The sequence below is a fragment of the Carassius carassius genome, chromosome 33 (genome assembly GCF_963082965.1).
Source record: "Carassius carassius chromosome 33, fCarCar2.1, whole genome shotgun sequence".
NCBI lineage: Eukaryota > Metazoa > Chordata > Actinopteri > Cypriniformes > Cyprinidae > Carassius > Carassius carassius.
This window is the reverse complement of record NC_081787.1, coordinates 15,777,266-15,849,354: the sequence shown is the minus strand read 5'-3', so window position 1 is coordinate 15,849,354 and position 72,089 is coordinate 15,777,266. Positions and strand designations below refer to the sequence as shown.

Here is a 72,089-nt window from a genome sequence, read left to right as displayed (position 1 = left end):
AAATATATAAATAACACATGAATGCCCAACTGTAGCCTAAAAACAGCAAAAAATATTTTATTTATACTGATATTAATTTTTTTATAACTTTTTTCTTCAAATACTTATTCAATATACTGAACGTCAAATAGCGCATTATATAGGGAACAGGAAATACCTGTTCGTGAAGATCCACCATGATGGAGCTCTGTTGGGGAGGTTGTGTGGCAGTATGCAGCATGCGTGGAGGTGCACTGGTGTGGCTATATTGCCTGGACTCATCTAAAGGAATCTGCTGATGCTGGGAGAAGACAGGGTGGTGAAAGTTCTCATCCTGATGAAGGGAAGTGTGCACAGTAGGTCTATCCCGCTGTCCCCACTGACGTCGTACTGGAGGACTAGGAGATGAACACACACAGATTTGTAAGTAGATACTATGCAGATGTTTTTTTTTTTTTTGACTCAAAATGATGACAGCCGCCTCACCTTCTCCTGAGGTGCAGAGGAGTGATGCAAGGCTCCCGGACGACCCTCCTCTGGTTTAAGGGGGCTGTTGATGGCCGCCTACTCACTGCTACTTCCCATGGTCGCATTTGTGACGTCGTACGAACGAGTCACACCTGCCTAGGGGACACCAGTAGTGCAAGAGGCACTTGTGTCTAACAGCCTCAGATTGTCGGAACTCTGTTTAAAACAGAAGAATGTTTTGTTAATTGAATAATGATTTAGGGAAAATCAGCACAACACTTTGTAATCATGTAATGTGCATTTCAACTTATGTTAGATTAACTTAACCAGAAACCAAAGTTCAGACATTATGTACTTATCCTCATGTCAATTCAGTTATTTTTTTTTCTGACTGTTTTTTCCCCATACACTGACAGTTCACAGCAACCATGTCTGTCAAGCTCCACAAAGGACACCGTTTTCATGACTTCTGACAGCTTTGAGTGAGGAACATGATTAAAATTATATTATTTACTAAAAAACCTTTACATCTGCCATGTTTAAATACAATACTCTCAAATAGGTTAAACTGTAAATAATTTACCATTAGTGACAATCACAGGCTTTCAAAACATGAGGTCAAGTAGTCTTGTGGTACACTTTTTGTCTGTTTTGTACTTTTATTTTCTTCTTTTTTTTTGCATGCAGGGGGGACCTGGTTAAAACAACAACCTCCCTTACAATTATTGTTAATTTTTAGTTAAAAAAAGAGAAAGAAATATAATATATATATATATATATATATATATATATATATATATATATATATATATATATATATATATATATATATATATATATATATAAACTGCAACTGACTTTGACAGCCAGTGATCACCATATGGGGGAAAAAATAGCTTTTATACTTTGCTCTCAGATCCTTTTGTTCTAGCCTGTATTACAAGCAAAGCATGTCAAATTACTTTTGAGAACCAACTTTAAGTGAAAATTACTTGGTAAGGTGCTTTTTGTTAGCTGTGGTCACCATAAACATCTGTTGTATGGAAAACACACACATTTGCATTCTTTAAAATTTCTCAAAATATACTGCAACAACAAAAAATTCTGGTGAATTTTTCCTTTAAAAAATGCGAAAGGTCAGCCCTGCTTTCAAATGAAAACAAAAAAAAAGGTAAATTTCATAGAATTTACACAACACGCCAATTATTACCTTAACAAGCTGTTGTATATTAATTTATGGATTGTATTATCATTTCATTATGTCTAATCTCTGAAGTACAAGGAGACTGGGGGAGAGAAACAGAATTTTCAGGTAAGTGTTATATTAAGATACAAACATTGAAATGCATCAGAACTAAAATTTTAATATATATATATATATATATACATACATACATACATATATATATATATATATACACACACACACACACAAATTTCAAGTGCATTTTATTAGTTTTATCAAAATCAGTGGCATGTGCAATAATACACCCAAGCACATAAACTTCTCATCGTGCTACACATGACATTTAAAAGTACAGTGCCATGTGTAAAATTATTAAACAAATACCAAAAGAAAAATACTTACAAACTTCAACAACAAAAGCGTGGAGGGCCATGTGCTTTCTCACAGACAAAGCAATAGCAAAGGAGTGCCACCAAATCTCGCATGCCTCACTTTATCAAAAATAATCACTTGGGAGGGCTTTTCGGTATGATTGAAACATTGTGCATGCTTCAAATAAGGAATGTGCACATTTCACATTAATAAAACACTTAAAAGGTTTCACCGTGGCCCAGCAGTGGACATCAACAACAATAGCACAAAGAGTCACGAGGCCGAAGTTTTACAGACGCGCGCGGGGCTAGTGCAAGCATCCACAGTTTACCTCATGCTCCCTAAACAGGTTCTCAATGCTACACGGAGTTTGTACAAAACATAAAAATGATTACACAAATCGCACGCACTTTCCAAGCCCTTAGCTGCTATCGCTAGCACACCGCCCGAGCAGATGAAGCCCTGAACAGGAAATGCAGGGATGCACAGCTGACAAAAAACAACAACAACAACGCCACGTTTAGAAAGTCTGCACGTCATGAATGTAAACCTCTGACTACCAAGATTCGTTTCAGTTTTATTTTAGGTGGACAGCTTTTTGTCCAATAAGCAAAGCGTGATACTGATAGCACCAAACGAGCTTACTTGTTTTCAATGGCGCGCGAGTTTCCGACTCGTCCACGCGCTGCTTTTTGGCGACTAAATCGATGCCGTAAATCTCGTTTGGTGAATTTACAGCCTAATCCGAAAGAAATCATCCGGTAAAACTAGCAGACGGTCATGGTTAACACACAGGCATCGTCCGTTTCCACGAGCTTGTTTGTTGTTGTTGTTGAACAGGCGTTGATCTTCAGCGTTGAAAGAGAAAATGCATCTTCCTCTGCTGCCTAACGTCAGATAACTTATCCCCAACAAACCTGTTATAGCGTGCACTTGTTGTTTCCTTTATTATTATATCCGATGCATTCGAAATGTAACATGTAACATGGGTGCAGTTCGATATTGTTGTCGTTGTGGTTGTGTCTGTATAGTCACGCCTTCTTCCTTAGAGCTACCACGCAAGAGAAGAGCCGGAGACAGTCAGCCACTTTTTAGATGCTGATGCTGATGTTTGGTCGAATCCCTCCAACTTGATCCCAGCAATGTTTTCACAATTCCTCTTTACCATAAAACCAACGCAGACCCCTTTAAGTGGTCCAAAATGTGAAATGAATCAAAAAGGGACCTAGTTCTTACATTCACGCTCGTTTCGGTTCACTTTAGCTGCAGTCCATTTACAATGTACATTGTTTTTCAAGAAAACAAAACTTATTTTAAAATATTTGAAATTATTATTATTGAGAATAATTACTTAGTTATGTTTAACACCCCTTAAAAAAGAGCACAGGCCAGGGCTTCATGTAGCTGTTATTTTTTTCTTTTTTTATAAATAAATAAATATGGATTTATGGATCTTTGGCATCAAAATATATTATATATTGTTTTGTTTTCTGTAGCTCTAATGCAATAAAACAATATTATATAAAAATACATATTTAGAGGCAAATTTCAGCAAATTTAATCATAAAAACACAATATTTATTTGTTTTTCATAGCTTAAAAGTACAAAATGAATGCATTAACACAAAATGATAAATATATTATATTTAAAGGCAAATTTCAGCAAATTCAGTCATTATAGAATAATATTACAATATATTTCTGTCATAATTTAGTAACTTTCATATAAATGTGAAACCTAGAGTGTTTTTATTTTATTTTTGATTATTATTATTTATTATTTTTTGTTTATTCATTTTTTTACTTTCTCCTTTTGGAGCATCCAAATGTATGTCAAAATCCATTCAAATCACTAGATTTGAATGTTATTCAAATATTATTACAATAATAATAATAATAGTAATAATGTGTGAAAACACTATAAGAGTTCATTTCAGCTCCCAAAAGTGTTTTGGGGTCAGATGATATGTGTTGTGCAGAAGTCAAAACATTAAACACAAACATAGCAGGTAGAGCATGTTATCGGTGATGATTTATTATGCCACTGAAATTCATTTTGAAGTTGCATTGGTATAGTCCCAGATAAGGGGGATGCTGTTTTTCACAAACTGACCATCATGTTCATGTTTCATAGCATTTATAAATGGAATCAAGAAAAAGTAAACTATATGATTTATATTAACAGTTCATAACCACTTCAAAATGCAAATTACTACATCATTATGTTGCAAATAATGTGTTAACTTTTTCATCATCTTACTACAAAGTTTAATATTTGTTTTAAGTATTATTATTCTAAAGATGATGGTTATTGCAAAATAAAATTGAAGGGTAATCCGAGTAAAATGCTTAAGTTTTCATGTTTGAGTTGTGCTTGTGATTTTATTATATACTTTAATGTCATTGCAAAGCATTGTTTTTAATTATGGTATGATAATAGTAAAAACTATTTTATTTATTATTAATTATTATCAATATTTGTGTTGATGTTATCATTGTGGACTAAATGAAAAGCAGGAAAGAAAATCATGTTGGAAAGCATCTAACTGTGTTCTCTCTGGCATTTCTCATCCGCCTCTCCATCAGAGACAGTGTGACACAGCCCAGTCTGTTACATAAGCCTTGCGCCAAATGGCGAGCCGGCGGAGAGAAACACATACAAGCTTCTTTACTTGAGGGGATCTCAAGTTACACCGTTATTCAATGCACTTTTCAAGTTCATGAACTGAAATCTTAAAAAATACTGATTTTACTTGGTCTGGGAAATGCATCATACAACTCATGAAGCAGCTATGAGAACGACGAGGGCTGTGTGTAGCATTTGTTCTTTTTTACAATAATATTTGCGTTTAATTTTATATCGAGTATATAGGTCGGTATAATTTTTGCAGCATTTTCAAAGGGCCTCTCGACTGGCTTCAATGCAGAGAAAACACCCAATGTAATCTAGTGTTTAACTCACGGGAAAATGACTAAAATAAATCAGATTCTTACTTAACATGCGCTGCGCGTGCACACGATCACGCACATCTGAGGCAAGCTCGAGACAAGCAAACCCGCGTCCCATACATCCATGCACTTCCAATCCAATGTAAACATTACAGCATTACAGCAACAAAACAAGGAGGGGCTCAAGACTTTAGGGGGACAACGCTTAAAAACACGCCGACACCATATGTGCGATGCATTCAAGACCGTGAAAATCCACTGAAATCCACGCCATCAACGCGAAGACTCAGGCGCGTGCGTTACCTGATTGTTAATTTGTGAGCATCTCAATCGCGGACATTTCTCCTTGTAATCCTGCACATCTCTCCCATATTCGGTGCGGCATGATCCTCAGCTGTTCCTGTTAATGGAACATTCCGTGGATTTCACCACTGAATTGGGAAAAAAGGTACAAACTGGAGCTCGAGGAATAAAGGCAGAATATGGCATTACTCTTCGCATCTCGCGCAAAACTACCACTCTCTGAGTGCATTAGACTTCGGAGAAATCAGTGCACTCGGGTGAACCCAGCATCATCCACCGTCTGTTTGCGTGCTTTTGTTGCATACCCCTATGAGGGGCATTTAGAGGCCGCGGACTTATGGCAAGCCGTTTGAACATTATTCCTTATAAGTGTATAAGAGTGTTTTATGAGTGTGCTACTTTGTGGAAACTTGTTTCTACCATGTGATGGGGGGGGGGGGGGGGGGGGGGGAGAATGAAAGCAAAGAAAATTATGATATATAATTTGCAATTCTGAGAAAAGAAACTCAAAAATATAATATATGAGATTTTCCGAAAAAAAAAAAAAAAATCAGAAAGGTAGCAGTTACCTTTATTTTATTTACCTGGTGGCAGGGACTGGCTTCCATAGCTACTTATAATGGTTAATTGTTAGTAATAACAATTATCCAACTAGTATCTTTTTCATTGTCAATAACGGTTTATTAAATATTAATAGGGGTACTTACTGATTAGATTTCAGTTGTAATTACTATTAATTAGTCACTATTATACAGTATTGACAAGTATGAATTAGTCACTATTACTTATTCATTGGCTATAATAAATTATACCTTTGCTAGCAGTCACTTCCATAGTGATAAATCAAACAAAAACACACAATTTGCAGTTAAGTCCTTCTGAAATAAGAGCTAATTTTTATTTTTAGTTACTTGTAACAGTTCAAATATAGCACAGCCTTTTTTTTATTAGACACTAGTTCCAGTTGTTAACTAGTAGCCTATGAATTTGTAATGAACTATAAAGTATCCATTTTGACTTGTCAGACATATGAGACAAATTAAACAATTGGAGAAGATGCTATTTCAATTAAGCACTAGTAAAACAGAAATAGATCATGATTGGGACTGTTAATATTAATTAAGAAGTAATAGTAGTCTTCTTTCCTCTACTTTGAATCTCTCTTCTATCTGGAAGATTGTATGATTTTTTTGTGTGATTTTACTTTCATATAGGGGCACTGAATGAACAATTAGTGGATGTGAAATTATGATATTCAACCAAACCAGGTAAAACAGATATCGAAAAAAAGATATACTACACTAGAGCTGAAGATATTTGCCCGAACCCGACAGGACCCGATGGGACCCGACGGGTTCGGTCAGGTTCGGGCTTAATTTATATCATCTTACACGGGCTCGGGCTTGCGCTCCGGTTTGCAAGGTAAACGAGCGGCCATGTGATGTGTTTCGATTAGCGCGAGAAAGAAGCGAAAATGTATGCTGAGTAGGTGTAACGGAGGCTTGCCTCTGGCGATTACGTTTTGGTTGCACCAGCAACTAAAGCAAAGTCTGAGGTGTGGAAAAGTTTTGACCATGTTTATAATGAGAATAATGAGTGAATAATGACGCACCATCAGTGAGCGCAGGAACGCGCTGAAGCCATCTACAGTGGATTCAATAATTTTCCTCCACAAAACATGTAGGCTATGCTTAGCCTAATCTCTGTGAGTAAAGGTTTTTCAAATGATAACTAAATATTCATTGAGTCTTATATGCATAACGTGGACAAAGTATTTACGCTAATGTTGGCATTATTATTTTATTAAATGTCAGCTGCTAGTGGCGATCGGAGCCTTTATCTTAATTTCGTTATTGCCAAATACCCATCTTAATTAAAAAATGTAACCTAATTGAATTTGTTAAAAAAGACTCGTTTTTATTGGTGCATTGGTCTATTTATAGGCTAAATGAGCCTATGTCTGTTTAGAGTGCTGAGATGTTAAGATGTTACAGAGGACTTATTTTATTTCTTTATTCCAACTTCCAAGTGGTCTAGTCTACGTTAGTTCTGAACAAATTATGTTAAAACATGTATACAGTAAATGACTCATTCTTGACAAAAGGCAAAATAGTGTGTACAGCAAAAAAAGCCAATGTACAATTAACCCAATTCAAGTCAAATTTAACACTCCTGGAATGTATATATGACAATAAATAAATTAATCCACAAATCAATACATGTTTACATTTATTTATTTAAATTGAAACATTGTAACTTTATCCCGACACTAAAATGTCTTCACATTCAGTGTTTTCAATAAACGTAAACAACATGTTCTTACAAAAATTAAAACATAATGTTCAAGCAAATCAGTGTAAAGGCACAAAATACGTATTCTTATTTGGTCCATATGTATTCTGAATTTCATTAGGTTTATCCACCTTTTTCCTGACATAAAAATGGGGGCCGCCATTTGTAAATTCTATGGGTGTAGCTTCCGGTCTAATTTTTTGTCCAGCTATTTTTAGGTTTACAAAACGGTTCGTTTTGCTGATTGATATTGACAATTGATGTGTTCTATCATACAATTTTAATATGTTATCTATATGAAGAACACACTTGTTGTTTACTGCACGTTGTTATTCTCCTCGTTATTTACCTATAGCAGCTAATTAAACGGAAGTCTCACCAATAGACTTACTTCCGCATTGAGGAAAAAGGTGGATAGTGCTTACAGTGCTTACATTTATCTGCTTAAACCACAGCATCTCAGTCATTACCATCAACCATGAATGCCGGGCCGTACTTATCTGATGTGGGGCCCGGTGCAAAGTAGGGAGCGTTCCTGGGTGGGAGCCTCATTCAGTCCGTTTACACCTCAAGTGCGGGGCCCGATGCGACCGCACCAGTTGCACACACCTAAGGACAGCCCTGGCTGAATGTATGTTACTGATCACTGAACAAAGTCTGTGCCAATGGTGTTTGGACCTTCTCGTAGAAAGTAGTCTCTTTCTTTTTGTCAGGATGATAAGACGTGGTTCTCTGCAGTTTCCAGCTAAGCAAGAAATCCACTCCCACTTGCAGAATCACAAAAGCGCTCCTGTAAATTTGAATAATTTTACATCCATTTATCAAAGCTATTATTAACAAGTGAAATATCAGATACAAGTATCAATTACAATACAATAATAGTTTACTCAAAACATTTACCCAAAAATTGTGTCATCATTTTTTATGTCATATGTCAATATATATGACATATGAAACAAACACATACTTACGTGTGTGTGTGTGTGTGTGTGTGTGTGTGTGTGTGTGTGTGTGTGGAAAAATCACACAAATCCAATATATTGACACATCAACATTATGAAAACTTGTTAAATTAATGCTTAATATTGTTACGTTTATGAACTTTCTTTTTCCTTTTTGGTCTTCCTGTTCTAGTTTTGTTAATTGATTGATCCCCACCTGTCTCCAGTTCCCTCAACACCTGTGTGCTTAAATACCCTGTCTGTTTAGTTCTCCCTCGTCCGTGATTGTATTGTAACCTGAATTTGTATGTGAAGTTATCTTTGAATGTCTATGTTAATGCTGAATATAATGTAGTATATTGTCTGTATTCTCCTTCTTCCTTTGGTAAACTCCTCATCTGATCCCGATCCTCCTCGAGCACTTTTATCCTTTCGTTTAGCATACATACACACCCGTAATTGTAACAAATATAATCACAAAATTTGGTCACAAGACACTTAAGAAACAATTATGTTAATGATATCGCTATTTTAGATTTGGGCCGTTTCCTGTGGTTTGATTTGACATCAAATTTAATCTGTGAAAAATGTTTCAGATCGTCTAGGCATGCACAGCATACAAATATCATTATTAAATAATATAATTTTATGAAATACATACAGTAAATGAAGTAAAACACTTACTTTGGTGTTTTCCTTGTTAAAACCAGCTTCCCCGTCTGCTCCGCTTCGAGTGAAACAATCTATCTCTCTGAGGAAAGTGTAGGAGCGCACAACATATTAATGTTGCTATAAATCAATATGATGTTATAAAAAAGATATTTTAAATGAGGTAAAACGCTTACTTCTGGTCTCTCCCTTCTCTAAGTAACATTAACCCACATCTGCACTGCACTGCAATTAAAATCTGTGAGAGACGGTTAGGCTCGTTTAGGCGTGCACAGCATTTAAATATCGTCAAGTAAAATCATCTTATGAAATACATGTAAACAAGGTAAAACACTTTCTTATGGTGTTTTCCTTTGATAAAACCAAATTCACCGTCTTCTCCCTATCGTGAGTGATAGAAAGTAACGTTATCTCTTGAGAAAAAGTTTTGGAGAGAACAGCACATAAATATTGCTATAAATTAATATAATGTTATTAAACACATATTTTAAATGAGATAAAAACACTTAACTTACTTTCAGAATCCCCTTATAGAAAATAATTGACGTCGTCGTCTGTTCCGCATTGCGAGTGAAAGGAAATGTCGTTGAGAAAAGTTTATGCGCACACAGCAAATAAATATTGTTATAAAACGATTTGATATTACAAAACACATTTTATGAGTAAGATTATACACTTTATTTAGTTGTTTTCCATCCTCGTATGCACTGCATCGCGAGCAAAGAAAATGGCATCTGTGAAAAAATATTTCAGGTGGTCAGGCGCGCGCACACGAGCAAATGTCCCGGATGTGACTTGTAACACTCAACAGTGTTAATAAAGGTAACTCTGCGTATTTACACTGCCAGAGGGTGCTGTTTACACTAGCTAGTCTTAACCCTTGTGCATTGTTCAAATTCACTACCCTTTCGTTATGTTCGGGATGAAAACATCCACTCAATTAAACTGCTTTAAAAATGTATCAGATTCATTTTTTTTACATATTTGCATAAATCTATTAATCAACCTCAGTCCTGATCAAAACTACCACATTTTTTAAAAAAATCCAAGATTTTAACTCTTTAATTGCCAAGTTCATAAATGATGTCACTGATTTGGGGGAAAAACACACAAAATGACTTATTTTCAATATAAAAGTAATTGTGGCTGGATTTTTTAAAAACTTTTTATAACAGTCTTGGGCATGTCAAAGATTAGTAGCAACATTGGCTTTGATGCATTTTTAGTTTTTGTGCAGCATTAGATTTTAATTTTTTCTCCCTCATTTACTGTTCGTGGCTGTTTTTGCCCCATTGACTTCCATTATAACAAAATTTTTTGATTGCAAAGCCATGACACCATATAATCATGCATTCTTGATTGTTTGTGGTTTTCCCTTTTGGGGGAAACTCGCTTCACTTGAGAATACAACCTCAGCAGCCGTTTATGAGCACTGTTTATTCATATTAATAATTTAAGCTAAACGCTTTCAAATTTACGGTATACACTACAGTCTCCATGCTCACAGCATCCCAAACACAAATAATTTTTATATATTTTTTTATATTTATATTTTCATTGTCTGGCTATCTGGGACTTCGGTATGGAGTTAAAGGTTAAGATTATAACTTTTTCGCTAGTATTCTATCACATTGTGAGTTTAAATTAGCACCTTTTGTTGTCTTCTCATGGTAACTGATAGAGCGTTTGGACATGGAAGCGCTGCTACGTGACGTCAGACTTAACAAGCGAATAGACTAAACAAAAGCAAAGTACGTGGATTTAAACACTTGCATACCATTGTGCTGGCCATTTAATGGTGAGAAGAGCAGCAAGCAACACGAGAAAGGGCTTGACTTGTACCAAAGTTTTAGAAATTATTATGTAGCTTGACCCCTCCAGCGAGCTGCAACTTATTTGAAGTTGGTATTGCATTTTGGTTCATAATACATTATGTTCATAAATTTGATGCAAAGTAGATTTTTTAACAAGATTTTAAGGTTTTAAACTGGCTTTACCATCAAGAAAAGACGAGCATTTCACACATAGGCCATCCGTGCTTTTCACCATCAAAAGGCAACAGGTGCATAAACACACTTCTTTTTTTTATTGTTTACTCCATGTAGTTCTGAGAGCATGAGGTACATATTTTGATTTCTTCAGATACATCAAGTGCACAAAGGTCTCTCTCACACCTTCTCTCTCTCTCTCTCTCTCTCTCTCTCTCACACACACACACACACACACACACACACTATAATTTGCTATTATACTCCATATAACTCCATATACAAGTCAGAAACTAAGCTTTTTTGCACAGGCCTATCTAAAGGGTTAATGGTCCCACCTAGTGATCAACTGGTTCAGGGTTCCATAGAAGTCTATCGGACTGCCCTGCTCGTTGAGAAATGACGCCAAAGGGATACCCAGTGCGTTAAAATGTGACGCCAAGGGGTCCTGACCAAGCGTCCATATGTGACGAGTTGGGAGTGAGAACGTGTTGGTTTTTCCCCCCAAATCAGTGACATCATTTATGAACTTGGTAATTAAAGAGTTAAAATCTTGGATTTTTTTTTAAACATTTGGAAGTTTTGATCAGGACTGAGGTTGATAAATAGATTTATGCAAAAAACAATTGAAAAAAATACTTATCTAATACATTTTTGCAGCAGTTTGATTTAGTGGATGTTTTCATCCACGAACATAAAGAAAGGGTAGTGAATTTGCCCACAGTGTACCGTTGAGTTTTTGAAAAATTTCACCAAAAATCATTCCATTAGCTCAAACACAGAGAAAGTCGTGGCCAAAATAAGACTCAACTTTACCCCCTAGTGGACGAAAACGTCCCCAACAACGCATAAGGCTTAATCCTCTAAAGCAGTGGTTCCCAACCTTTTTCAATTCGCGGCCCACACAACCAAACATATTTGTTTGCGCGGCCCACTGCAAAAAAAATAAATAAAATAATTAAAAAATAATAACTTTAATATTAATAACTTATAACTTAATACTCAGAAGCAAGATTGTCTTTATTGAATGAACTATTAATGAACAGAAAATAACTCGGGCTGGCACCGCTCAGCAAAACGGGAGCAAGCAGTCAGGAGGGAACACGTGTAGTTATGGAATGAATAGTAATGAATGTTAAAACGGATTGCCACAGATGTCTTGCTCTACCGTAAACACTGGAGGAGTTTGTCCTCGTGAGATCCCAATGTCAAATCTTGGTTAACAATATCACAGGGCTACGATTAGGTCATTGCATAGACAGTCATATTATACTGTTCTCCGCACTGAATAAAAACTAATGAAAGCTTAAATCCTCGTCAGGCATCCTCAATGACAAATATAGATAGTGGACTTGATTATTTTTACTTCATAATGATGATGATGGCATTACACCTGTTCTCTGTTTTATTATTAAAGCTGTTTGCATCATGAGGGAGGCATATGTCATTATCAATTTGATTCCTTGCATCCCTTATGGAAAAACGAATCAGGCTCACATTACGTAAATTCCAGTCTATGATTAGATTGTGCTTTGCTTTGTCTCCCCTACTGGCCAGATGAGGAATTATAGATACTAGATGATGCACCATAACGCAGTTCTCACATTACTTCTTAATAAAAAAATGATTTTTTTACAATGTTACTTAACCTATGTTTACATTGTGTATGAGTGTGTGTGAGGGTCTTTCTCTTTTATAAATCTATGAAAACACCATCTCGAATGTATATGTTCACTCAAGTCTAACAAGTTTTTTTGAGCCTGGCTTACTGTTTCTTTGTTTGCTTGTTTGTTGTTTGCTTATTTTGTGCATATTCGAAACCAGGCCCGTAATTTTCATAACCTTTGATTAGCGAGATGGCTCCACTGTTGACAGCAATAAATAATTAGCAAAACACTTTGGTGTTATGAAAATATATTACATCTATTAAATATTAACTAGACAGTGGTTATATGTATAATAATCAAACAAAAACGTGTTGCACAGTCTTGTTATTATTACAGTGAATGTTATGGCATGACACCTTTAAATGTTATTTCAATTCCCAGCATAATTACACAACCTGCCTATCTCTAAAGACACCTCGGTTATGATCATTGGGCCTCACACATTTCACATCATTGTGCTAAAAAAAATACACACACACACATATATATATACATACATGTTATATTATAAATTGTATAAAGTCAAAATAGAGCATATGTTGCTTCTAATAAAAATGTATTTTAATATTAGTTAACCTTCAGGCCTCTAGTGACTTTAGTTTGATCCCTCATTCCACAGCATGGCAAACACCAAGCAATTAGAGACAAGCAAACACAAGCTCTTCTCTCAGCCACAGGAGATAGTTCCTCCATTGTTTTTGTTTGGTAGCCATAAAGATTCTCCCCAGGGAGAAAAATCTTTTGTCCATCTCTCGTTCATTACGAAGGCCCATGAGGGAACTGGGCTCATTAAGGGCCTGGCAGAGGATCCCTGGAATCTCTGGACTCACATTATGTCCAGCTCACTGGGGTGCTGTCAGAAAATAGCCAGAAAATAAAAACTGGATCTAAAGATGCATGGTTCTATAGCTGGCTATAAAAACTGCTAAACACTTCACTAGAAATGGTGTTATGCTATACCTTTGTCTTGTGGTTTCATATAGCTTTTATGATCTCATCTAATCAGGTAAAATAAATCTTATCTTTATTTTTCTTTAATTTTTCAACCATAATTCTAATGAATATATAATTAGGAATAATAAAAATTTCTTCTATCCATGCTATTTCTCTGTGCTCTTTTCCGGTCTCTATTAATCTTGTGTCTTTTGAGTTTGCTCAGGAGTTGCTGAATTAATGGGCCAGATTATTCTGGACATAATGTGCTGTGACATTTGTTTGCCTAGCCACACTTCTTGTTCTTCTAAACCGTTCTCTGAACACAGTTTTAGGATTTGATTCTGTGGTGCCACTAAGCAGCTTTCTCATCAGGGTGAGAAGACTGAATTAAGCACGCAGCCTTTTATCCGCTGCAATGTTAATGACTAAAGTTTACAACTGAAAGACAGCAATAGCCACTGATGCACTAGCCAAAGGTCTCATATATTATATATTGTTCCCTCATTTGAAGAACGCCACTTGTTGGAATAGTACTAAAAGAAGATTGGCCACGGTAAGCCTTATATCATTTTCAATTTAAAATGTCTATTTACATTCAGAGACGGCATGCAGATCAAGAGTCTATAAAGCTTAAATATTTTAGAAATTATTCTTTTGTGAATGATGGGTATGTAAATTTTGATTGGAGACTATGGTATCTTGACTAATTTTATAGCAAAAGTCTCAGTTTAATCTAAATATTTGAGATATTAAAAAGATATGAGATATGAGAGAAAGCTGAGATTTTACTTAGCTATGGGTATATTGGATAAAAAAAATCAGTGCACATTTATTAAATTTAACCATTCCAGGGATTGAAATGTAAGAAGTTCTGAAAAAAAAAGCAGCATTGGATGGATCTCTCTTTTTTAGATTTGTGTGTGTGTGTGTGTGTGTGTGTTTCATAATGTTCTATCACCTTAATGTTGATACTGTGTTCTGTTTCTTTGATATTACAGCCTTACAGACAATAGAGAAGATGGGGAGACCATTACTTCTCCTTTTTGCTTTTTTAGCTTCTTGTGAGTGTCTGAGAACTAGTCAGTGTCCGTTTTATCTATCAAAAAGTTGTGGCTTATTACACTGCATTTGCTCAAAGTCCAAATTCAAAAATGATACAGTATTAAGTGGACAGAAGCCAATGTAATTAAGTTTTACTATCACTTACAAAGGAGAAATCACACCTTTAGTTATTTTAAATAAGTTTATTTTCTTAGAATTGTTGACTTATGCCTCATATGCTGGTTCATGTTTGTGTTTTCTGCAGCATACTGTAATTCTATTCCTGTGATTAACATGGCTGTGGTAAATGTGAGAGAAGATCGTCCAGTAGGTCTGTACATTTTAGTCTCTACTATATGCTCAATCCCATTTTGCATTTTGTATGCATGTAACATTTTCCTAATTATGTATTTTCCCGGCAGGTAATCTTGCGTTTAAAATCGAAGCATTTGATCCAGATGGTGACCCTCTAACATATGGTATCGCTGGAACAGACTCTAGTCATTTTAACGTCGACAAAGACACTGGTGAAGTCAGAATCAAGAGTATGCTGGACAGAGAGGTATTTTGTTAGGACTTTAAAAGTCTGCTCTCAATTCCTGAATTGAGGTGAAAGGACAACAGCTGGGAATTATGAATTTTAAATAATTTCCACAACAATTTTAATAAAAATTAATCTTAAAAGACAGCTGGTTAACTTTGTGTATTTTTATTTGTTTTCTTTTTTCAGACAAAAGACCTCTTACTCATAGAGGTTGTGGTGAATGATGGTGTTTATGCAGATGTAAGTTGGACCTACTGGAAGTATTGTAATGTTCAGAAAATGAAATTTCCTGAGTCCTAACATGTCTTTTTGCCCTTTTAGGTGCTAAAATCAGTTTATGTTGCTGTTTTAGATGCTAATGATAATGCACCAGTATTCCAAAAGCTGCCCTACAATGAAGAGGTTCCAGAGGTGAGTGAGCCTGCTATCCTGAGTGTATTATGGATGTGAATATGGATGCTTCAGTTGCTCAACACCTTACAGTTGTTACTTTGAAGGAATAATTCACCTAAACCCGACAATTGTGTCATGTACTCATCTCCTATCTTTCAGAAAAGGGCCGTAGCTAGGGTTCAGAATGTTTTAAATAAGTAAAAATGTTATGAATGACGAAACGGCTATGTTATTGAATTGTTATTGAATTCTCCAAAACTATAGGCTAACTTTACAAGGTCACATTGTAAACTCTGCACAGTTATTTGCACAGAAGTTAGACATATGTTATCAATTTCACCGAACAGTTTTATTATTACCTAATAACCTTCTGATTGACAATAGTGCCTTCTACTGGCTGTAAAAGGTGCACATGCGACACGCATACACAAAAACAGCAAGACACCAAAAAAGCAGCGAGACCAAGACGAGGGCCCAAAAAATTAAGTCATAAAACACAGGCGTGAGTGAGGTAATTTTCACTGAGAAGTAAAAGAAGATGGCAAAGCTACTGGAGCTGCCAAATTCCAGGGGAAAATAAAAAGATTAATTAAGTAGCTTCATAAAAGCAGCCATTATGACTTGAGTACTGTATTTCAATATAGGCCTAAGTAAAATGTGTTATTCACTGAAGCATCATCCCTAGCTCTCCAGTTCCCTTTTGAACGTTCAGTCTCGTTATGTGTATGGGAAAAACTATTTTTTGCATTCTGCTGAAGCCTGATTTGTTCACGTTTATGTAGCTGCACAAACCAAAAGCGCTTCGACAGGGGCAGGACTGACTTCCATATAAGTTGGCCCGTAGCACCATTCATCAGATCAATTCTCCTTCAGTGACGAGGATCATCTCTTCACTGACTTAACTGCATGAAGAAGCCATTGAAGAAGCTCCAGCTCTGCTCACTGCCGTAGAAGAAGCCGAGGCAGTGACACAATGCAATCTCTGCAGGCATCCAGCATCAAGAGCATAAGAGCAAATTTCTAGAGCAAATTTCAGTGCGTGTTGTTTTAAATGTCGTGCCGCAAGTGTGGATCGTGCAAGGAGCTCTTGCACGATGAAGATAGACACAGCGAGTGTGAGAGCATGAGCCTCTCTCGACTACGCTTGCGGGTAACCTTGTTTTATAAAGGTGGTCCCCCCGCCAGGCCCTCATCCTTCTCCTCTCCTAAGAGGAAGAAACAGTGGGGCAGCGGATCTCTCTTAGCGGGCTTGAGCGGTGTCACGTCGGCTCAGCACCCACGTGCCCCACCCTTCCTGCCATCCACACGTCCTCACACGCTGGTGTGCTTCACAAGTGAGGACCTGTGCCCCTCTTCAGCTGCGAGTAAACCCCTCGACTGCAGCAACTCTCACTATCGTTGACAACGCTGTCGAAAAAAAAGGGTATGCCAGACTCCACGGTCTGGAGGAAGCAATCGCCACACATCTGTGCCAACCATCTGCTCTCGGCTTAAAGGGCCATGTAGCGCATCCATCTAAGCCCTGCAAGACCACCTCGACCATCGCCAACAGGGCATATGCTGCAGCTGGACAGGCTGGCTCGGCGCTGCATACGATGTTGATCCTTTAAGTGTTTCAAGCCAAACTTCTCTGTGGCATGGACCAGTCTGGCCAAGACCACAAGGAGGCCTTAATGGAGCTGCGCATAGTGGTGGTGGTGCTGGAGTGCCACCATTGACTAACGCAGACAGAGATCAGGGATGGCGAGAAAATGGTATTCTTCGACTCACCAGTCTCGCTGAAAGGGTTATTCGGCTCTGCTGTAAATGGGTTCACTGAACAGTTTTTGGTGCCTTCGCAGGCACTGTGTCACTTCCTCCCTAAGCGCGCTGGCCCCACAGCTGCCACCAGAAGAGCCCCACTGCTCAGCCTGCAAAGCTAGTGCAGCATCAGCCTCAGCGGAAGACGGAACCTGGGCTGAAACAGCACCCCTGGCCTTCGAAACGTTTTCCCTTTCTGAAGCACCAGCTGCCGAAGTTGTCCTGAGGTGCTAGAGAGGAAAAGGAGGGGTTCCGTTCTTACCTCAACCGGAATGCCCGGCAAAAAACTGCTCGCTTTCACACCTCACCTCTTCAAACTCCTCTGAAGGCGGAATCTCGTTTTCAGCGGGTCACATCCTGCAGGTGCAGCGCATACTCAAATATTTTACTGCTGTGATAATGGACCCACATACTTTAAAGAGCAAAATTCCTTATCCTCTCAAAAGCACAAACACTTACATGAACTCAGACTCCCCACTTTTTCAAGGCGAGCTCTCCTTCGAGAAAATAAAGTCTCTCGCCTCCCATTATATGGCCTGAGTAGCCATTCATGGGAGTATCAATTTTTAGAAACAATTTGATGAGGCTTTTTGCTGCAGTTCACTTGCAGATCGCCCCGCTTAAGAGGCTTAACAGCTCGCTTATGCACCGGTCAGTCAAGATGATGATGGTTGAGGAGATTCTTGTGCATATTTGCCCCGAGGATTGGTTTTTGACCATGGATTTGAAAGATGCTTACTTTCACATCCACATAGCCCCTCTGTCATTGAGATTCGCATTCGAGGGAGTGGCCTATCAGTATGCATTCCTTCCATTTGGACTGTCCCAGGCCCCGCACACTTTTACAAAGTGCATAGACGTGTTTCTTTCCCCTCTCATGCAGATTTGCATATTGACCTACCTCAGTGATTGGCTTGTTCTAGCCAGATCAGAACAGGAATTGACTGTCATTTAGACTGCCTCTGGTTGGTCATCAACCCACGCATGGTGTCTGAAAAGATTCCGGTCAGGGTGAACCACCACTGTATCAAAACCATGGTGCCCTGGAAGACCACTCACCTGTTCCAAACAGGAGTGAGGAAGAACGTGGCCTCCAGAAGGTAGGTGATCACAACAGACGCGTCCAATTCTGGGTGGGGCGCACTGTTGGAGGGCAATCCGGATTTCGGCTCCTGGGTAGCTCAGCAGCAATGCATGCATATCAACTGCCTGGAAATGTTGGCGGTCTCTTTAGCCCTGAAGACCTTCCTTCCGGCCATCAAGAGTCTATCTGTCTGTCTGGTCTGTTCGGACAGCATGACAATGGTGTCCTATATCAATCACCAAGCCGGCCTCAGGTCTCATGCCTTATACAGGTTGGTTCATACTACATACTCAGATGGTACAGCTAATTTGGGTGGTTTTTGGGAAGGCAGAGGTCGACCTCTTCACCACAGAAGACAACTTTCATTGATCAACATTTTTCTCGATACAGCGAAATGCCCTGGTCCATGACTGGCCCAGGGCTCGCTTGTATGTGTTTCCTCCTATTGCTCTGATTCCCCAAGTCATCAGGCAAGTCAGGGAAACCAAATGCTCCCTCCTCTTACTAGCTCCACTCTGGAGTAACCAGACTTGGTTACCGTGGCTGATGCAACTCATAACGATGGCCCCTTGGCCCATCCCATTGAGGAGGGACCTTCTCTCGCAGATGAAAGGCATGATTTGGCATCCCCGCCCAAAGGTTCACAGCAAGAGTAAGTAACACCAACAGTCTATGAGATGGCTCAATTGGTGGCCTGTTTTCATGTGATGTGTCCTACATGCTGACTTTTCTGTAAGAGCTGCTGGATAAGCATCCACGCTCAAAGTTTATGTGGCAGCCATCATGGCAAATCATTCTCTTGAGGCCGGCCACTCAGTGGGCAGGAAACTGAATCCTCCTTACCCTCAGAAAGTGCCTTGTTGGGACTTATCCATGGTCCCGAGGGCCCTGAAAAGGCCCCCTTTTGAGCCGCTCTATTCGGTTGACTTGTGGCCCTTATTCACATAAAACGGCCCTTCTCCTTGCTTTGGCGTCGGTTAAGTGAGTGGGTGCTATCAGTCAGTGCTTCGTGTCTTAAGTTTGGGCTTTATGACTGTAAGGTCATTTTGAAACCGAGACACAGCTATGTTCATAAAGTGCTCTCTACTCCTTTTAGAGCCCAAGTAATATCCCTATTGGCACGAAACACGCTCTGCCCTGTTATAGCTCTAAGGGACTATGTGGAATGTTCTAAACTGTTCAGGCAGTCTGAACAATTGTTTGTTTGCTTTGGAGGCTGCCAGAAGGGTCTACTGGCTACAGAGACTCGCTTGATTGTTTATACTATAGCTTTGGCTTACGCATCTGAAGGATTGGAATGCCCTATTGGTATAAGAGCCCATTCCACATGGTGAATGACCTCCTCATGGTTGTGGTCCAGCAGCATATCTATCAGTGACATCTGTGCGGCTGCTGGCTGGTAATCGCTGTCCACTTTTGCCAGATTCTTCAACTTAGACGTCCCTGCCCTGCAGGCACAGATTCTATCTGTCTAACCTCCCTTGTGGGAAGTAGTTTCTCAAGCCCTCAGCTAAGCGCAGAGCAAGATACTGTCCAAGTCCCTTAGGGACCTTATTAGTGCCCTAACACTGGGCTCGCAGAGCAGCATGTGATTGTTGCTCATAGTGAGGCGTGATTGGATTCATTCCCATACACATAACGAGAGTGAACGTTTGAAAGGGAACGCTTTCGGTTACTTGACGTAACCTTGGTTGCAACACTTGCCACACTACAAGCTGTAGTCGCTTCAGTCGAATGATCTGATTAATGGTACTACGGGCCGACTTATATAGGGGTCAGCCCTGCCCCTTCTGTTTTTTTCTTTTTTCCAAAATGCCCAAAATTTACACAAAATGCTCATTCCCTGATCTCAGGGAACCGACGTTACATCAAGTAACCGAAAACATTTTTGGTCAGATCTTTATAGTGACCATTTTTTATGAATTATCTCAGTAACAGGATCATCGAGTCAGTGTCTTGAACTTTAGAACTGTAGCCTATCTGTGTGATATGTAAATTAATAAATTATTTTGTGAACTGGATCTGGTTGATCCGTGATTTAGTCATAATAAATCCTGTTCTCCAGTCAGATTAACTCAGTGATAATGTTGCAGATATAATAATAATAAGAAGAAGAAAGTCAAACTAACAGATTTGGGATGACATGAGTAAGAGTAGCCTAAATGATGACAGAATGTTTATTTTTGGGTGAACTAATCATTTAAGAGATGCTAAGATCCACAAGCTGTGATGGTGTTGATCCTGTGTCAATCAGCTTGGTTAATTCTGTAATCTGCTCCAATTTAACTTTACTCCCAGTCTGAAGTGTTTAGCACATAGAGAGCTTCAAGAAGTGACAATGTGCATTTGTTTATTTGTTTCAGGATAGTTTGAGCGGTTTGTTCACATTTATATGTTTTTTATTCCCTCCTACAGAATGAACCTGTGGGCAGTACACTGTTTAGAGCAAACGCCACAGATAATGATTTTGGCACAGCTTCTATTGTGTCCTACAAAATTGATGATGTATGTTGCCTTTAAGTCATAAATTGGATTTTCACCCCCACATCTCACTTTAATTGTATTCATAACACAGCAAGTTTGTCCTAGGTGACACCAAATGACGGGGCTAGCCTGTGTTCAATCTCTCCGACTGCTGGAATTGTTATCCTGCAAGGACCTCTGAGCTTCACAGACAAAAGTCCTTTCTATCAGATACGAATCATTGCATCTGTAAGTATTTATTTATTAAATAATTGTATTCAGATAAGTGATGGGGTTTTCTTTGAATGAGGGAAAATATCTGTGTGGGATGCACACTTCAAAAAGATGCATAAAAACATTGCAATATTTTTTTTTTTTTACAAAACTCTACAAACTTTTATCCAAGCTGTTTACTCTGTAATTTTCTAAGTGTTCACTGGTTTCATCAGGATGGTGGTGGGCCACTGAATGATCAAGAAAACGTGGTTCAGTCTTCATCAGTAATTGCATTCATTACAGTTAAGGATATGCCAAATCTTGACCCACAATTTCTGAATTTACCTAACCTTGCAGCTGTTGATGAGAATTCAGATGTGGTGAGTGGTGTATTCTTTCATCTTTTTTTCTTTTTTTCTTTCTTTCCTTTTCAAATTTATTTTGAAGGACATTTAATGTAACTTTGTAAACTCAACAATGTTACTACTGTGGTTCTGTTTGGGCACAGCTTGTTTAAAAGGTAACATCTTGATCCACACACACACACACACACACACACACACACACACACACACACACACACACACACACGCACGCACACAATGCTCTTTCACATTTGAATCTCTTTGTACATTCTCAGGGTACAACAATCTTTACTGTGAGAGCCAGAGATCCAGACACTGGGGTCAATGATCAGATCCACTACAGTATTGAAAGTCAGTCAAATGGAAATTTTATTTAAAAAATGCACTTGGACTTAATATTTTGTATTTATGTATATTTTTTATGTCATATGTAAACATTCTCTCAAATGTTATACTCTATTCTCTGTCACCAATGATTAAGATATAGTAAGTAGTATTTGGCTGGTAATGTGACCTTAATGTGGCAGCCATTATGGCTATTATGACTTTTTGTCCTGTTGCACAGGTACTGATGCACCAGACTTGTTCCAAATTAATGATGAGACTGGTGAAATATCTATCAAAACTCTATTTGACCGTGAAGAATTACTGGATAAAAATGCTGTGGTAAAGTTACAAATAAAGGTGAGTTACTGACTACTAAATTTAACTGTATCCTGTTTTTATGATATCAGATTGATTAAAATTTAACGGCAGCAATATTTGGCTTTGTAGTACTTATCATAATCTATGATTTTTATGAATGGTACTTGATTAGATTTTTTTAATTTTTGCTGACTTTTTCTTCCTGTACTTCAGGGAAGTGAAACAAATCTTAATGTGGATGGAGTTATTGCAAGCACAATAGGAGAACTACACATTTCTATTGGAGATGTGAATGACAATGGCCCTGAATTTTATGAGTGTGAAGGTGACATTGAAACCTGCACACAGAAAAACAGCTTCATAGGCAAAGTTGATGAGAATTCATCTGCAGGACTGTCAGTAAATGAACTGAATATAAGAGTCAAAGATCCAGACCAGGTCTGTATTTACAACATTTGCATGTTTTTTTTCTGAGGATTTTTATTTTATTTTTTATTTATTTATTTATTTTTCGATTATTTATGTGTTTTTTTTGTTTGTTTTGTATATTGCTGCTTATTTTATCTATGATCCAGGGGCTAAACAGCAGGTTCAATCTCCGTCTTGAGGGACCTGATAAGGATTTGTTCGCTGTCAGTCCCAGCACTGGGGTGGGAGAAGGTTCTGTGCAAGTGATAATAAAAGATTCATCTGCTGTTGATTATGAGAAGAAGACAGTAATGTCTGTTCAGGTTTGTATATGAGGGTGTCTCTGGAGATTTACCACATGAGATAACCGGGGTCCAGTAGTTTGGCCAGTGCCAGAATTACTGTATCCCAGCTTAAAGAAAAAGACCTTGCCTACTTTTAGAGTGATTGCAGATATTGTAGAACATGCCAGTCACAAACACAGGGGAAAGTGGTTTTTACTGCAGTTAAAAACACCAACCTAGAAACCAGGAAAATTTTTATTATTTTAATATTTTTGTACTATTTATTTTTAATTATTTTAAACTGGTTGGTGTTTATGATAGTAGCCAGCTATAAAACAACAATTACCTAAAGACAGTTTCAGATGCTTAATTTGACTGGTCAAGCAGTATTGCAAGACAATAGTTTACAGTATAGCACGTAAACACGTTTGACCCTTTTTGTCACTTCCCTTGCTTATGTTTCACTGCATAGAATTTCACTTCTATGGTTTATATATATATATATATATATATATATATATATGAACATTTCTGTTCATATTTTGCCTGAAATGCTCTTCACTCTCTATTAACCTCAACCAATGCCATGAATTTAGGTCAAGGCTATTTGTTTTTTCCTGTTAAACAAGATCAGCATTCAAAAAACCTGTTTGAAATTTCTTTGCACTAAACAAAATTGTAATAAAATGCTGTTTTTCAAACTTTGTTCTATCACCCCAGATTATTGCTGAAGATGTCAGTGCAGACTTCACCTCTATGGCCTCTGTCACCATAAACATCAATGACATAAATGACAACTTTCCTAAGTTTGAGGATGATGTTTATGAATTTTCTATTGATGAACACTGTGATGAAGGAACTGTGGTGGGCATCATAACCGTAAGCGCATCTTCTATTTACGCACTTTTCTTTTTCGTGGTGACTAAGATTGATTGTTTTGACACTCACTAATGTTCTGGTTTGACAGGCAACAGATGAAGATGCCTTGGATAATGGCAAACTCGCTTACAAATTGATGCCGGAAAACATGTATGTTGAATATTCAGTCTGCTATCGTTTAGTTGGGACAAAATTACTCAGTTAGTTATTCATTGCAAAGTTTGCCATAAAAGGAAACTTAAGATGTTATTTTCTTCATTTCCTAAATGTTCATCAGGGGGGAGTATTTTGATGTTCATCCAGATAATGGAACTATCGTTGTAAAAAATGGACAGCGTCTTGACAGGGAAGGCACCAATTCCTACTCACCCACCCTGCAGGCCATAGATTCGGACGGGCAGATTGGTACCACTGTTTTGATGATCAACATTCTGGATATTAATGATAAGACACCAGTGATGAACAGAGAACTTTATGAGGCCTATGTACAAGAGAACCACAAATTAGAGCTTAAAATCCAGGTACATTTATGGATGTAATAGTGATTGAGAAAGCATAGATATCTAAAATGATGAAGAGAGATTGGGTGAATGTTTTGTATGGCACTTTTACTCATGTAACTAGTAGATAGTTGCATGTTGCTAGCAAGGACATGAACTTGATTGTCAGAGAACACAGAAAAAAACGGCATACCTTGAAATTACTGTGAGTTGCTTTGGATAAAAGTTTCTAAGTCTCTAAAGGAAAACCTTTTTTTTTTTTGAAAGGCTACAGATGGAGACAACCCAAAAAAACCAAACAGCATGATCCAGTATCGCATTGACAAAAGCCCATTCAGTAGTAACTTTACCATAGACCAAGCCTCTGGTGTGCTTCAAAACAATGGTCGATTGGACCGTGAGGCTATGGACCCTGCCCTAGATGGCGTGATTAAGTTGATTGTGATCGCTTCAGATATGGGCACACCATCCCTGTCCTCCACAGCCAACGTGACCATTAACATTGGGGTGAGACTGCAGCATTTATATAGTTAGAGATAAATTATTGATCTATTAATTTAATGATCATTTATTGTCTTCAGAAATTTATGTATACATATAAATGTGCATATATTTGAATGAATTTATTAAAAATAGATTTAGAAATATGTTCAAGTATAATTCATTAAAGTAACTTACTTTTTTTCTTTCTATTTTTTTCCTAGGATGAAAATGACAATTCTCCACAGTACCTTGATCCTGCTCCCTATGAATTTAAAGTAAAGGAAAGTGAAGGAGGCAAGTATCTTAAAAAAAAAAATTCATTACGACTTTAAGTAATTGTTTAGCAAATTTCCAGGACTGCATAATTATTTTCAAGAAGTAACTTATGTGAACATTTTGTAAAACTAACAACTTTTTGTCTATAGGCATATTTGTTGGCTCTGTGCGGGCTCACGATGGCGACCAATCAGACTTTAATAATCGTATCTTCTTCAGTATTACTGATGGTAGTTTTGGAAGTTTCATATTATTTAGTGAGGCCATCAGTGAAGGTTACAGGGGCAACATCACGGTGGATCCCGCTGTTGAGCTAGACTATGAAAGTGACCGCAAGACGTACGATCTAACAGTGGAGGCCTTGGACTTGGGTCAGCAAAAGGTTAAGACGACAGTAAAAGTAATTGTGGTTGATATGAACGACACTCCACCTGAATTCCCATCCGACATGACCCTGAGTGTAAAAGAGAACTGTACCTTGTCAATGCCTCTGGGCACCATCGAAGGCAAAGATGTGGACACTGAACACCTTCTAGAATATGAGCTTGAGTCTACTGAATGCCAATGCAATGGCGTTAGAGGTCCATGTCCCGAAGAGTGGTTCAAAGTTGAGCGCAACGGTGATGTGATAACTAATACTGTCTATGATATTGACTATGAGAAATGTGATAAAATGTTCATGCATGCCAAGGTGGTGGATGTTTTAACTGAGAAGAGGAGAGACAGTACTGAAGGTACGTTCTGTTGCATCATATTGTCCATTAAAAAAGTGCTAGTATGTTCTTAAAGGAATAGCTCATACCAAAAATGTTCCAATTCATATAACTTTATTTCGGGAATAGAGAAAAACAGGTGTTTTTCATTTATCCTTTTTAAAATTAATTTTGTCCTTTCCAATTACTTTGTTTTTTGTTTTTTCTACTATTTATTTTCCATTTCTGGTAACATATAGTCAAACACAACTGTTTACGTGACACCCATTAGGTTTAAGTGAATTCAAACTTGAACATTTAAATCTGAAGAAAAATACAGGACTTGCACAATGTGAGGATGAATTGTTATTTTTAGGTGCATAGTTCCTTTAAGTTGAATGTATCACATTGAGAAAAAATTCATATTCATAAAATATTGTTCACTTGCTTATAGGAGTTGTCACTATTAATATTGTGGATATCAATGACAACGCCCCAGAGTTTGTCGTCTTGCAGGACTTCTATGGTAAACAATAATTATATTAAAATAAATAAATAAATGATTGTCATATAAGCAAATGAATATAATTTTGAATTATTATTATTTATTTTATTTTTTATTTATATATATATATATATATATTTACATATTTCTGTTTCTCTAGTTGTAGTCATTGAGAAAGTTGAAGTGGGCACATCTGTTGGCAGAGTTTATGTAAGTGTGATATTTCACTTATTGACAATTTGAGGTCTCTTTAAATGTCACTTTTTGTGCTGTAATAAACACTTATGCACTGTTATGTCAGTTTTTATGTTACAATATAATGTCTCCATAAAGTATTTTCCCCGGATTCTTTTTCCCTCTTACACCTTTAAGGCCATAGACAGAGACACAGGAGAGAACAGGAAAACCAAATTTGAAGTTACCAAGGTGGACTTTGTTAGCAGTGAAGGGAATTCCACAGAGAGTTTGTTTCTCTATGCCGACTCTGCCAGTCAGGAAGATGCTGAGGAAAGGTTCACTGCACATATACGGTGAGAAATTAAAGTTTCTAACCTTTTTGTAAATTACGATTCGGCAAGTTTCCAACATTCAATAATTTGTCCATGCTGAAGGCTGAAATGCTGTGTTAATAAGATAAAACAGAATCGGGAAATAGAAACTATTCAATGCACATCAGTCAAAATGATGATGTGGCTGTTTACACACAAAAGGAACTAAACTGGAAGTAAACCAGCAAATGTCTCTTCATAATGTCCATTGTCCAGGTCCCGGAAGGCAATGGAAAATAATAAAAGAGGGAAGTTCATGGTGCAGGTGAAGGCATCCAACCCTGATGGTCTCAGTTCCACCTCTGTGGTCGAAGTAGGGTATTTTCACCCCTACAATTTATTATTAATTAATTCCGTCTTGTTTATTGTAGTCATTTTCTAATTGCATTGTTTTGCAGCTACTCACAGTTGACAGCTCCTACAGAGTCAGTCTCAGATTTAGTACATCTGTGTCTGAAGTCAATGAGAATTTGCCTCAGATCAGAGCGTAAGAGATGCACTTTAAGGTTGATTTGAATCTATTGATGTGTGAAGAAGTGTTCTTTTAAAGGACATTTGGAATGTGATTCATGATTATTATTTATTTCATGCTTTTTTCAAATTCAGGTCAAAGGGAATACATGTGTTTGATGTTTTTTACAGGATTCTGATAAGTGCTACAAAAGCAACGGTTGAATTCTTCAATGTGTTTAGTGAGACGGTTACTCAGCGGTAAGATCCAACTTCCCACATCCCCACATATATATATATATATATATATATATATATATATATATATATATATATATACAGTAAACTAGATTGAATCTCACAAAACTGTAACATGCAACATGTAAGTCTGGAATATCTGGATTTTTTCATTTTTATTCCTGTTATGATATGTATAATCCAGCAGGTGGCATGTACATCACAGACTAAATCCAAGTCAGTTTGTATTTTCTCTCACAAAGTGACTCAAAATTCCCTGTAGATTTTCTGTCTTGTCAGTGCTTCTGTTAAGCAAACATTTCCTTTATATGGCATAATTACTGAAAATTTAGAATTTAATTTTGGCAAGAGACATAATAAAGAGTATTTATTATGTCCTTTGCAGAGCTGAAGAGATGACCATTTTGGAGGCTTATTTTGTGTTCCCAAATGGCACAGCTCTTGATTATGATGCAGTGACTTCAGTTCTGAATTCAGAGGAGGTCTATAAGGAACATGGATACCAACTAACTCAGCTTGGATTTACTGGCATTGTAAGTAACAACAGCAGCAACAACAAAAACAATTCCCCTCTGAATACTCCAAAAGTTAATCATGAAGGCTGAAGTTTTTATCAACATGTTTTTCATTTCCTTAACAGTCGACAACTGTTACAGAGTTTACAGATGTTAAGACAGAGGTATTCATCATGATTGGTTTGATGGCTGCACTGGCGATTGTTCTTGTTGTAACAACCACCTCACTCGTGTGCATCAGAACAAAGTAAGACCTACTGAATTAGCCATTTAAGTTTCAATAATGTTAAAGAAATACTTACTGTTTGGTTTAAATGATACTCTTGGTGCAGCTAATCAGTCTATGTATTAAAACATTCTACTTTTAAATCATTTGTAATATTTAAAAGGTTAAAATTAGCAAACCTGCCTATGAAGTTGGATGGAAAGGCACTGTATGTCATATAGGCTGTATATACTATACTGTGAACTTGCATCAACCCAAATGTCAGACCTGTTCCCAACATCAGGCTTGAGCCATACAATGGCATTAGGGAAGACCCTCTAACCTCTAAGTCTGGGTCACACACATTACAAATCTGCTAACCAGATTCAACAGATTTAAAATAGCTCTTCTTGTTGCGCACCCACACACATATGCACAAGTTTCTTTATCCTGTCTGTGACCGTGTCGGATTTACAAGTTAACACTGCTGGTCTCTTTCTGCCCTTTAGCTACAAGAGGAAACTGAAGGCAGCCAAAGCCATGAATTCAGCAGCCACAGTGGTCATCGAGAATCAGAAGACTGGCCCTGTTGTTCCTGGAACCAACAAATACACCAAAGAAGGGTAAGACAGACATCACGGGTTGCCTAAAATGCTGGCCCGTTATATAATCTTGAACAGGGATTCAGCAGCAGGCTGTTGTGTGAGATTGTTTGATATGTATTCCACAGAGCAAACCCAGTGCTGAATATGAAAATTGACACAGCCACAGACCTAGGCTTTGACGAAGATGGCTCCAGCACAGACAGAGAGAGGTACCATAAACACTATCGGAAAACAAAATATTAAGAAAAGACGTTCACACTGTTGTAATTCTCAGTCCATTGATCAAGATTTTATAGACTCACCAATAAGTATGACTTATTTTATATAGTCACTCTCATTCTATTTTCAAATTGTGCTAAATTACCTCATTTATTTAATTACTAGGGCTGTTATTTTATTTAAACGGCATACTCTACCATTTGGAACCCATTTACTCAAGAGTTTGAAATAAGTATTTTATGCTTATTTGTAAAAACAGTAATATTGTGAAATTTAATATAACTTTTTTTCTATTTTATAATGTAATTTATTAATGTGACAGCAAAACTTAAAACTAATTGCTGCTGAAAATTCTTTCAGAAATCATTCCTACATGATGATTTGGTGCTCAAGAAACATTTCTTATCATTAGGGTTGAAAACATTTGTGCTGATTAATATATTTTTATGGACTGTGATCCCCTTTTAAAGATTTGATTTGATAGAAAGAAATATAAAGTTCAAAATAACAGCTTTTATTTTAAACGAAACTCTTTTGTAGCATTATAATGTTTTTACTGTCACTTTTTAATTTGTTTTTAATATATTATTATACTGTCACAATTAAATTTATTCTTGCTGAATAAAAATAATAATTTCTTAAAAAAAAAGTGGCTTCAGAAAATCTAAATTTTTGATTTGTAGTGTATAGATCAAGGTGCATGTGACACTTTACTTATAACTTTATTATTATTTTTATTATTATTATTATTATTAATCATACTAAATTTTTATTAGTTACTATTAAATATTAAATCAACAGCCCTATTAGTTACATAATGCATTGCAATTGTCTGGTCTCTCAGACTTCAGTGTAAAAGATGGAAACCACTGACCTACAATGGAAGTATTTGCAAACATGTTTATCTTGTCAAGGGAAACCAGTGAACTAAAATGGCATCTACAAAATCCTTTTAAGTTACAATATGCCAATTTTCCAGGAACAATACTGTGGTTCTCCTTAAACTGACAGATAGCAGCTGTTTGCACTGATCTGTGGGTAATGGTAGATTATAAGTTTCACTAGCAGTAGTTTTAGTTAAATGTTGTGATGTTGGTGATCCCATGTTTCTCAGAATCACACTAAGCTATACTACATGCTAATTGAAGCATGTGTTTGGTTTTATTTCAAGCTACGTTACTGGTCCAAAATGTCTCTACTGGTAACTTTTTTTTTTCCGTAATGTCCTTTGTGTCTTCATACAGAAGAGTTGCTTTGTGAGATTCTGATTATGTGTATGTTGTGTGTCTGTTCTGTTTTAGCCTTAATTCCTTGGACTACAACATTGATATGACCATGGCAGAGAAAGACACTATGCCAATGATGGTAAATGTATTATTAAAATAAAGATAATATACAGTGGGGAGAAAAAGTCTGAGACCACTAGTGAAAGTCAACATAAGTCAACAATAATTGAAACAATGAATAAAAATAAATAAATAAATTCAATAAAAAAAACCATGAATTGGAGAATTTCTTACTATTTTTCGTGTCACCTTTTTGCTTTAATTACAGCAGCACACAGGCTACATGACCTCCATAAGTTTGTGTAAAACCTGATAATCAAGTTCTCCAGCAGGATTTGAGACATTGTCTCTGATCTTCTTATTTAAGGAGTGACAGAGCACAAATATTTCTTATTCCATTTTACTTTAACACAAATTCAGAACCCTAAAAGTTCACAATTTTCTTTGAATCACAGATTTTCAATGTGCTGCCAGACTTTTGAAGTCCACAGGATTTCAAGCATACAGGTGCTGGTCATATAATTAGAATATCATCAAAAAGTTTATTTATTTAACTAGTTCCATTCAAAAAGTGAAACTTTTATATTATATTCATTCATTACACACAGACTGATATATTTCAAATGTTTATTTCTTTTAATTTTGATGATTATAACTGACATCTAAGGAAAATCTCAAATTCAGTATCTCAGAAAATTAGAATATTGTGAAAAGGTTCAATATTGAAGACACCTGGTGCCACACTATAATCAGCTAATTAACTCAAAACACCTGCAAAGGCCTTTAAATGGTCTCTCAGTCTAGTTCTGTAGGCTACACAATCATGGGGAAGACTGCTGACTTGACAGTTGTCCATAAGACGACCACTGACACTTTGCACAAGGAGGGCAAGACACAAAAGGTCATTGCAAAAGTGGCTGGCTGTTCACAGAGCTCTGTGTCCAAGCACATTAATGGAGAGGTGAAGGGAAGGAAAAGATGTGGTAGAAAAAAGTGTACGAGCAATATTGATAACCGCACCCTGGAGAGGATTGTGAAACAAAACCCATTCAAAAATGTGGGGGAGATTCACAAAGAGTGGACTGCAGCTGGAGTCAGTGCTTCCACTCTTGAACAACAGACAGCAACTTTATGGAGATGCAGATTTCATTTTCCAACAGGACTTGGCAACTGCACAAAAGCGATGTGACATACAGCCAAGTATGGTGGCCCATACTCAGAATTTGTGCTCTGCATTTAACCCATCCAAGTGCACACACACACCGTGAACACACACCCAGAGCAGTGGGCAGCCATTTATGCTGCGTCACCCGGGGAGCAGTTGGGGGTTCAGTGCCTTGCTCAGCTCAAGGGCACCTCAGTTGTGGGATTGCCGGCCCGAGACTTGAACCCACAACCCTAGGGTTAGGAGTCAAACTCTCTAACCACTAGGCCACGACCAACTTCATGGAGTTGCAGATTTCATTTTCCAACAGGACTTGGCACCTGCACACAGTGCCAAAGCTACCAGTACCTGGTTTAAGGACCATGGTATCCCTGTTCTTAATTGGCCAGCAAACTCGCCTGACTTTAACCCCATAGAAAATCTATGGGGTATTGTGAAGAGGAAGATGTGATATGCCAGACCCAAGAATGCAGAAGAGCTGAAGGCCACTATCAGAGCAACCTGGGCTAACATAACACCTGAGCAGTGCCTCAGACTGATCGACTCCATGCCACGCCGCATTGCTGCAGTAATTCAGGCAAAAGGAGCCCCAACTAAGTATTGAGTCTGGACATGCTCATACTTTTCATGTTCATACTTTTCAAGATTTTCAAGATTTCTAAAAATCCTTTCTTTGTACTGGTCTTTAGTGATATTCAAATTTTTCTGAGATACTGAATTTGGGATTTTCCTTAGTTGTCAGTTATAATCATAAAAATACAAAATTTAAAGAAATAAAATTTTAAATGTATCAGTCTGGCCCTTAGAAAAGATCACAATCAGGGGAAAGCAACCAATTTTTGATAATATCTGGGGCCCCTTTAATAATTTCCTTGTTAATAAAGACCTGTCTTGTTTGTAGGAGATATCTGGGGACGACCCATAAGTGGCCTAATGCAGTTCACTTTAGGAAAAGGTGTACTGTCTGATTTTTAATTTCTGATTCATGTGTAGTGCACACTGGTGAGAGCGGTTGTGCACGGTAGATTTTGTAATTTCTACATTTTTATTTACTTATGTAGCGTTTGTTTATTACTTTATTGTGTATTTCAATTTTCTTTGTCTTTAGTTACTTATATTTATTTATTTATTTGTGTTGTCTTGGTCAGTTTGATGGACAGGGTTCTGTGGGGTTTGGGACAAGAGGTTTGAGTCCTAATGGTTATATGTAAATGTCCGTTTGTTTGAAAATAAATAAAGATATTGTTGGAAAAAATAAATATCAGTCTGTGTGTAATGAATGAATACAATATACAAGTATACAACACTTTTTGAAAGGAATTAGTGAAATAAATCAACTTTTTGATGATATTCTAACTATATGACCAGCGTCTGTATTTCCAGTGCCACTTATAGGGCAAAAAGACACACTTTTCTATAAATGCTGAGGACACAAGTGCTTCTTAAATTTCTTTAGCTGGTTATGTTTTGAGTACTTACTTTTTCTGTTGTGCGGTAGGTAATTCAGGAGGAAGAGGAGGAGGATGAAAGGAGTGAATCTCCATACATTGAGCCTCTGGGTGCCGCTCTGGCACAGCGAGAAAAGAGGAGAGGTGCAGACAGCCCCAGTCTCACTTTTGCAAACCCTTCCATAGACACAACTGATCTCTAACATTCAGCCTCTGACCTCCACCTATTTGCCATTTTTTTTATTTTTATGTGGTCCAGGCCAAAAAAGCAGAAAAGTCTAAGTTCAATTTGGACAAAGTCTAAATCTAAACAAGGCCTTTAATGTTATCTGTTATCATCAATGCACTTTTAAATGTAAGAAAAATTATAAGTGCACTAAAAACAAGCAGTAATTCAAACAGTATTTGTAGTCAATTTTATTTGTAATCCCCAATATGTAATTCCTATTCCTTGATTTACAATGTTTTGTTATGCAGAAAAATTGAACTCTCTTAAAAATTAAATTAGTCTTTTCTGTCTCTGAACAAAACATAAACTGCAACAGAAACTAAAGTAAAACTGCTTGTGTATCCTGCCAAATATTACCTGGCACCAGTCTGCTAAATTTAGGTCTGAGTCAAATCAAATCAAGTAAATAAAACTCATATCTTAAAAAGGCAAATTGGTGACCAGGGTATATTTCATAAGCTGTCTATATATGGTATGTTGTTATACGTTCTAAGTGCAATAATTTGTTAGCATGTTCTGTGAATAATAATAATAAAAAAAATAAAAAAATAAAAAAATAAATAAATATAAATAAATATATAAATATATATATATATATATATATATATATATATATATATATATATATACACATACTTTTTTTGATACTTTACACTGATAAATTAAAATTAGTCACAAAATGTATCAAAATGAGTCACAGATCAAGTTTTGTTTTTCCCTTAGACATGATTTAATTTCAAAACTATTCACTTTACAGTTCTCACAACAGTCACAAAACACCACAGGGAATGTAAGGCTTGAAGGTGTGTTCATTATGGGTGTGCTGAACTGAACTGCAAATACAAGACAAACCCATTTAAATACGAAGTTATACAAAAACCAATAGAAAAAGAAGAATCTGAAATTCAAACAACACCAAACATTTCACTGTTGAAAAATCAGAGACGTCATCTATTACTTGTTGCCTGAAACACTATATAAATGTAGTCTACCGTTCCTTAAATGTACATGAAAAATTCATATACATGTTTGAAATGTATACATTACAAGGTAAAATTATTAGTGTGAAATATTGTAAAAGGGCACTTTAAAAGTGATCCTCACTGACCACAACAACTCAGGGTAGCACAGAAGCAAGCAAAAACACACTCAAAGCTAGTAGTAGCCATTTTAAAGTCAAGAGCAAGGATAAATTAGGAAATTAATTTGTTCGTAGTGTATCAAACCAAACCAAAAATTATGATTATCCATATAGGGGCTTCTTGTGACGCAGTGTCAATACAAGTCATTTCAAATATCTTAAGACTGTTAAAGGGGCGTATCATTGAACAAAACCCAATCCTGTGCACGTCCAATGTGTACAAAACTTGGAAAGATTGTCTTTTTTAAATTATTAATTGGTTTAGACTACCGTGCCTTCCTTAGTTTTCCGCATCTTGACGTGGTCTTGAACAACAACTTGGTCGCCGGATGTTCCTGAACCACTGGCGAAAATGATTCTGTCGACGCCTGCCGCTCTGCACCATTTTTTCCTCACTTTTTTCTTTGGTCAAGCTGCTTTCACCAAGGTCTGATGTGGGGGGAGGACTGTAAGGCATCATCATAGATGTTTCGGCTGGGTTTGCTGGCAGAGCATCTGTTGGAGAGGGTAAGGTCAAAGGCTGTTTCTTCTGTTTCTTTACCTGTTTCTCAAGGTGCTTCTGGATGGCTGAGCCCAGCACTGCCATCTCCACCACCGCACCGTACACCTCCCAAGTCATTCCCTTTTCATCCCAGCTCACCTCCTGCACAGGTTCTGGCACTTCTTGTGTCACCCCGATCCGTGGCTCCGGCTCAGGAATTACCTCAGGTGGGGTCAAAACGATCGGGGTCATAGGAGCTGTGGCGACTGAACGAAATTCCACCTGCATGCCCACCTGCAACTCGGCATCTTTGGTCTGTGCCACCTCTGTACTACACTTGTTGGCAAGTTTTCCAAAGGTGCTTGGAAAAAGGAATGTTGTGGAGCCCTCGGGAGGAGTCATGGGGCTGGTGGCCACCGACTGGTACATCACCTCCAGGCTAACCTGGGTTTGCATGTGCTGTATGCGTCCAGGCGACCGAGTCAAGGAGAGCGTCTCTTGCAAAGGCCTTCCAGCATCCTTGGTTTCAGTCGATTCAGTTTTCTTCAGTTTTACTTCTACATATTCATGCTTTGTGGATTGATCTTTCGGACTGCAAACTTCCACCAAGGCCACTGTATTTGCGCCTGTGCTACTTGCGTCTATTGTCTGTGGGGTGCTTGAACCTTTGTTTCCAGAGTTTGCCTCATTGCTACTATCGCCTGGATCTCCAGGCAATCTTTGTTCGTCATTGGTGGTATTCTGCTCAGTTGATTCGTGGCTTATCATGCTGGTCTTCTGGACTTGACTGACTTCAATTACGTTCACCATGACGATGGAACCATCGAGACTCTCTTTCTCAGTTGCTCCTCCACCCTCAACTGAAGAGACAGTGTCAGGTTCAGCAGGGCAGCTGGAAATCTTCAGCTCCCCAAACTCCTCATCCTCCTCATTCTCTAAAGTACAGTCATGGTTGGTCACCAGTATGGTAATCTCCTGGTCAAGGTTATGTTGGCCATATGCCAAGCACATCTTATCTGCTGGATCCTCTGCTTGGTTAACACACCTTTTTTGTTTGCACGCTGCCGCAGGTGCCTCATCTCTCTCATCTGCTGTTGGAGAGGAAGATAAATCTTCTTCTAATCGCAGCTCATGTTGAATAACTGACTTGAGTTGATCTGAGGTAACCTCTTGGTCAGGTTGCTCCTGGATGCTGCAACAGATCTCCTCTTGGACTGTGGTCCCTGGGTTTTCAGATGCTTTTGACAGGTTTTCATCAGTTCTGTTGTCATTCATAAGGGGCATACAGTCAATACTTCTATCATCGGTGTTTATACTTGTGCTGGTCCCCGAGCCAACTTTCCAAACTTCACTTTCTGTCAGAACAGGACCCTCCATGGGTTCAGAGATGAGTTTGTGTTGATCCGGGAGAGGGGCAGTGAAACGTCTGAGCTTCACTGTCTCACACCACTGATGGTTCTGCTGGAAAACATTCACATAAATGGATCAGTGCATTAATTTAGGTTCAATTAATAAAAAAAGAACACTTGACATGCATTAATGATGGAACACATACAAAAACAATCATTTTGGAAAACATTACTATAGGTAAAATTCAGCTCAAATCAGACTGTTTTGTGATGATCTCAGACACTGAATTTATTTATTTATTTTTTATAAATTCTGTTCTTGACGTATTTAGAAAAAAAATTAAACAAACGTCAGTCTTTCAATATTTATAGGAAGAACAGTATCGATTGCCAAAAAACGGATTCCTCTTTTTCCTCAAAAAGTGAGATCCAATTATGTCATAGCAGCTGTCTGATCCAGTTCTTCCACACACACACACAAACAACAAAAACAAAAAACTTGCTTTGTTAACAGTATCCTCTAAAAACAAATCTACGATGGCACACAGTGAGACCGGTATTGAAAAACACCCCAACAACACATACCTCAACTGCACGACAGATCAAACGCTGTATCCATATTTTCAAAGATTTCACAGCCAGAGCATGTATTCACACTCCAAGCTCCTCTTTTAAGTGCTGGTAATGACAAGAGGCAGGCGCTAGATGGTTTGTTTTCCAGAAGAATCTTAGTGGATGGTGGTCCTTGGATTTCACTGTGGCTGAGAGGACTGAAAGCTTCTGATTTTTAGTTTCCCTGGAAACCAGACTCAACCTGGCAGTGAGTGGTTATGAAATGACAAACTATCTGTAGATTTTTAATCAGAAGCCAATGATGGCTATTAAAATCCATGTGTCCAAAAAAATAAATAAAAATAAAATAATTAAATGGGTGCACCAGTGTCTTTGTGATCTCTGGAACAGAACATTTGATACAAATAATGAATATATATATATATATATATATATATATATATATATAAAATTAACTCACAATTTCATATTTTTTTCCAACATGAGACAGAAAAAGCTCAAGTCGTTGGAAGAACTCAAATTTTCATCAGTTTTTTTTTTCTTCACATCATGGTGGACAATGTAGGTCACTATACTGCTGCAATTATGTATATAAAAAAACAAAACTTCTATTTAATATTCTGTCTGAATTTTAGTGAACTGCAGGCAAGTAGTGCACTTCATGCTTTTTGGATTCATGCATATGCTTGCACACTGTCCCATAGCACCTCACTATGAAATGTGTATGTTCTGGAGTATGTTCTGTATTCTATCACATGTTCTCACCATGAAAATTGAGGGCTTTTGCCAATCGCACGCTCCCACAGAACATTTGTTGCCTAGCAACCAGCCATGTACATGCATGGGGGGGGGGGTGACTGTGTTCATGGTAATGGTGGAGGAGTGTTCAGACAACACATGCCATATTTTGAAAACAAGAGGATGCTGTCTGTCATTGCAGTCGAATGATGAGGAGGGGGAGGAGGAGGAGAAGGAGGAGGAGGAGGAGGAGGAGGTGGATAGGAATGTAAAGATGAAGGGAATGTGGAGGTGGAGAACACGGTGGAGAGGGCCAAAAGTGCTGGAGATCAGCTGTAAATGAAGTTGCGGTGAGAAACCTTTCCTCAGGATGAAACAGTTTGACATTAGCATCTACCATAGACATGAACACTAATGGGTACATATTGACTGCTTTTATCGTCAACGTAAAACAGATTCATTTATTTAAGGCAAGACACGATAAGCAAGCTTTTTTTCCATTTCTTCATGCATCGTGTTTTTTTTTTTTTTGTTTGTTTGTTTTTTGTCTTTTAGACTAGTGGAAAGAAAACATTCAAACTGAGATTTTTCTCCTGTACTGAGCCAGAAATCTTGGGTTTGCGCATATAATTTTCCTGATTTTATGTTTACTTCCTGTATTTTCTAATTTTGTAAAAACCTTTTATTTTTTGATCCTGACTTAATCAAATGTTCAGATTTTTATTCTAGACTTGTATGCAAATTAGTCCATATTTAATTAGATTATGCCTCATTTGCATATTTAAACACAACATTGCAGAAAACTGTAATAAATAATGTTTGCAACTCTTAATGTAATCAATCAAAGTATGGTGATACCTATCAGATAATTATTATTATTAATATTTTATCCTATTCGAAAGTCTTACATTAATAAGAGTTCAGGATATTTGTTTCTATATAATAAGCTTTTATAGATACCTACACATTCTGACATTGTATGAGGATTTTTCAAAAATGTATATGCCATAATTGCAAAATAAACATTACATTTTATATTATATTTTAAAGGAACTGGAAAGAACCTATAGATTATTCTTAGTTACAGCTGCCTGGAATCTGTTCAACACCTTAGACAGCACATGTCGTAAGGTATAATGGGCTCAGCAGCTGCTCTTATGGCAGGTTTGACATTAAGTGCTTGACACAAAGCATATCTGCTCCTGAACTTTGCAGGAAATATTCCACACATAGATTTTATGTGTGAGAGAAGCTCATTCTCAGCAGCTTTCCATGCATGAAATATATAGTAAGTTAATCTATAGGGCTAATGCATCCATAATGAAAATGTCAGCTATGCTTAAATTATTATTTTTTTAAATGATCCTCTCTGTAATTCTTTCTGTAACTACACTGAATAGTTAAAGACTGATTTTAAGCTGTGCAACACATTTGAAACAGGATGCACATGTATCTGAGTAGCAGCCATCATGTGGCATGTTATTTAAAGGGTTATTGTTTGTAATCAAAAGCATCATCTCTTGACATCCACAGGAATACTGAATAGCAGGATCTGCCCTAAGGCACTTCTGAATCAAAGTTCTTTCACTGTGGTCTATCTGTGTCATGTTGCTATAGCAATATAATGCTGCCCCCCCCCCCTTCCAGTGATGTGGGAGCTGAGAATAAGAATAAGTGAAAGTGGAAAACCAGAAAGTGGTTATGTTTTTGTACACTCTATATCTTCACTTCGTATTTCAGAAAAAAAAAAAAAAGCACGTAGGATGGCTATAAAGAGACACTGCAGCAGCTGAACGGAATGTATTGTGTATTTTCAAAACACAAGCATCTTTGAACAGACTTTGGAATGTAGGAGGATGACCAACAATTAAATGTAAATCTTTAGAAATAATCTGCATTGGAAGGGCAGATGAAATCGAGCTGATACGTTTACAAAGTCGCTAATACATGTTTTTATGATTCAGTTCACAATGTGTTAAGTTGAATCTGATAACAAGGAATGTCGGATTGTTCAGGCAGTGCAGCATTTATTTGGAACTCAATTTGTGTCCAAACTCCTTAATGGTGTCTGATGCTTTCTCTGCAGCTGTGCCTATAGCAGACTGTGTTTGTCTGGACACCTCCTCGGCAGCTGTTTGTATACACAGACAGAGACAGAGACAGAGAGTTCCTTTAGGGATGCATTTGCATATTCTTCATGGTGCAACTTACAAATAAACTGGTAGATATAAGGAAAACAATGAAATCAAATTTTGATTTAAGACATTAAGACAATGGCATGCCAAAATTATGCAGTGTAGCCTATATTCTCAGTATGCAGTACGATTGTGGGTGATTTGCATACACTGAAAGGCTGTGAAATCACACACATCCACACTTAAGTGCATCTTTATCCAGATGTGTTTAACAGACTCTTTCTCTCACCTGCACTGGTGGTTTCTTTGGAAGACTCTGCCACCTGGTGCACGGCATCTTGTGTTGCCTGAACTGAAATAACATTATCAAACATGCCAGTTTTTGTTTTGTAATTTTTTTTTTCTTTTTTCACATACATTGATAAAGGTCTCTAAAAGCAGTATCAAAAAAATGTATGCATGGTGAAAAGTACTACTCACTCACTACTCATAATTTACTCATTTAAATAAATCAAATCTTAAAAACAGACATCTTCTCAGTAAAACATTTTAAAACCAAACTGATAAAAGTATAGCTAATAATAATAACAAACATGGAAAAAAAATGCAAATAAAAGATACAATAATTAAATGTATTTAATGTTACATGAAAACATTTTGTTGGTCAAAGTTCACTCTGTGGCACAATAATAAAACATATACTAAGTAGACGGCTGTTCTTTCATAAACTAAAAATGACTGTTACAAAATATACAAATGACAGACCAGATGAGCAGCGTGGAACAATTAGTACCTGCACTGTCAGTGACGCCTTTAGTGGCTGACTGTGTAGTGTTCTTCAACCCCTCCAGAGACTTCGTAAAGGAAGACATGATACTGAGCACATACACACTCAGTCCTACCGGCTCGGCGTAAGCGGGACACTGTCAGCGGGGGCCCTTAAATACCCTCTGCTGCCAGAGGGCACCACATTCTCCTGTGATTACACATGCTAATCCATCAATGGTGCCCGGCTTATGCAGGTATGCCAGCTATTGAGCCACGGCACCGGACTCATTCTGCTGGGCTCAGCATGTCTGTAGAGCACTGTGTTCTGTTCTGGAGACACAGCCAGACATCCTGTTGATACGAGACAGGGGAGAGGGCAGGAGGGAGGACGTCACTCCCTCTGTTAGTTTCTCTCTGTTATATTTCTGGAAGCCAAAAGATGGAATAATGATAAATCTGTAATAAAACAGCAAACTAAGTGGTAGATAACACATTTTGTTATTGAATGCCAATTTCTTACATGCTTATGTGTGATTTCTGAGTGTTGCTGTGAATCTAGTACATAATAGTGTTGCATACTGTATACAGACATAGATTTTGGGAAGAGAAAGAAAAAGTCAAGTCAAGTCAAGTCACCTTTATTTATATAGCGCTAATAAAATACATTGCGTCAAAGCAACTTAACAACATTCATTAGGAAAACAGTGTGTCAATAATGCAAAATGATGGTTAAAGGCAGTTCATCATTGAATTCAGTGATGTCATCTCTGTTCAGTTAAATAGTGTCTGTGCATTTATTTGCAATCAAGTCAACGATATCGCTGTAGATGAAGTGACCCCAACTAAGCAAGCCAGAGGCGTCAGCAGCAAGGAACCGAAACTCCATCGGTGACAGAATGGAGAAAAAAATCTTGGGAGAAACCAGGCTCAGTTGGGGGGCCAGTTCTCCTCTGACCAGACGAAACCAGCAGTTCAATTCCAGGCTGCAGCAAAGTCAGATTGTGCAGAAGAATCATCTGTGTCCTGTGGTCTTGTCCTGGTGGTCCTCTGAGACAAGGTCTTTACAGGGGATCTGTATCTGGGGCTCTAGTTGTCCTGGTCTCCGCTGTCTTTCAGGGCAGTAGAGGTCCTTTCTAGATGCTGATCCACCATCTGGTCTGGATACGTACTGGATCCGGGTGACTGGAGTGACCCTTTGATCTGGATACAGACTGGATCTGGTGGCTACGGTGACCTCGGAATAAGAGAGAAACAGACAAATATTAGCGTAGATGCCATTCTTCTAATGATGTAGCAAGTACATCGGGTGTTATGGGAAGTGTTCCCGGTTCCGGTTTACCTAATTAATGCAGCCTAAAAATCCTTTAATGGATTTGGATATTAAAAGCATATTAGTATGTTATGTGTAAGCCAGGTTAAAGAGATGGGTCTTTAATCTAGATATAAACTGCAAGAGTGTGTCTGCCTCCCGAACAATGTTAGGTAGGTTATTCCAGAGTTTAGGGCGCCAAATAGGAAAAGGATCTGCCGCCCGCAGTTGATTTTGATATTCTAGGTATTATCAAATTGCCTGAGTTTTGAGAACGTAGCGGACGTAGAGGATTATAATGTAAAAGGAGCTCATTCAAATACTGAGGTGCTAAACCATTCAGGGCTTTATTAATAAGCAATATTTTAAAATCTATACAATGTTTGATAGGGAGCCAGTGCAGTGTTGACAGGACCGGGCTAATGTGGTCATACTTCCTGGTTCTAGTAAGAACTCTTGCTGCTGCATTTTGGACTAGCTGTAGTTTGTTTAAGCGTGCAGAACAACCACCCAATAAAGCATTACAATAATCTAACCTTGAGGTCATAAATGCATGGATTAACATTTCTGCATTTGACATTGAGAGCATAGGCCGTAATTTAGATATATTTTTGAGATGGAAAAATGCAGTTTTACAAATGCTTGAAACGTGGCTTTCTAAGGAAATATTGTGATCAAATGGCACACCTAGGTTCCTAACTGATGATGAAGAATTGACAGAGCAACCATCAAGTCTTAGACAGTGTTCTAGGTTATTACAAGCAGAGTTTTTAGGTCTGATGATATCTCCCAAGGGTAACATATAAAGCGTGAAGAGTAGCGGCCCTAGTACTGAGCCTTGAGGTACTTCATACTGCACTTGTGATCGATATGATACATCTTCATTCACTGCTACTAACTGATGGCGGTCATATAAGTACGATTTAAACAATGCTAATGCACTTCCATTAATGCCAACAAAGTGTTCAAGTCTATGCAAAAGAATGTTGTGGTCAATTGTGTCAAACGCAGCACTAAGATCCAATAAAACTAATAGAGAGATACAACCACGATCAGATGATAAGAGCAGATCATTTGTAACTCTAAGGAGAGCAGTCTCAGTACTATGATATGGTCTAAATCCTGACTGGAAATCCTCACATATACCATTTTTCTCTAAGAAGGAATATAATTGTGAGGATACCACCTTTTCTAGTATCTTGGACAGAAAAGGGAGATTCGAGATTGGTCTATAATTAACTAGTTCTTTGGGGTCAAGTTTTTTGATGAGAGGCTTAATAACAGCCAGTTTGAAGGTTTTGGGGACATATCCTAATGACAATGAGGAATTAATAATAGTCAGAAGAGGATCTATGACTTCTGGAAGCACCTCTTTTAGGAGCTTAGATGCTATAGGGTCTAACATAGTATAGGGTTGGTTTAGGTGATTTAACAAGTTTATACAATTCTTCCTCTCCTATAGTAGAGAATGAGTGGAACTGTTCCTCAGGGGGTCTATAGTGCACTGTCTGATGCAATATTGTAGCTGACGGCTGAATGGTTGCAATTTTATCTCTAATAGTATCGATTTCAGAAGTAAAGTAGTTCATAAAGTCATTATTGCTGTGGTGTTGGGAAATATCAACACTTGTTGAGGCTTTATTTTTTGTAATTTAGCCACCGTATTGAATAAATACCGGGGGTTATGTTTGTTTTCTTCTAAAAGAGAAGAAAAGTAATCAGATCTAGCAGTTTTTAATGCTTTTCGGTAGGATAGGTTACTTTCCCGCCAAGCAATACGAAATACCTCTAGTTTTGTTTTCCTCCAGCTGCGCTCCATTTTTCGGGCTGCTCTCTTTAGGGTGCGAGTATGCTCATTATACCATGGTGTCAAACTGTTTTCCTTAACCTTCCGTAAGCGTAAAGGAGCAACTGTATTTAAAGTGCTAGAAAAGAGAGAGTCCATAGTTTCTGTTACATCAAGTTGTTCTGAGGTTTTGGATATGCTAAGGAATTCGGATACATCAGGAAGATAGCTTAAAAAGCAGTCTTTTGTGGTAGAAGTGATGGTTCTTCCATACTTGTAACAAGAAGTAGAATTTACAATTTTGGCTATATTACGTTTGCACAAAACTAAATAATGATCTGAGATATCATCACTTGGCTGCATAATTTCAACACTATCGACATCAATTCCATGTGACAGTATTAAATCTAGAGTATGATTTCGACAATGAGTAGGTCCTGAAACGTGTTGTCTAACCCCAATAGAGTTCAGAATGTCTATAAATGCTGATCCCAATGCATCTTTTTCATTATCAACATGGATATTAAAATCACCAACTATTAAAACTTTATCTGAAGCCAGAACTAACTCGGATGTAAAATCACCAAACTCTTTAATAAAGTCTGTATGGTGCCCTGGTGGCCTGTATAGAGTAGCCAGTACAAACATAACAGGTGATTTATCATTAACATTTGTTTCTCTGGATAATGTTATATGAAGCACCATTACTTCAAATGAGTTATATTTGAAGCCTGCCCTCTGAGAAATCCTGAAAACGTTGTTATAAATTGAAGCAACACCTCCCCCTTTGCCTTTTAGACGCGCCTCATGTTTATTACAGTAATCTTGTGGGGTGGACTCATTTAAAATAATGTAATCATCAGGTTTTAGCCAGGTTTCTGTCAAACAGAGCACATCTATATTATGATCAGTGATCATATTATTTACAAAAAGTGTTTTCGTAGAAAGGGATCTGATATTCAATAAGCCAAGCTTTATCATTTGGTTATCCATATTGCATCTGTTTTTTATTTATTGAACCTCAATTAAATTGTTAATCTTAACTTGGTTTGGACGTTTTTTGTATTTTCTAGTTCGGGGAACAGACACAGTCTCTATAGTGTGATATCTAGGTAAAAGAGTCTCTATGTGCTGAGAATTAGCTGACCTCTGTGACGTGAGGCAGCTAGCAGACGGTCGGTTTAGCCAGTCTGTCTGCTTTCTGACCTGGGCCCCAGTTAGTCAAGTATAAACACCAAGACTATTTGCCATATTTCTAGTGAGAAGAGTGGCGCCACCCCAGGAGGGATGAAGACCATCTCTTTTCAACAGGTCAGGTCTGCCCCAAAAGCTCGTCCAATTGTCTATGAAACCTATGTTATTCTGTGGGCACCACTTAGACATCCAGCCATTGAGTGATGACAATCTGCTATGCATCTCGTCACCACGGTAAGCAGGGAGGGGACCAGAGCATATTACAGTGTCTGACATCGTGCTTGCAAGTTCACACACCTCTTTAATGTTATTTTTTGTGATCTCCGACTGGCGAAGTCGAACATCATTAGCGCCGGGCTGAATAACAATCTTACTGTATTTACATTTAGCATTAGCCAGCACTTTTAAATTTGCCAAGATGTCAGGCGCTCTGGCTCCCGGTAAACATTTGACTATGGTGGCTGGTGTCTCTATATTCACATTCCGTACAATAGATTCACCAATAACTAGAGCACTTTCATCAGGTTTCTCAGTGGGTGCATCACTGAGTGGGGAGAACCTGTTTAATGTTTTGATCGGAATAGAAGAGCGGTGTTTTGACCCAAGACTATGCTGCCTCACTGTCACCCAGTTGCCCTGCTGCAGGGGCTCTGTTGCCGGAACCGAACAATGTACAGGAAACCCTGATATAGACGCATTCAAAGCTGTATCTAGAGCCCTAACATTCTTACTGTCCTCAATTGAAGTTTGGATGCGTGTCTCTAGTTCTGAAATCTTCTCTGTCAGCCTAACTATTTCCCTGCATTTATCACATGTGAATCCCTCATCTGCGACAGAGATAGATAAACTTTACATGTGGCAAGAGGTGCAAATAACAATAGCAGGAGAAGCCATTACTTACCGTTCTTGATGAAATATTCTTACTGCGGTTGTTTGATGAACTTGTGAAAAACTTATTCTCCACTTAAACCAGGAGCTAAATCCTTGAAGTTCTCTTTAACCCGTATGCCTTTGGATGAATCAACCATGTGCACCGTAGCTGCGCTCCTTACTACAATGCTTTTGTAGAGGAGTACACATGGACATTTTTTTTGTTTGTTTGTTTTCTTTATTTACAGAGGACTCACTTGTCTTGAATGACACAGAAACCTTAATACTGACATTTCCAGCATTGTAAAGCACATATTGACCTCACATCCATGAACATTTCAAGACACCATTTACAATAACTTTAAAATCTCCAGTACACAAATGCATACATACACACAGATACAAATTGCCCAATTCTAACAAATAATCCACTGGAATGATATCACAAGCAACTATAAAGTTACAACGTATAAAACTCGTAGCTTGCTTCAATATTAAATTAAAAAATGAAAGTAAAATCCCACAAACAGGCATTGCACACAGCTATATATAATATCATATTTACCCGAAGATATTTTGACCCCCAATATGCCATTGGAAGATCTGAAACATCTATTACACATATAGAAATGCAGGTACACAAGTACAAAGAGTCACAATGGAAAGGGCAGGTCTCGTTTCATTGGGAGGGAGGCAAGGAAACGAGACAGAGCACCCTCCGGCAGTCAGCATAGAGCTACATACAACACGTTACCGTCAGAACATGACATTTACAATAGATCATAATAAAAGTATATATCTGATAGGAAGAACATGTCTCAGAAGGATTAACTGGAATATATATTTTGTTTTTCTATTTTTGTTTTATTTATTTTTTTTGCACCAGGGTTTATTGTGTTTAGGACTTGTACTTGTTATTTGTATAAACTTTTTGTGCTGCTGGCTGGACTTGGACTTGGAATGTGGTGTTTATGCCTCTGGCTCATAATCCTGGTTGTCCTGTGAGCAGAAACAGAAAACAATTGTCTTCTGTAAAATGTACATATATTTTATCAAAAAAGTACAAACGTTAAAAATCTTCTGTAAAATGACACTATCCAGAAAATAATCTTCATATATCATAAGTAATAAAAATACAAAAATATATGTTTACACACACACACACACACACACACACACACGTTTGTTTTTGTGAAAAGTTGGGACATCCCATAGGCGTAATGGTTTTTATACTGTACAAACTTTATATTCTATGGCCCTACACCAACCCTACACCTAACCCTAACCCTCACAGGAAACTTGCTTTTTTACTTTCTCAAAAAAACTCATTCTGTATGATTTATAAGCGTTTTGAAAAATGGGGACATGGGTTATGTCCTCATAAGTCACCCTCTCCTTGTAATACCTGTGTCATACCCATGTCATTATACAGAGTTGTGTCCTGATATGTCACAAAAACAAGAGCACACACAAGCACACAAGCACACACACACACACACACACACACACACACACACACACACACACACACACACACACACACACACACACACACACACACACACACATTAAATTTACATGGTTCCACAACCTTTTAAGTTTAAAATAAATATTCAATTCTTTCTTTTTCCCACAATAAGATCTTCCTAAATGCATTTTTTAAGCTTAAATCACACTTCAAACATCCATTTCTAAAAAAAAAGCAATATTATGTTGTACTATTGTCATCAATTTAAGCCATATACATAAATATATATCTTTCTAACAAGATACAATGGGATCCCACACATAAAGTCGGTTTCATCAGAATTTGATGGTTAACTACAGTACATCCCATCATGATGTTTTTCGTATTGTATTGATTCTGTTTGAGGTCTGTCGCAGTAACTCATTTTCCCCAGCAGGTGGCAGCCCATGCTTACAAAAAGTTCATAATCGTTTGATTTATTTAAATGAATATAATTGCACATCACGCTGGAGCTATGTTAGCAAGGTCTGAAGATCTGTCATCTGAAGATACCCTACATCTTAAAAGTCAGTATCCAGGGTTCCCACTCTTTCATGGACACCAGATTCAAGGACTTTCAAGAACTTTTTTAAAGCGCCATTTATTATATATCAAGCACCTATCAAATTTACTACCCGGCATATGTAGCATCATGAAAGACCTCTTAACATTTCACTTACACTTAACATTTACATTAAACATTTCATAGTAATGAGGTTTTGAATATGTAGGTTTCATAAATTTAGACTAATTTGAGCAGTCGTGTTAAAAGAATTTAAATTAAATCCATTGAAGTCAATGGAGTTCACACTGGTAATTTTCAAATACAATTTCTCAAATATTGTTAAAAATATATATTCTTGCATCAAACTGTTTTTTTGCTATAATTCTTGTAAAAGATTTCACCATCTAATCAATAATCAAAAGTTCTGATCAAATATTAGCCTTCCAATTACGATATGATATTTGACTCCTTAAAGTGATATACAGGGAATTGGCATTTGAAAAAATCTTTTTTTTCTATCTTTATTAAAAGTATGGCATCATTTGTCAAAATAAATAAACCCTCTTTATAAGCTTTTTAAAATTTCTAATTAAAACAACAGAATAAAATCTAACAGAATAAGAATAAGTTACCAATCAGTGAGGCTCAGAGATGGCATGATAGCAATTAAATTCATAAATTCATGTTGAGGTTAATGTTTTAAATATAACAATTTTGAATACAGAAATATGAAACAAATTAACAGAAAACATCCTTTAAAAATGAAGGTAAAACTGCCAGTAGGTGGCGGCAAATCGTTGCGTTTATCTCTGAATCATTTATTCAATTGATTTATTCGAATGACTAATTCATTCAGGAATGAAGGCAAGTGACTGGCTTTACGAATGGGTAATTGATTCAGATTCATTTAAAAAGCACGTTCATTCATAAACGAAATACCGCTGTGTTTGCTTGGAGATGTGAGGCGGCTCAGCTGTGACTTTGTTTGAAACTATTTCCATTGATGAAATTTAGGCAATAGTGTTGTAGTCAGTAAGACTTGTGTTCCCTTGTAGGCCTACGTTAATATTTTCTCCGACTATTGCAACATTGTTAAAATAAAAAAAGAAATATTGAACCTAATAAAGAGAGAAAGAGAGAGAAATTTGAAAATAACTTGTATAGAAAGAAGCCTCTTATGCTTACTAACACTATATCTGTTTGATCAAACAAACAACAACTTAAAATATTTGAAAATGAAATATATATTACATTGTCACATTCTAAATGGATTTAACGCATCCTTACTTAAAGTATGAATTTTAGAATAAATAAATAATTAAATAAATAAATAAACAGTAGCTTGTGTATAAGAAGCCCTTCCCTTGCCGACTTATATCACATTCATGACAGTAATTTTAATTGAATAATCAGTAACAATTAATAGAACTTTAATGGTGTATAAAACGACACTGCAGCATATAGAAAACTATTTCGAAAGGGATGACTTGGACTTGGGACCATGTCTGATGTGTGCGTCAGGTAGATTTGTGTGCTCCTGTGAGTGCTGACAGTCTAACCTGCTGAGAGTTGTCATATGCCTGTCCCTCAGGGTCCATGAGACTTTCTCCCATTGGCTCCTCGGTGGCTTCCTGACCAAACTCAGGCTGTGAACACACACATGAAAGCATATCATGTCTTCAAAATCCAACAACAACAAAAGATCTGGTCATGCATAGACAGAGGTGGGTAGTAACGAGTTACATTTACTTCGTTACATTTACTTGAGTAATTTTTTGGGGTAACGAATACTTTTCGGAGTATATTTAAAGATGGGTACTTTATACTCTTACTTGAGTAAATTTTTGGGGAAAAATCTGTACTTTTACTTCGTTACTGTGGGCGACGCTCCTCTCGTTACTTTATCTTAATGCAATAAATGTTATAAATGCTTCAGTTTATTCCAAACGCGCCGTCTACTTTTCTCTGGGCAATGAGCGATGCCCATTCACGAATGATTCATTCTTTTGAGTCAATTCTGTTCAAAGGCTTGATCAAACCAATTGGCAAACGAGTGAATTGGTTCATGAATCAGTTTGAATGAGTCGTTCTGTTCCCTGCCGCACGCGCTGAGCGTCTGAAGTGGTTCACTCGGAGTTGTAACGTTTAAGAACAGAAAGAGCGTTGAAAACGTGGCTGGAACTGCACTGAATTGAAATCTGTAAAGGCTATTATTTGCTAGCGATGGAGATCCTTATTAGATGAACACCGCGTGTGCTGTCTACTGTTTAACAGGTAATAACTTGGGCTACATTCGATTACAGTACACGATACCACTGTGACATTAGTTTGTTGTACGTGTGTGGCTTATAACAGAGGGGAGTCAAGTTGAATGCAGCTTCCAAAAGACAAAAAATAGCCGATTAAGATTTTATTAATTTTAATACAATCACACTGGTGCAAGTACGTTCAGCGAGTCATATCATCAGCTGCTTGTGGGAAGTCGTGGCCTAATGGTTAGAGAGTCGGACTCCCAATCGAAAGGTTGTGAGTTCGAGTCCCGGGCCGACAGGAATTGTGGGTGGGGGGAGTGCATGTACAGTTCTCTCTCCACCTTCAATACCATGACTTAGGTGCCCTTGAGCAAGGCATCGAACCCCCAACTGCTCCCCGGGCGCCGCAGCATAAATGGCTGCCCACTGCTCTGGGTGTGTGCTCACAGTGTGTGTGTGTGTGTGTTCACTGCTCTGTGTGTGTGCACTTCGGATGGGTTAAATGCAGAGCACAAATTCTGAGTAAGGGTCACCATACTTGGCTGAATGTCACTTCACTTTCACTTTCTAAATTCAGATCTGTGATTGCTTGCTGGCGCTGAGCCAGAGATAGATGCGTTTATACAGCGCTGCGCATTATAACCAATCACACATGATTCTTTTGAGCTTATTAAAGCATTGGCCAATCTGAGGCGTTCCGATGAGTCATCGCTAAAATGCCGGTGCTTCCTTCACTCGCTCACTGACTGAATACCTCTTTCTGGCGAATTCTCTCGCAGGAACAACAAAGTGCAGATGTGTGTACGAATCTATAATTAAGATATTGATTTCACAGTGTTAACAGTTTCAGTGATTTTAATGGGAGTTTCTGAGAGTGATTGAAATCTAGACTGTCAGTGAAAATTATCTTTAATAATGTAAATGTTATTTGCTCTCTTTCTGAACAATGAAAGATTAGTAGCAATATTTATATCACATTAACTTTCAATGTTAAATTCACATTTAATATAAAGTCAGTCGTATTAAAAATATGTTATGGCATGACACCTATACCTGTTACTTAAGTAAACAGACAGGGTTTTATAATAAATTACATAAATTGAAGTAAAGGCTGATGAAATATATACATTTATACACGCACACATACATTACCTACATTTTATCTATATATCTAAATAAAAATAGGCTCAGTATATATGACCCAAAGTAACTAGTAACTAACTACTTGAGTAGATTTTTTATCCGATACTCTTTTACTCTTACTCAAGTAACTATTCAAGACTAGTACTTTTACTTTTACTTGAGTAAATATTTTTAGAAGTACTTTTACTTTTACTTGAGTACAGTTTTTGGGTACTCTACCCACCTCTAAGCATAGACACTTCAAAATATTGACAAGGATTATATTAGCATGATGTTTTCTTTTTAAAGCACTATCACAGGCTGAGGCTAAATATAAGCACTTGTCTCGTGTGCCGTTTCCGGTATGTACAATATATCATTGATGCATCTGCTAATGTGCTTTAGTATGCATGCTACAACTTCATATGTACCTATAAATGTTTCATCAAACTCCATTTTATGTCTTGCCAGAGAGAGAGAGAGAGAGAGAGAGAGAGAGAGAGAGAGAGAGAGAGAGAGAGAGAGACTCTCATTACCTACATACAGTAGTTAGGTGTAGTTAGATCTTTACAGTTCTGGGTCACTGGAAGGTTTATTTTAAACCTGAGCCATCACAGTCAATTAGGTCATATTCCACCAGTATCACAACTCAGCCTTTCAAACCCTTCATATCAATCAAGCTCAGAGGAAACAGTGCCGTTCGTACTAAAACTTTTTTTATACCTTCATTTGAAAGAGTTTACTGCTGAATGCTCAGAAAAACATATTTTACCATTATAGACATCCAAAATTCAGATAATTCGTGATTATGTCTATTATCCTGTGACATTTACCACTTAAACAAATATTAAGTCAATCTTTCAGACTTATTTAAGGGCCATCATAATTTTTTTGACCTTCTAGTTCAAACAGATATGTTTCTTTTTACAGTCTTGATCACATTTTTTTTATTACTGTCTACTCAAGCTACACACACACACACACACACACACACACACACACACACACATTTTTATTTTTATTCATTATTATTATTATATATGTCTGTTCTTTGTTCTAATTACACACAGAAACACACACACATATCCATCCATCCATCCATCCATCCCCAGGTCATTATTAATGTAAACATACAGAAATAGTGATAAAGAAAATAAAAAAAAATCTATATTTCATACAAATGATCTTCTCATCATACTGTAGATAAACACAACATGAGATAAATGCATAAAACACTTTTAAAGAAAACACAAAGTAAAAATACCTAGCATTTTAAATATTAATATTAAAATTTAAATATGTAACCCCATTAAATGATATAGTAATTAATGTGGGGAACACAGATTTAAATATTTTCATTTTGTTTAAAAATAAAATGAACGTTGTAGTTGAAAAGTTATTTTGAATATCATGGTAAACTGTTTAATCTCACAAATAATGTGAGTAAAGTCTGTATTTGTTAATTAGATCGATAGTAAGATGCTCAAAACACAAGTGGCACTGAGAATGTTTCCTGAGAACGACCCAGAATCAGACTACATGCTATGTTCTTGTCTAGTACACAAACAAACACACAAATGGCACAGTCCAGTCCAGCAACCCAGTTAGCACTGACCACCCGCACACTTTCACATGTTTCAAAACCGCTAAACTAAACACTTAAACCAGTCATCACACTTTTTTCACATGACAATAGCTGTACTCCAAATCATTTGGATGATGATGGCTTAACCAAAGCACTAGAGCTTTAAAATCGATGACAGTGGCATTGTGTTTTTATTCTTCGGCTCCAGCAAGCTTCACACACACACACACACACACACACACACACACACACACACACACACACACACACACACACACACACACACACATAACTAAACACCACAAGCGCATGTGCTGCAAGTTCCTTATGCTGATTTTCCCTTTAAGGGATTTATGAGATTACTGAGTCACCACAAAGGATAAGTCTAATTTTTAAGCCTGGTGGGGAATATCCGTGAAAGACCACACATGTACATATATCACTAATACCACAACTGGAGAAAACCCAGAGTGCTCGGAAATCAACAGTTTGTTTAAACTTAAGCAGATATGCCTAAGTTTGGAGACTGGCAGACTTCTCCACCTTTAGTGCATTTTTAAGTTCTGTGCAAAGTGCTAAGCGACCTTGGGCAAGGTCGAGAGAGAGAGAGAGAGAGAGAGAGGAGAGAGGGGAGGGGGAAGGGAAGGCAAGGGGGCTCAGCAGGACAGAAACACAAAGTAAGACACGATATTCCTCCTATTTTAAAGGATAAGTTCACTTCCAGAATAAACATTTCCTGAAAATGTACTCACCCCAATGTCATCCAAGATGTCTTTCTGTCTTCAGTCAAAAAGATATTAAGGTTTTAGAAGAAAACATTCTAGGAATTTTTTTCCCCATTGAATGGACTTCAAAGGGGACCAACAGATTGAAGGTTAAAAATCCAGTTTCAGTGCAGCTTCAAAGGGCTCTACACAATCTCAGCCAAGGAATAAGGGTCTTATCTAGCAAAACGATTGGTCATTTTCTAAAAAAAATAATACATATTTATATGCTTTATAAAAACAAATGCTCATCTTGCGCTAGCTCGTCTCCACTCATTACGTACACTCTAAAAAAACCGGGGTTATTTTTTTAACCCAAATGCTGGGTTGAGCCTTTTTGGTAATTTTTGGGGGTTATTTTTTCAGTGTTTGGGTAGTTTTTGTGTTACCCAGTTCCTGGGTCAAACGTAACAACCCAGTGTTTGGGTTGTTTTGCAGCTCCTGGGTCAAATGTAACAACCCAATGTTTGGGTAGTTTTATGTATTACTCAGATCCTGGGTCAGACTTAACCCAGCGGTTGAGTTATTTATCGCAGGGATTTGCTTCTCTTCTGGAGAGAGCAGTTCTTAGCGCCATCGAATTGACGCATTCATCTGTAAAATACAGGTTTGTATACATTTTATTTTAGCTATAAAATCATTACTGTGCTGAATATCGTTGAATTTTAGGCAGAGCAAAATACAGGCGCGCGCAGCGCAGCGCAGCTACGTTGAAAACAGAACAACGGAGGCTGGTTAATAGCACGTAAATTACTTCTGTTTAACGTTTAATTTTTTGTTTTATTGTTTGTTAAACAAGTTTAAATATGGGCAATATGTATAGCCTATTAAAAACGATATAAACAATGCTGTAAATGATAACTAAAGGAAAATAAAAGAAGTTAACATGCAAACCAGTGGTTGTGTGGATTATTTTAGAAAAGTTTAGATGATTTAAATTAATCTGTAAACATTATTTAATGATGTAAAAAATAAGCTAGTAATATAGTAAAAATTTATAAACTTGTATGTAACAAATATCTGGGTTAAATCAATCCCTTATGCTGGGTTAAATAAACAACCTAATTTTCTGGGTAATATTAACCCAAGATGGGTTCTGTCCTGTATTTACCCAGCCCTTGGCTTAATAACAACCCAAATTGGGTGTTTTTTAACCCAGTGTTTTTTAGAGTGTAGTCACGTTGGAAAGGTCATGCGTGATGTAGGTCAGAAGTGGTAACAAAGCAAACATGCAAAGAAAGTCAAACGCCCTTTACAAAAAAAGGTAAAGCAATGTTGTCGGACGATTTTGAAGTTGGAGGAGAAAATGTGATGGAGTTTTCTCCCAACCCTACCCTTTTGAATTGAAGTACACAGACAAAGAGCTATCATTTCTGATGTGATTACGTAATACGTGAAGATGCGCATGCACAAGCAGAGCTAGAGCAAGATTTTTTTTAGAAAATGACAGATTGTTTTGCTAGATAAGACCTTTATTCTGGCTGGGACTGTATAGAGCCCTTTGAACCTGCACTGGAACTGCATTTTTTTACCTTCAGTCCATTGGGGACCATTGAAGTCCATTATATGGAGAAGAATCCTGGGATGTTTTCGACTGAAGAAAGAAAAACATGAACATCTTGGATGACATGGGGAGGGGGTGAGTACATTTTTATTCTGAAAGTGAACTTCTCCTTTAAGGGTTTGATCAGGTAGAAAGAGCTCCTACCTTAATAAAAAATAGCTATATAAAAGGTAACAACTGCACATTTTTACAATGGACTTTTTTGAAGGACTGAACATGGAATAGTACATAATAACATGTAATAACAATGATATATAATGTTATTTAAAAGAGCATACATTCAAGTCACTGGGGAAGTCGTCCTTCTTCATCAGGCCGGTGGCAGCAGCGATATTTCCAGCTCCAGACAGCACAGCTCCTCCCAGATGAGAGGCCTGCTCCTTTGTCTTCTCAGCCACTGACCAATGATGAAACATACCACGGTTTTAAACACAGACACAACCTTTTTCAACAGAAACACATCACTCTAAGTCAAAAATTCTATATTTATTTGGCAACATAAGAAACAAATGAGAAATTATCTGAGGCTATTGTCCTACACTGCGACAATGTCAATGTAACAAATTAAATGATTTTATTTTATTGAATAAAAGCAGTTTATTTCAATATTATTATGACAAAATCAACTGGCTTGCATTAGATTACATCAACAAATGGCCATGTTTTATTAAATAGCTTAAAATTATTTACAAGAACATATCTATTAGGCATTAATTGGGAATTACTTTATTATGTATTACATTCAGTATACACAGCCTTCAAGTGATTATAATTATGGCAGGTATTAGAGACAAGCCAGAGTAATATTTTTAGCAATTTCATTATTTTAATATTAATATACTATAAATGTTTTTGTTAAAATTATGAATTGCCTTTTTAAAAATATTTTCTGTTTCATTTGAGTAATTTTGTTGGTTTTGTAATTTTTTGTTTTTGTTTAAATTTGCCTATAGTTCTGATCAGTTAAACTTTTTGTTATTTTAGTACTTAAAGTTAAACTAAACTAAATTTAGAAATGATGCTTTTTTTGCAGATTTTTTTATAATTTTCATTTTATGTTTTAGTTACCTAAAATTACCCTGGCTTAAGTAAGAGGCCTGAAAACACTGAAAAACACTGTGACTTTTCTAGATTTCTATCTGTCCTAGATAAATAACCTTCTGAAATATCACCTAGGCAATGGGCACAGAACTATTTGTCTTGGTTCCACTTACTGGCTGTAAGCCATGCCCTTTGTACACATTAAATGAGACGTATTCATTATTTACAAGACTAAAGACTAAAAAACAATTGCAGAATCACCTTACCTGTTGCAACGCTATCTTTGGTCTTGTGGCCTGCAAGCACACAAAAAAATATTGTAAAATCATTTACACAGCCCATAAAAATACAGAAACACACATTCAATTAGCCTTCTGAAGGAACTGTGATAAGGCTGAAAGTAGGTAGATGATACAGACAGGTAACAAGTAGAAAGACAATGTGAAATACAATCCTGGAACTCGCAGAGCAGCTTCATTTAAAGGTTCACTGAAAAATCTTTAGAGCTAATAGAACCTGTATCTCAGACCTGTCACCTTAACCGCCCTGCCTGAGTGAACTACAGCTCAGAAACACTTCCCAGGGAGAGAGTTGCCATACTGTAATGGCAGATAGCACTCTGTGTCTCAGTCTGAGTATGATTCTTAAAAGAGAGAGAAGAAGAGAAATTACTCTTGAGCAAAAAAGATGTTTTAACTAGAGTCACTCACCCATGACTCATTAGAGCTGATGTGTTTCATCTACAGTACTTGAGTCATTATAACAAATTTGCTTCTTAAAATGGGAAAGACTTGTTCATGAATACATAGTGTAACAGATATATCATTTAGATAAAAAGGGCAGATTATAAGTGCTTTATCAGGAATAAATTATCACTTGTGTCTATAATTTTACTCGATTTTTCTAAAATGTGGTTGCTACAAGTGAAGCTTCAAGAAGTTTTTTCTTCCCCATTATGTTGTTATTTTATTTTAATAACAATATACAACCCGAATTCCGGAAAAGTTGGGACGTTTTTTAAATTTTAATAAAATGAAAACTAAAAGACTTTCAAATCACATGAGCCAATATTTTATTCACAATAGAACATAGATAACATAGCAAATGTTTAAACTGAGAAAGTTTACAATTTTATGCACAAAATGAGCTCATTTCAATTTTGATTTCTGCTACAGGTCTCAAAATAGTTGGGACGGGGCATGGTTACCATGGTGTAGCATCTCCTTTTCTTTTCAAAACAGTTTGAAGACGTCTGGGCATTGAGGCTATGAGTTGCTGGAGTTTTGCTGTTGGAATTTGGTCCCATTCTTGCCTTATATAGATTTCCAGCTGCTGAAGAGTTCATGGTCGTCTTTGACGTATTTTTCGTTTAATGATGCGCCAAATGTTCTCTATAGGTGAAAGATCTGGACTGCAGGCAGGCCAGGTTAGCACCCGGACTCTTCTACGACGAAGCCATGTTGTTGTTATAGCTGCAGTATGTGGTTTTGCATTGTCCTGCTGAAATAAACAAGGCTTTCCCTGAAATAGATGTTGTTTGGAGGGAAGCATATGTTGCTCTAAAACCTTTATATACCTTTCAGCATTCACAGAGCCTTCCAAAACATGCAAGCTGCCCATACCGTATGCACTTATGCACCCCCATACCATCAGAGATGCTGGCTTTTGAACTGAACGCTGATAACATGCTGGAAGGTCTCCCTCCTCTTTAGCCCGGAGGACACGGCGTCCGTGATTTCCAACAAAAATGTCAAATTTGGACTCGTCTGACCATAAAACACTATTCCACTTTGAAATAGTCCATTTTAAATGAGCCCGTGCCCACAGGACACGACGGCGCTTCTGGACCATGTTCACATATGGCTTCCTTTTTGCATGATAGAGCTTTAGTTGGCATCTGCTGATGGCACGGCGGATTGTGTTTACCGACAGTGGTTTCTGAAAGTATTCCTGGGCCCATTTAGTAATGTCATTGACACAATCATGCCAATGAGTGATGCAGTGTCGTCTGAGAGCCCGAAGACCACGGGCATCCAATAAAGGTCTCCGGCCTTGTCCCTTACGCACAGAGATTTCTCCAGTTTCTCTGAATCTTTTGATGATGTTATGCACTGTAGATGATGAGATTTGCAAAGCCTTTGCAATTTGACGTTGAAGAACATTGTTTTTAAAGTTTTCCACAATTTTTTTACGCAGTCTTTCACAGATTGGACAGCCTCTGCCCATCTTTACTTCTGAGAGACTCTGCTTCTCTAAGACAAAGCTTTTATAGCTAATCATGTTACAGACCTGATATCAATTAACTTAATCAATCACTAGATGTTCTCCCAGCTGAATCTTTTCAAAACTGCTTGCTTTTTTAGCCATTTGTTGCCCCCGTGCCAACTTTTTTGAGACCTGTAGCAGGCATTAAATTTTAAATGAGCTAATTAAGTGGATAAAAGTGTAAAATTTCTCAGTTTAAACATTTGCTACGTTATCTATGTTCTATTGTGAATAAAATATTGGCTCATGTGATTTGAAATTCCTTTAGTTTTCATTTTATTAAAATTTAAAAAACGTCCCAACTTTTCCGGAATTTGGGTTGTAATAAAAAAAACTAACTTCTAGAACAGTAGTGTAGCCAGAAAAGAGACTCTGGGTGTGCATATGAAAATCTTATTGTCAGATTACTGTGCAAAATTATTAACCATGCCCCACATAACGATAAAACTATATAAAATAATATAGCTGCAAGCAGCAATACGGGGCCAAGTATGGTGCACAGCAAGTGCAGTAAGCATTTAAGCACCAAGAGCAGTGCGGAGCCTGAAGAACAAAACATCAGAAATTCGGGACAGTACTTCTAATGCAGCTCAGCCCGAAGATCATTTGAGCAAATGTTGGACAATTTTGAAGGAGGTGTTTTTTTTCCGTAGCCAGGAGTGCAGGAGGAGTCACATCTGTTGATGTTGGGCCCGGGGAGGGAGAAACATCCTCATCTGGTGTAACGTTAGGCCTTGTGTCCGGCTGTCCATCAAGCCGAGGTTTTTTGCTAAAAAAAAAATAGAAAAAGGGCGCTCTGCGACATATTGCTAGCTAGCAATGTGCAATCAAAAATTCTCTGTTTATATGCACGGCAAAGATCTCTGGGGAGCTGCTGGGGTCACAGTCAGCTGCTGCTTGCTGATTGGTTGGCAGTCCAAATGTCGGCAGATATTTTTTTAACGAAAATAATTTAAAATGTAAATTACATTTGAACATTTTGAGCATTATGGCACCATATATTGGATTCTTATTTCTGTGCCCCTGAGAGTATGATTTATAATGTTCAGTGGCGTCATAGAACTGCCAGATTAAAACTGCTTTCGCGCGTTGCCTGGCGCTTGTCATATATCACAACCGTCTATGATCACAACTAACGTTAAGTGCTGTACATTAAATCCGGCTGACAGGACTGAACCAAGCGTGCCGCACAAGCCCTGAAAAGTGAAGCCAAAACGTCTCGATCGCCCCCTGGTGAGTGGTCCTAGTATAGGTCATAAACCCCGCCTCCCCATGTTATTCAATGGGACGCGAGACCAACTAAACAATTAAATTACCCTTCAAATATCTTTTTTCCGAAGCTGTTTTTTGTCATTTACTGTAGTTTGTATCACGCTAATGTAAATTCAAGTGTTCGTTTTTAAAATAAGTTGTTTTTTAGATAGTTATTTAATGCTCTAAAAATGGTGGTGTGACGTCGTGATTGACAGCTGTGATTGACAGCTCTCTGAGCCGGAGGAGGCACTGAAGCGTCAACAGGCTTTTTTCATGATCTTCGGAGGACTGAGGAGATTGTATTTACCTTATTTTAATGAGATTGAAGTGGAACGGAGCAGACAGAGTTCACAGGAGCAGGACTCCACTTCCAAAACAGTGCAGATTACGGTATGTGCATTCTGCGAGGGAGAGTGAGGGCGGGGCACAGGGGCGGGGCCGTTGATTTCGCGGCTTTAAGGCTTTACTTCCTGCTTGCTACTGCGCATAGCTACTGCGCAGAACTGGTCCCTAGATCGCTATCTGCGCAGGCGCAAGTCCAAGATGTCAGCGCCATATCGGGACACTGGCGGCTTCAGTTTTGACCAATGGAGGGAGGAGCCAAGATGGCGCTGTGAACGGAAGGAACATTCGAGCTCTCAGCATCAAACTTAGTTAATTAGGATAAATTAGTCTTCTGAAAGATCTTTCATACTGAGCAAAACTGTGTAGTATTTTAGCATATCTTTTTACACCAATTCATTAAAACAAAATGCCTAAATCTGCACAAAAAACGACCAAGTGCTGTTAGCAAAGCAGTGAACAGTGAAGGCAGGATGTCTATCACTGATCATGATTATGAAGATGGCATGATACATGATCTGGAAAACGAGGAAGAATTTCCCCCACTTCCCTTAACATCCAGTAAGCCTCCAATCGCCAAGAAACCTACGATTTCCCAGTTTAGTGCAGACAACTTAAAGTCTGATGAGACTGTTGCTAAATTGGCTCATCTCATCAATACAAGAAGCGATGCACTAGAAGAGATGGTTAAAGCTACACGAGGGGAAATTAAGGACTTGACGGAAAAGTTGGGCTCCATTGAAAGACGTGTAGAGATAAGTGAACAGTCTACTCTGACCTGCATGAATCGTGTGGCAGATATGCAGCGTTACAGCAGGAGATGGAACATGAAAGTGCACGGCATCCCGGAAGCGGTGAAGGAGAATGTTCGCGAGGAGGTGATTCGTATTTGTCAAGAAGTGTTACCGCAAGAAAGAGAGCAGTTGCCAGCGGCGATTGATGTAGTGCACCGGTTGGGATCCAAGCGTTTGAATGACTCCAGGCCTCGAGCTGTCATCGTTCGCTTCGTTGTGAGAAGATACAGGGAAGCAGTGTGGAAAGCTGCCAAAAACAGCCCGTTTCTTCGAGATCATGGCTTGCGTTTCACCGAAGATTTAACGAAGGAAGACAGAGATTCCAGGCAGAAACTATACTATGGCCTATAATCAAAAAGGCTCGAGAAGAGGGTAAATCGGCATACTTTGTTGGAGGCCAGGGCTTTATTTACGGGGTGGAGTTGTAAAAGAAACACAAGTATGCTGTTGTACACTTAAAAATCTGGGTTTGTCATTTCATTTTACTAGTGAAAGTGGCCAACAGAAACTGTACTTTTGCTGCTTCAAGGGGGATAAATGTTTTTTGAAGGGCTATTATTCCGTTATCCTGGTTAATGTGTATATGTGTGTACATGTATGTATGCATATATATATATAGGATTAAAAAAAAAAAAGAAAAAAAGAAGACGAAAAAAAAGGGTGCTGATCTCGGCTCAACCTGAGTTTTAATTTCTTATAGTTATATAGAGGTTGACTTCATACTGTATATATAAATATATTTTTTCAACTCTGTTCTGTTAAATCTGTTAAATTTATCTATATTTTCTTTTAACGCTAGGGGGCTGCGTAATAATATTAAAAGAAAAGCGCTGTTTTTATTTGCTAAACAATACAGGTCTGATTTTTGTTATATACAAGAAGCTCATTCGGTTAATGATGATCGTAAATTTTGGAATGCTCAGTGGGGTAATTCGGTATGGTTTTCTAATGGTTCTGAACATTCAGCTGGGGTAATAACACTCAAGAATAGATTTAATGGGGAAGTAGTGCAGTCTGTAAGTGATCCTGAAGGTCATTTTGTTTGTCTGTTACTCAGTTGTAATGGTACGTTTATTATAACAGCTAATGTTTATGGATACAACAGGAAACCAGAGAATGATAGCCTTTTGGGGGCTGTAGGGAACACCTTTGAAGGTTGGCTGGATAAATATCCAAATGATTATATAATAATGGGAGGGGAATTTAACATTATTCAGGACTATACTAAAGATAAATGGCCACCAGGTCGATCAAATTCAATAAATATTAATCTAAAAATTTTCATGGATAAATTTAATTTAAAAGATATCTGGAGAGTTAAACACCCTAATGATATAGCCTTCACATGGAGTAATAAGTCAGGCTCTAATCTATCCAGAGTATTATTGGTTAATTTCAGAAAGTTTTAATAAAGATGGGGTCAAAGTAGATATTTTACATACTCCTTTAACAGATCATAAAGTCATTTATATAAATGTGAACCTGCACTCCAAAAACCATAATGCAAATATCTCATATTGGAAACTTAATAACTCCCTCTTGCTGCATAATGAGGCCCAAAAGAAAGTTAAAGATCTGATTTGTAGGTTTTGGTTTAAAGCTAAATTGGAAAATGCCTTTGGTAAAAATTGGGAACTTCTAAAGTTTGAAATCGGCAAATATATGAGAAAGTATGGTTTCTTCATGGCCAAAAGTAAACGTGACAAAGAAATTAGAATAATAACAAGGATAACAAATTTGTCTCAGAGACATCCAGACTCTCTTTTAGAGGATGAAAAACTAGAAATGGCTGAGTTATCAATTAAACTAGATGATTTGTATAAGAAAAAAGCTGAAGGTGCCTTTATTCGTTCCAGAAAAAAGTGGCTTGAAGCAGGGGAACAAAATTCACATTATTTTTTTAATTTAGAAAAGCGGAACTTTGTTTATAACACCATTAATAAATTAAATATTAATGGGGTTATAACAGATGATCAAACAGTTATTTCTCAATATTGTAGTGAATTTTATAAAAATGTGTATACATCTAGTTACTCTCAGGTGTCAGCCGAAGCCTTTTTGAATTCGTTGCAGATTAAACCTATTAATAGAACTGAAAAAAGGAACTTTGTGATAGACCTGTTACAATTTGCGAGCTGATGGATGCAATTAATCATTTGAAAAATTCCAAATCACCAGGTACTGATGGCCTGACATCAGAATTTTACAAATTATTTTCAAAGGAACTTGCTCCCTTTCTTTTAGAGGTTTTTGTTGAAAGTACAAAAAAACAGTGTCTTCCACCTACATTAACACAAGGTTTAATTGTATTGCTTCCCAAACCAAATAAAGACAGACAGTATATTGATAATTGGCGCCCCATTTGTTTATTGAATAATGATTATAAACTGCTGGCCCTAATTTTAGCTGGAAGATTGAAAAAAACTTTAGATTCAGTAATCGATGAATCGCAATCAGGATTCATGAAAAATCGGCACATAACAAATAATATACGATTAGTTTTGGACATTTTGGACTATTCATATCTGATTAATGATAATGGTTTTATATTATTTTTAGATTTTTGTAAAGCATTTGATTCTGTAGAACATCACTTTATCCTTGATACTCTAAAGAAATATGATTTTTGAAAAAAAATTTCTACAGCAATCGAAACCCTTTACAAAAATGGTAACTGTTCTATAAAGTTATTTAATGGTACTTCCCCTAGATTTGATATTTCCAAAGGAATTAGGCAGGGGTGCCCAGTATCTCCATACCTCTTTTTATTAGTAAGTCAGCTTCTTTCCTCTCATATTATATCAAGCCCACTGAGAGGTATTACCATTATTGATAGAGAGATAAAAATTACACAATTAGCCGATGACACTACTCTCTTTATTCAAAATGAGAATAAGATATCTGTGGCAACTGATCTAATTGGCGAATTTTCAAGAGCATCTGGAGTATACTTAAATTTGGCTAAATGTGAGCTTATGGCCATAAAGGAATGTCTCAAAACTAACTATAATGGTATTCCCTTAAAGAATGAGGTTCATTATCTTGGAATATTGATAACCAAAGACCAGAAAAGGAGGTGCTTGCTGAATTTTAGTCCTATTATTGAAAAAACTAAAAAAAAGTTAAATCATTGGCTAATAAGAGACCTCTCTTTAAGGGGTAGAATTTTAATTACAAAGGCAGAGGGTATTTCTAGACTTATTTATGCAGCAATGGCTTTACATTTGATACAAAAACTATGTAAAGAAATTGACAAAATATTGATTGATTTCATTTGGAAAAATAAAATACATTACATAAAGAAGTCAGTTATTATGAATTCATATGAGAATGGTGGCTTAAATGTTTTGGACTTTGCTACATTGAATAATACATTTAAGGTTAATTGGCTTATACAATTTGTTAAAAATCCTATTTTCCATTTGGTACTTTATTCCCTCCCATATTCTATCAAAATTGGGTGGTATTCACTTTTTTCTTAGCTGTAATTATAATATTGATAAAATACCAGGAAAACTAGCTGAATTTCACCGTCAGGCATTTTTATCATAGTCTTTGATCTACAAGCACAATTTTTCTCCTCATAGATACTATATATGGAACAATAAGGATATAATATATAAACACAAATCGCTTTATCTGAAACACTGGTTTGATAATGGCATCATATTGGTGGATCAGTTATTTAATTTGAATGGTTTTCTTTTTACTTATGGTGAGTTTTTGGCACAGTATAAGATTCCGGTTACACCAGGGGACTATGCCAAAGTTTTTGGGGCTATTTCTCCTGAAGTTTGCATGTTATTTAAACATCAGACAAGAACTAACATCCATCAGTGGTCTCTGCCTAATGTAATGAGTTCTTACATAGGTAACATTTGTTTTTCTTTTAAATCACACAACAGTTCCATAAAAGCTTTATTTCAACGAGATATTGTGTCTTTGCCTTGCGTTAATTCATATTGGAATCGCCTGACAGACAATATTGTTTGGAAAAAGGTTTGGTTAATACTTAATTATACACAGGATTTACCCAGCCAAACATTATTTGGTAAAATTCAAATCTGACATCGATATAAGTTGCTCTTTTTGTGTTAGTTGCCCTGAAACTGTGGTACATTTGTTTTGGCATTGCCCTTTTGTAAAATTATTTTGGCAAAATCTATGTGATTTTATTGTGCAGAATATTGATCATCATTTTGTTTTGTTATGGAAATATGTATTATTTGGTATGTTGGAAAACAGCAAAGAAAACGTTTACATGATCAATCTTATTGTTTTACATGCAAAATTTCATATTCACAAATTTAAGTTCTCATGCAAAAAACCTTGTTTTATTTCTTTTAGGAAGGAAATGGAGCATTATATTGATACTATACGATTTTCATTGAAACAAAAAGCAATTAAAACATTGAAAGTTTGTAAACGCTTTAATATTTTTATATAAATTAGTATGTGGATACAGCCCCCTAGTGTGAAATTGTTTATTTCATGTGTTATGTTTGTCTATATCATGTATAATGTTTGTCTTATACATGTAATTTTGATTTTGTTAATTAATAAAAGTTAATAAAAAAAAAAAAAATTCTAAATTAAAAAAAAAAAAAAAAAAAAAGTTTTGACCAATGGAAGAGAGCGAAGGCGAGTCGTCCATCTTTTTTTACAGTCTATGGGACTGAACTGCAGCGCTCATCTCATTATAGATCAAGATCATTTATAAAGGTTTTTAAACGAAGAATCGGAATATCAGATAGTTGACATGGTAAGCAAGTTTGTGAATATTTTTTTATAAAAAATTAAAAACGAAATAAAACGAATAGCGATACATCTGTTATTTTTTGTGGTTGCGGTGTGTCACATGACAATCATGACGCGTTGCCATGGAAACAAGTGGTCAGTTAAAATATTTGTAACTTATGCGTGAAAGGGTTGATTTTAAAAAATAAACAACAATAGCCCAAGTTTAGTAAACATTTTTTTTATTGAGACTATAAAAAATAATTCTGCATCTATTTTTAGGTGTGCCAGCTGCCACTGTAGGTGGCACCGGCACACCCTGGCACACCCGTGGCTACGCCACTGTTCTAGAAGCTTATATCAACCACATTTCAAAAATTGCTAGTAAAATTATAGATGTTTCTTTTAGTGACAAGAAGCATTTCAAACCCATTCCTACACACACACACACACACACACACACACACACACACACACACACACACACACATACATGAATGGGGTTGGAATGCAGAATATACAGTATATACAATTTTTTTTTATTAAAGTAATCACAGCAACGGTAACACTTGGTAAAAGAAAAGACCATTTACATTGTTAGGAAATATTTATATTTCAAATAATGCTGTTCTTTTTACCTTTCTATTCATCTAAGAAAACTGAACAATGCAGAGATTTACACAAAAATATTAATCAGCTGTTTTCAACTGTTATAATAATTCATGTTATTTGAGCTTCAAAGTTTAATGAGCCCAAACTTATATAAAACAAATAGCCTATTATTTTTGCATTCCTATTTTCACAAACAGCAAATTGAAAAATCCACTGTTGCATTATTGTTGACTGTTTAAAAAAATAATAATATAAAGTAGTAATACAGTAGTAGTAAAAATAAAACAAAAATGTATGTATTTGCAGTACATGTGTGTGTTTGTGTGTGTGTGTGTGTGTATATATATATTTTCTTTTATTGTTTACATATATTATTATTATTATTATTATTATTACATTTTAGACACATAATATCACATCTCTTTCCAGCAAGCCACACAATTTGAGGTATCATGTATGGAGCACAAACCGTGTTGGAGCATTATAACCAATAATCAATAACCACTAAACACACCGCAGGGAATATACAGCTCAATATGAGGATATGAAACCACTCAGGAAATAAATGTGAAATGGGCAGGGAAATTAGAAAAGCATAATAGCAGTAGGATAAAACGAGTCAGTGTGATATTAGAAGCAGCCACTTCTTCTTCAATCTATCCTCAAATGGGTTGGTGGCGCATGTGCATGAGGGAGTGTGAGATCGTGCAGCTGCTGTCCAAGGTAGAGCAAGAACCTATGAGCTACCCATCACCCCTCCCTGCACTAACACACACTCCCGCAAGTCCTTTCAAGCATGGTGTCCCAGATCACCACGGTTGTCCAGCGTAAGTGCAACCTTGTGTTTAGTGCAAAGGAGATGACAGCAACCATGCAGGACGATCTACTATGGCCTCGCAAAGCAACCGTAGATGGGCTTGAGATACCTGGGCTAATAGTCTCTCTCTGGGACGCTGGTGGCACAGATGTGAGGTTTTTATTTGAAGGGATTCAATTATTCATTCATCCTAACATCAAAACTAACAGAGGAGTATGAATGAGTGTTTTTGGCAGACACAAATGCCCTCTCAGTCTCCAATTACAGCAGGTCAACAGACGAGATCAATGTCTCGTCTTACTGATCAAAGCAAACAGCAACAAGATGAAGCGATGTAGAATCATTTCAGACATTTCCTTTCTTTCAGCATTATATTCTATACAATTAAATGATTTGGACTGACACTCTTGTCTGTTTTTATACTGACAGGTTTTTGTCACAGACACTGTGCATATAGAGGTCTATGAGCTCATGGAATTGTGTGACATGTGGCCCGTAAGGCTTGTTTCCAACCTGATAGGAGATCAGAGAGATGTTGGATCAGCTCCAGAAGTCAACCATCTCACACGGTGTTATTTCACTCTTAACTTAGCATGTACATTAAGGATCCCCTTATAGGATCAGGTTACATGAAATGGATTTTCTCTGTACAGTTTATGTTATATCAGAATCAGTATAAGTCCAGTATCATGAGTGGTTTTAATTTTCCAGATTTAAAATCCATTGATGATTTAAGAGGCATTTCGGGAGGCCGTGTGTTAGAGAGTGATGACAACCGCTGAAATGCAAATGTCAATGCAAAATATATTGCAATAGGTCAACTATGATCATATTTCCATACAAAAGCATTCTCCTGTGAGAAATATTGAAACGATGAGTGATCTAGTGTGCACAACAAACGACATGGACTGGAAAACTGTACAGTGGGTGGGGGGCTGCAATATTTTGATAACTTTCCATCCCAAGGACCCTTTAATATAAAAATATTTTCTTGGCAACATTTTACATTAATAGTCTTTTTTTACTTTTTTTTTTTTTTTTTTTTTTTTTTTACTTCTATATCGGTAGACAGATCACTATTAAATGTACTATATTTGAAAAAAAAAAAAAAAAAAAAAATTTCTATAATTAAATTAAAATAAATTTCTATATTTTTTAATATAAACTCCCATAAGTAATATCATTATATACTCATTACAGAGTAACCCAGGGGTTTTTGCATTTGTTTTTAAAAGACTGGCAAATAATATGAACTTTTATTATTTTCAACATCAAAGATTTTAGGTAAGAAATTAACATCAGGTAATAGGCAAAAGTGAACATTTTCCCATGTAAATGTTTGATGCTAAGGATCCCAAATATGATAATACGCTTGCAAAGGACCACCTACTTAAAAATAATAAATAAATAAATAAAGCTATATATTTTACTGCACAACAACCCATTTATTTTGCTTTAGAAAGTTGAGTGTTCTGTCTAAAAGACAATATGTTTAAATACAATTAAATAATTAACTTTTATATTGCCAATGTACTAAACAAAAATAAATTATTAATATGTTTGATTATTCAAAATATTAAAATTAAATTCCAAATTTATTTGGAGTGCACATTCCACAAATAATTTATAATATGAAAGAATTATATATTGTTTAGTCTTTATTAATACTAGGCCAAAACTGCATTTATAATAATCATTCTATTATTATAAATTGAGTTTAATGTTGTTTAAAACAATTCTAAAGGTCCTTAGAGGCTTAGAGAATTAGTGTCCAAATATACCCACAATATATACAATAAATGTGGCTCTATGTGGCTATAAGAAAAAAAATCAATAGGACTTGATAGACGTAAGAGGCCTGGTAAACCCCACCCAATATCCCAGCCAATCACAAAATCACACAATAGTGCCTGAACCTATAGCGATGCTCTGAGAAGTGGCAGTGAAACAGATAGCAACCCCCTCCTGGCCCTCAGGCTCTGAGCTTCATGGTCCCTCCCACTCCCACTGAGCTCATGCTTGATTCGTGATATGCATGCATTATAAAAAAGAGCATTATATGCTCCATGTCTTACCCACAAACATCATGCCTTCCTTGGTCTTCTCTGCAGCCGATGCAACGCCTTCCTTTGTTTTCTCTGCGGCCACTGCCATACCTTCTTTAGCTTTAGAAAACCCCTTCATAAAAACATCCATCTTGACCCCTCTGCATCCAAGAGAGCAAGTTATGTAGCAGGACACAATGATAAACAGGGTTTATGTTGCACTGTATATGCAAATATGGGTTAATTTAGAATTGAGATCAAGTGTGCATGTTAATAGCAGGCTGTCAATCGTACAAAAAAGGAGTCTAATTTCCCTGAAGATAAAACGCCCATTCAAGCACACACAATGAAATGGGAACATTCACACCATCAGCTGACGTTGTTTTTTCAGCTTTAACAGCAGGAGGTGTCCTCGAGATGTTCACAAACTCATTAATTATTACTCAAACGGTTTATTTTATACTGAGCATCTATATGGGTTCCTGGAGGACATATTTTAAGGCTTGTGTAAATTAACATTAACACATGCATTTTTAGTGATTTAAAACATTTTATAGAACGAAGGCATTGCTAAAATGAAGAACAATGTGTGTCGACAGATTACTGACAGTGTTTCATTTAAACGCAAACAGAAGATGAATCTTGCACTTCTCCTTTACAATATGGTGTCACCTCTCCACTGTCCTCACACTAAAGAAGTGCTGGACACGACACGGATAAAATAAAACAATTGCGTGTTTTATCATCAGGTTGCATACAAAATTCAACATGCAATGTTTTAATTGCCTCACAAGCACGCGAATACTTGTTTCCATCGATGTGTACGGTTATTTTTTTGCGTGTGTTCTTACGAGCACAGCATTAGTATTTTCACACGATCTCGGTTCATGCTAATTTAAACAACTGCGTTTCACCCTCGTAGACGTGTAATGAAAATTAAAACGTACCTTTTAAAGCAACTTCTTCGTCCTTACGCTTCAGTTGCGTGGTAGATTGAAATATCGTGGAAGGAAATTTTACACTACGATCTTGAGGTGGGCCTTCCTCTGGATGCGCTCAGCCAATGAGGACGAGAGGATGAAACGATCGACGTAAGCCCATGGTATTGATCATGGGGTGTCAGATCCTGGCTGTAATGGCCTGTGACACACTAGAGTAACGCTGCATCTTTAGCCAATAAAAAAGGTAACTTGAGATTGTCAGGAGATGAGACACGTGCGCTTAAATTGCACATCTGCTTTATACTGTACTGTCAGGTATTATTTGATCATCTATCTTTAGAGGAAAACAGATCAGACAGTATTGTCCAATGTTGAGAAACTACAAACATATGTCTTGCCAATACCATGACCAAACACAAGTGGGGGGATCAAGTCTTCTTTTTCAGGGGCTTAACATCGAACTGAATGTTAAAATCAAGCTGACTGTCTAACCGTGGATTGTATAGTAAATTCACGACGAAATGCTGTTAAAGGGAGAGTGTACATTAAGCTTGCTCGTGCATATCTCGTTGGGATTTATTGCAGAGTGATGAGTGTCGTGTCCGCTGTCCATCTGGCTGAAGTGGGCGCATCGTGACATCTGCCTCTGGAAGGCAATCGAATGACCAATTGATTTTGTCCAAACATGTTTGAATTCTTGTGAAGATCAGTCCCAGCTGGTGATTGAAACGTTCCATTATCAGTAATTCCTTATGTCGTACGAGCTCTCTAGGATATATCTTTTCGTGTTGGCCTACATATGTTTTGATCAAGTAAAATGAGATTTCACACGTTAAGATACATCTTGGGGATCGTTGATTTCTTGATGTGATGTAGCTCTCACACCTATGACATCAGCCGTTAAACACAACTCCTGTTTCTATGCTTCTTGTGCCATCTGCTGTTTTATACTAGTATAAAATTGTTTAGGTTATTCAGGAGTAGGTCTATTCGCCAATCGTTAAGATCGACTGAAGATCAGCAGAAGTTTCAGCACCGCGGACAGCGATCCACGAAATACAACAGCTAAACACTGGGCACCAAAAGTCTCACAAAGACATTTAGCATTTCATAGTTCACAATCAGTTAAGCTGCACTGCGTTTTTATTGATGAGTCCTTTCATGGTGGTAAAGAGTTTAAGATTTAATTTGTCACATACAAGTTATATGACATACAAAAAGCAGTGAAATTTAGGTATGGCATACTCTTTTTAGACTGTGCGAAAAAAAACAAGAGACAATACAAATAATGAAATATCCGAAAAAATAATGAGAAATAAAAATGATAATTAAATACAAATAATAAAATATACACAATATATGAAACTACTACACAGATACTGTGTAATGATGCTACAAGAACTGCTATACATATGATGTGCAGAGATGTAAACAACGTGCAAATGAATTGCATAGTTAGGTTTTCATGAAAAAGTGCAGTGTGCGAAAGAGTTATTGGGTAACCCTACACAACCAGAGTCTCTAAAGTGTAGTGTGTTCAGTGTCCATTGTTTAGTAGTCTGATAACATGAGGGAAGAAACTCCTCCTGAGCCTCTCTGTTTTTGCCATCAGACTTCGGAAGCGTCTGCCTGGCTGTAGCAGATGAAACAGTGGATTTCCAGGTTGGGTGGGGTCTTTAAGGATCTTTACAGCCCTAGATTTACATCTCCTGATGTGGATGTCTTGCAGAGAGGGAAGAGATGGAGATGCGTTCAGCAGAGCGCACTACTCTTTGCAGGGCTTTAAGTATATATACTTTAGAGTATATATACTGTATGGTATATGTGGTGGACCATTTCAAAAGTAGCAGTGAGTATCTTGTTTGTCCACTCATCTCATCCTTACAGTCTACACCAGATTTGGCAGTTCTTGTGTGAGATGTTACTCCGATTTTTCATTAAAACACTTGCAAGTTGAACTTGTCTAGGTAGACATGTGGCTGCAAGGATGATCAGCTGTCCTTCCTGTCTGCCTGTAGCACTGTCTTAGGCATCTTACTTTACAGACATTGTTGCTTATTTCTCTGGCCACATCTGCAGTCCTCATGCCTTCCTGCAGGACTATGGCATGTTCACAGAGATGAGCAGGAACCCTGGACATCTTTCTTCTGGTGTTTTTAGAGTGAGTAGAAAGGTTTCTTTTTAACACACACACACACACACACACACACACACACACACACACACACACACACACACACACACACACACACACACACACACACACATATATATATATATATATACAGAGAGAAAGAGATAGAGAGAAATAAGGTTACATTCATTCATGTTGTTTTTGGTCT

The 72,089-nt window shown here is 37.1% G+C and overlaps 4 protein-coding genes across 7 annotated transcripts in view; 1 reads left to right on the top strand and 3 right to left on the bottom strand.

The window, feature by feature from the left end:
* The window catches only part of LOC132113832 (RING finger protein 44-like), a 15,505-nt gene extending 9,956 nt beyond the window's left edge, over nucleotides 1-5,549 (bottom strand). For 2 of the 3 annotated variants that reach the window (XM_059521850.1, XM_059521852.1), the window contains exons 1-3: nucleotides 5,258-5,549; nucleotides 466-663; nucleotides 158-377 (exon numbers count right to left, since the gene is read on the bottom strand). In XM_059521850.1, coding sequence (XP_059377833.1) covers nucleotides 158-377; nucleotides 466-572 — 327 coding nt within the window. In that variant the 5' untranslated portion in view covers nucleotides 573-663; nucleotides 5,258-5,549. Of the gene's footprint in view, nucleotides 1-157; nucleotides 378-465; nucleotides 664-2,650; nucleotides 2,808-5,257 lie in introns of those variants that run through there. The other variant, XM_059521851.1, reaches the window with a different exon arrangement.
* Nucleotides 5,550-14,710: 9,161 nt separating this feature from the next.
* On the top strand, nucleotides 14,711-33,292 carry LOC132113831 (cadherin-related family member 2-like). The gene is made up of 30 exons (XM_059521849.1): nucleotides 14,711-14,811; nucleotides 15,057-15,122; nucleotides 15,214-15,353; nucleotides 15,522-15,575; nucleotides 15,657-15,746; nucleotides 21,028-21,117; nucleotides 21,202-21,324; nucleotides 21,525-21,671; nucleotides 21,932-22,007; nucleotides 22,222-22,340; nucleotides 22,515-22,739; nucleotides 22,877-23,032; nucleotides 23,714-23,872; nucleotides 23,961-24,022; nucleotides 24,150-24,393; nucleotides 24,640-24,879; nucleotides 25,077-25,149; nucleotides 25,281-25,865; nucleotides 26,278-26,349; nucleotides 26,489-26,538; nucleotides 26,701-26,858; nucleotides 27,093-27,189; nucleotides 27,275-27,363; nucleotides 27,519-27,587; nucleotides 27,970-28,117; nucleotides 28,225-28,346; nucleotides 28,814-28,927; nucleotides 29,035-29,118; nucleotides 30,430-30,493; nucleotides 33,078-33,292. The coding sequence occupies exons 1-30, from the start codon at nucleotides 14,769-14,771 to the stop codon at nucleotides 33,228-33,230; spliced, it is 3,912 nt and encodes a 1,303-aa protein (XP_059377832.1). The 5' UTR covers nucleotides 14,711-14,768; the 3' UTR covers nucleotides 33,231-33,292.
* A 664-nt stretch (nucleotides 33,293-33,956) lies between these two features.
* On the bottom strand, nucleotides 33,957-36,951 carry LOC132114258 (G protein-regulated inducer of neurite outgrowth 1-like). Of its 2 annotated transcripts, none has more exons than XM_059522369.1 (2): nucleotides 36,813-36,951; nucleotides 33,957-36,336 (listed from the first exon to the last, which is right to left on the bottom strand). In XM_059522369.1, exon 2 carries the CDS (start codon nucleotides 36,253-36,255, stop codon nucleotides 34,678-34,680), a length of 1,578 nt encoding a protein of 525 aa, XP_059378352.1. In that variant the 5' UTR covers nucleotides 36,256-36,336; nucleotides 36,813-36,951; the 3' UTR covers nucleotides 33,957-34,677. The 2 variants fall into 2 exon arrangements, with proteins under 2 accessions (XP_059378352.1, XP_059378351.1); XM_059522368.1 differs by having other exon boundaries at nucleotides 33,957-36,339; nucleotides 36,813-36,946.
* An 8,864-nt stretch (nucleotides 36,952-45,815) lies between these two features.
* Nucleotides 45,816-69,925, bottom strand: LOC132113830 (beta-synuclein-like). The gene is made up of 6 exons (XM_059521847.1): nucleotides 69,754-69,925; nucleotides 68,837-68,967; nucleotides 56,202-56,236; nucleotides 55,178-55,279; nucleotides 49,172-49,258; nucleotides 45,816-46,599 (listed from the first exon to the last, which is right to left on the bottom strand). Exons 2-6 carry the CDS (start codon nucleotides 68,955-68,957, stop codon nucleotides 46,570-46,572), a joined length of 375 nt encoding a protein of 124 aa, XP_059377830.1. The 5' UTR covers nucleotides 68,958-68,967; nucleotides 69,754-69,925; the 3' UTR covers nucleotides 45,816-46,569.
* Nucleotides 69,926-72,089: the final 2,164 nt, after the last annotated feature.

What these genes read in the sequence shown, in the direction of transcription:
- LOC132113830 (XM_059521847.1), bottom strand. Translation starts at nt 68,957, where the DNA reads ATGGATGTTTTTATGAAGGGGTTTTCTAAAGCTAAAGAAGGTATGGCA. An exon ending in ACTTCCCCAGTGACTTGAAT is followed by an intron (nt 49,259 to 55,177) that starts GTATGCTCTTTT and finishes GTGTGTTCACAG; the next exon opens with CCTGAGTTTGGTCAGGAAGC. An exon ending in CATATGACAACTCTCAGCAG is followed by an intron (nt 46,600 to 49,171) that starts GTTAGACTGTCA and finishes TTCTGCTCACAG; the next exon opens with GACAACCAGGATTATGAGCC.
- LOC132114258 (XM_059522369.1), bottom strand. Translation starts at nt 36,255, where the DNA reads ATGGAGGGTCCTGTTCTGACAGAAAGTGAAGTTTGGAAAGTTGGCTCG.
- LOC132113831 (XM_059521849.1), top strand. Translation starts at nt 14,769, where the DNA reads ATGGGGAGACCATTACTTCTCCTTTTTGCTTTTTTAGCTTCTT. An exon ending in GAGTCAAAGATCCAGACCAG is followed by an intron (nt 22,740 to 22,876) that starts GTCTGTATTTAC and finishes TCTATGATCCAG; the next exon opens with GGGCTAAACAGCAGGTTCAA. An exon ending in CTGTGGTGGGCATCATAACC is followed by an intron (nt 23,873 to 23,960) that starts GTAAGCGCATCT and finishes CTGGTTTGACAG; the next exon opens with GCAACAGATGAAGATGCCTT.